Raw genomic sequence first — 72,089 nt, forward strand, 5'->3', positions numbered from 1 at the left:
TGGCTGCATCAAAGCACCATGCACATTTTCCCTTGCTGGTGCTGGAGAACATAGTGCTCAGTACAGATAGAGACAGCATGCAATTTAAACAAATATCATTTCCCTTAACCTGCGTAATGCCGGACGTTTTATAAATTCATGGGGCATAGGGTGCAATCCTAAGGCCTCCCAGTGTTGTCAGTGTGATCCATAGGATTTTTCAGAGCCCCAGCTCCAAAACCTGTGACGTCAGTGCTGGAACTCTGACGGCCAGGATTGTACCAGCTAATTTTTAAATTTTATTTTGAATTTTAGATACATCCCAAATCCCATAGGCTCTGGGCAGTTTTCAAGAGTTTAAAACCAACAATAGTTAAAATTTCAACTAAAAACGAGTATATTGAATAAAACTAATCTGGAAATTGATATACTTGGATCTCTGGGAGAACAAAAAGAGACATGTGGGAGGAGAAGGAGGAGAATAGTCTAAGGATTCATGCTAATTCCTATTGGCAGTCCAGCCTCCTTCCCTAATGGAGATGACCAGAATTGCCACTGTTGCAATATACTCCATGCATTAGACACAAGTAAGCCGAGTTCATTGGATACACCTCTATGCATTGCAGTGGGAAAAAGCTGAGTACGCTTGGCACATGCTTCTAAATGCTTCTGAACTAAATGCTTCTTGCATTTAATTTGCCTTGATTGTACATATTGTTTGATAGACAGACCAGCACTCCAGAATTGCCCCTAGTTGATGTGAACAAGTGGCAGCATGGACAAACAAGACCATCTTAACATTCCCACTCCCAAACTGGATTCCTCATGCATTGCTACTTGTAAGTTAGCAGGATAGAAAGGTTTCCTTGCAAAACCATCAGTGAATCGCATCTTACCATTTGCAGCATATTTTTGGCAGTTGGCTTCACCACCTTCCTTATGGAATTAAATGAGTCAACAATTTCCTTCTGTTGCCTTTTAGAGAGGTTCAGCACCTTGGGTGATTTTCCCTAAAGTTTTAAAAAAATCACAGGTTTCTTTTATCTGGAAAATTCAACTTCCCTCCATCAGTCACAAGTGAAATGCACAGAGAGGCTAAGTATAAATACACCTTCAGCTACCTCAGGATGCCTACAGAATTGTCCTCAGTGCAGTTCATCATCAGCAGAGATCAGAGAGAACTTCCATTTCCCATGAACCCAGCCTATTTCACAGGGTGAGGATAAAATGGGGAGGACAAAGATTATATCAGCTGCCTTGGGTTCCTTGTAGAAAAAAAGGCAGGATATAAATATTAATAAATATAAAACATAAATTAACAGTATGTTTTAAACTCTCTGACTACATGACTAAATGAATAAATTGATGCTTGCTTCTGCTACCCTGATGTTGTTTTCAAAGGATTGTAAAGTAAAGTAAAGTAAAGTAAAGTAAAGTAAAGTAAAGTAAAGTAAAGAGTATTAGAATATGTAACCATGCACATGCTAAGCCATTCAGGAGGCAAAGTACCCAGAGGAGGGCTTTCTCTGCGATGGTGCCCCATCTGTGGAATGCACTCCCCAGAGAGGTCTGCCTGGCACTGTCTTTATTTGTTTTCAGCACCAGGCCAAGACCTTTTTATTCAAACAGTATTTTAAGCATGTTTAATATGTATATATTTTAATTGTGCAGCCAGTGTGTTTCCAGGTTGTAATTGTAATTGTAATTGTTTTATTTGTTACTTTTGTGAGCCATCCCGAGGCTATGTAGCAAGGTGATGGCATATAAACACTTTAAATAAATAAATAAATATGAAATGTTTCAAAGACATATCTTAAAAAATCAGTCAATCCATAAAGTTTTGCATTTCTAACTGCTTATGTGGATAATGCTACATTTTCATTTTCTTCTCCTTTATCTGATCACTGTTCTTATACCATTCAAGTTTTCTCCAAAAATAACTCATATATCTGTAAACTCTGAAGAGTTTTTTTTTTAAGTTTTCATAAAAGGTACTTTTGGTGTAATTGAGAAAGTAAGTTTTCTCGTGGTTATCTTGCCAAAGCCCAACTGAATAGCAGCATAATTTGTCTACCATAAGGATCAATAATTTGCTTTTCACACTTTAACCCTGATCTCTAAGGTAAATAACAACACCCACTGCTTCCTTTCAGAGCAAGCAAGATATAACACTCCAAATTTCTTTTCTAAGTATTTTTCATAAACTTTTCAACTGCAGGGTTTGGTGTAGTACCTTTATAAATTCTTTTAATTTGTTCAGTTTTATTAATACAGGTAACATGGGATGTCATTTTACAAAGTTAACAGGTTAACCATTATTTGGTATTTATATAAACAATAATTATGATTCAGTAACTGAAAAAAAATTGGGCAATTGAATAATTGTTAATCAAATTCTTTGTTTTGACAGCTAATAATTCAAAATGTGAACAGATATTTTAGCATTTTAAGTTTATTAAAGCAAACATCACAGAATGCCTTATTGCATGAAATGATGCACTCCTTAATTGATGTAGTTTTACTCTGTACTATAAACAATAATTGAACAATCCCATCATGTTTACTCAGAACTATCTGAGTGTCTGGCCAGGGCGACTTCTTTTATATTGTTATTTATTTTATATTGTTATTTTTATATTGTTATTTTTGTACTTTATCTTATGTTGTGAGCTGCCCCGAGGCTTCGGCGAATGGGGCGGCATAGAAATGTTTTAATAAATAAATAAACTACAGGTGTGTTCTCTGGAGTGTACTCCAGTGTCACACTTGCCAGTGTCCACTAGCATGGCAGGACGTTCTCTCTCTCTCTCCGCTCTCTGAACAGCCATCCATACCACACGAATCATGACTCCAGCAGATTTACGCACCCTCCAGAACAGAGTTTGACTGCAGGGACTGAGCCAATCACCCCTCTAACAAATCCACTGATGGAAGAAGTTCTGTGCATGCGGTGACACCAGTGGCTCCAATGCAGTACGCTTAGGGCTGCACTAATAACATGTTATTCAAGAGAGGGCCATTATTCAAGCAGTGAATATATTGGCTAAAAGTCATTTATCAGTAATAAAATAATTGTTAGTGCGCTAGATGAAACACCGCCCCACTTCCTGCTACTCTTCCTGCTGCAGTGCAACACAAAGGGATACCAATTAATTTGCACCCAGGAACAGTAAACTGGTTAGGAGCAAAAGAAAGATAATTATACACGTAACAGAATAGGTGGCATAGGACTATATCTTAAGACATGCAAACTTAAAGCATCTTCTGTAAGTGCTCCTGGCAAAAGGGGATGCTAAGCCATATTGGCCTGACTGTGGTTCTGATAAGCCCTCGGAGGTTCCCCAGATGGCCATCACCGCGCCCCCCCCCGCCCGCCACCGCCCCAAAATGGTTCAGCAGCCCTGATCTCAAATGACTGCTATTTGATTGTTTGCTTTCTCTTGACCTTGGTTTGCATTGTGGGGGGAGGCACATACCACAGAACGGATGGCATGATGTTGCCAGGGGTTCCTACCATAGCTGCTTTCTGCCTGGCTTCTTCCATTTCTGGGCAAAGTCAGGGCTTCTTCGGGAGAGGGCAACAGCAGCACTGTGCCAGCTCTCCTGAGTAAGTTACTAAGCTGAGTAAGTTACTGCTCAGCTCTTAGCACTGATGCTGGAGAAGCACAGGAAGCCTGCCTGTTATGCTGCTACAAGGATCAGCATAGTGATGGCCATTATTTGGCTGCTTATGCTGTCAGGATCATACCTGTCCTGGAGAGTGCTGCACTGCAGCAGCCAAAGGCAGGAGAAGAACAGGAAGAAGCATTTCTGGCAAAACAAAAGTGAGCAACATATATGATCAGACTCTTTCCTTGTTCATGCTATGTGTGCACATATTCGCTCAGACGTCCTCTGAATCAAGCAGGACTTATTTCCTAGTAAATATCTCGTGATTACGGCCTTAAAATGGTTCCATAGAAGTTTTTTTTGGTGAGATGATGACTTTGCTTTCCGTTTCATAGAGGAGATCTTGGTCCTGTGCTATGTTCAGCTAATGTATCCACTGTGGTTTGTTGCAACAGGGCTCACACAAAGGAGGTGTGCCTCAAGCAGAGGCTATTTCCATTCTGGCGAGGCTGCCAGTCAAGAAGTCAGCATGCCCTCCCTTGTATGCATGAAGAAACCGCAAACCATTCTGACTTCATGACAGCCAAGCTGTCACCATCATCAGCAGTGCCTTTGGAAAGTGGACCTCCTAACTGGCATGCGATTACAAGTTCAAAATAGATAACCCAAGTGTATAAATACCACTGAAAGCCAATACATGAACACCAAAACTAATGCAGCAGGTGGAGAAATTCAGCACAGATCAAAGTCCTGGTTGAACACCAAAGGTCTGGTCCTAAGAGCACATCTGAAGATCACAAAAGAGGGGGCCGCCCGAGTCTTGCTAGGCATGGGATCGCCTAAGTGGTGTTGCAACTCAGAAAGCCCCATCTCACATCCCTGTGAACCATGCTTCTGAGGTGGGTGGAACATGGAATGGAGCCACTGGTTCTGACAAACACCTCTTTGTGAGCACAAGTATCCTAGAGGACACTGAGCACGGAATTGTAGCTGGCTACCAATCCCTGCTCAGAATTTGCTTTCTAGGCTTGCCCCAACCATATGCCAAATCTGGCCTGCCTGTTGTTCCAGGCTAATCCTTTGTGCTGCTGAATTTTACTCTGTTTTATTTCCATGGTATTTTCTCACTGTCGAATTCACGCTTTCCTTTCTGACTAATGGGGCAAGATATACATCTAATGGACGGACGGATGGATGACTCATCCATCATCTTTAGGTGGAGTCCTGAGAAGGTGGCAGCTGCTGTCAGTGACAGTCTGTACTACCTGGTAATTCCTGGTTCTAAACTCAAAATTTTGAGGTAGCTGATCAATGAGAAATCATTTGAACAATTTTGCCACACACATACATCATTTGATACAAATTAAATATCAATAAATATCTCTGCCAGACAATGGAAGTAGGCATATTTTCCACATAGAAAGTTTGAATTTCTTAGTTGCTTGAACAGGTTTAGGTCAAACTAAATGCTGGAGTATATATGGATAAAAAAGCTTCCCTCATGAAACTTCAGTAGACCTATTCTCAAAATAACTAATTATTGATTACTGTTATTTGCAGATAATGTGTTTGCTATAGGAAATTAATTGCAATGAATTTTGCCACTTGTAGAACAAAATAATCTACATTAGCTTCTGTCAAGTTATCTATCTCTCATGATAAACACTTTTTGTGCCAGGGTATTGGTATAAATGTGGCCTACACGTGCTTAATTTTCCCATTTCACAATAAACTAACAAAAGTCTTCATATATGTAAATTATTTATTCAGTTTAAGATATGGGAATGTATACACTTTTTATATTTCAATTTTGAAAGCCATTACCTGGCATCTACTTAGAATATAAAACATTGGTTCAGGAAGCAGAGTTTTTGACAAAATAGAAGCATTTGCATTACCTTTTTCCAGAGTGTTCTTTCCACATCCTCTGAAAGGCTACTGGAGTTAAGTCAAAATCTCACTGAAGTAGCACATATATAGCAGGAACACTTCCTGCTTTGGTAGTGAAGTACAAAAAAAAGCAATATCTCAGCAAATGCTGTATTAAAAAAAAATCTACTGGCTTTCTGCTAATGGATGGCCACAGAACCACCAGTTTAACTAAAATTCTCTTTCTTTGGATATGAAAATCCTGCAATTCTATGTCCTCTTACCTGGAATAAGACCCATGTATTTTGATGCAGTTTCTGAATACATCTGTATAGGATTGCACTGTCGTATGGGAAAAGTTAAGACAGCATTTCTTAGAGTCAGGAGAAAGTTAGAGCGAAACAAGGGGCGTTACGACCATTGTGGCAGCCAACCATAGCAGTGCTTCTGAAGTGCTTGGGGGTCAATTCCTGGTAAGTGCCTCACAAACCATTTTGCACCAGTCAAGAAAGCTGCGAATTTGGAGAAATGGCAAACTGACTTGTACGAGTTTTCAAACTATCACTTAGGTCTGTTTGTTGCTTCTTTTCAATTTGTTTTTTTATGAGAAACACAAACAAGAGATTGACCATGAATGAAAGCCCTGCAGTCATCCTATTCAGTGGAGCTTGAGCTGATCATACCCTCATTATTTTTAAAATACTTTTGTAATTCTGCGAGAATCTGATTTTTATCTACTCCAGGGGCTTTATTCCTTCCAAGTGCTCTCAGAGCAGCTTTTACTTCACTTGCTAATATTGCAAGTTCTTCCTCACAGAGTTCCTCTTCAAAAGAGTGTGACATCTTTTTACTCTTCTGTATAGTTCTTCCATATATTCCTTCCACCTTCTCTTTATTTTATGCTGGTCAGATACTATGATTCCCTGTTGGTCTTCCAGCATTCCAAATCTAAGTTTGAACATTCTCTTCATTTGTTGGATCTTCTGGAAGAAGTCTCTTGTTTTCCTTTTTTGTTGCTCTCTTCTCTTTCTTTGCATTGGTGATTGCAGTAGTTCTTTTTGACTCTACTTGATAGTTGCTGAAAGTTGCATTCAGGATTCTGACCCTGTTTCATCCACTCTTTTACGTGATCAATGCTGTTATTGGTTTTGTCCTTTTACGCATCTATTATTCTTTGTATATCACTAAGAAAAATAATATTTTATAAAATTCTTAATAAACTCAAGACTTAAAATGAATTAATAATTTATCTGCTTAAGTTTTCTGACAATACTTATTGGGGACTGGCTTTGTTTGATGCATTGAAAATGTTTTATAAGTTGTTCCGCTTTCCTTTTAAGAGCTTTATTAACAAAGTAGGAAATCTAAATTCAGCGTTGTGGGAGAATTTGGCCTGGGGTTATAAATGAAGCAGGAAAACCATTCATATAGTTATATGAAACCAACGTTTATTGGAGATTCATACAGCAGGCAACCAATCAGATGGCTCTGTATAGCTGGCCAATATAGAAATCAAATAGTCTATGGAATTGGAAGTAGAAGATGGAGAATCTGCTTGCTGCCAAAACAGATCAAGCAGCAGGTTGTGGTAGCAAGTGACCATGAACTCTAAATATCAAAAATCAGAGTAAAGTTGTAAAAGGTCAATAACAGAAACACAGTGCCAAAATGCAACTTAAATAACATTAAGGAATTTAAAGTCCACAGAAAGAACAATTTGTATAAGTGAACTCAGTTGATTATGAGTCTGAAGAACTGTGGACTGAAAACAGAGACATTATTAAGGAAGAGTGCAAAAAGTGGGGGGAAGCTTAGACGGATTATGCTGAGAACAGGTGAGAAGGAAAAGCAAAAGGTCACAGAAATAGGGTAAGATTGAGAGGAGGAGGAGAATTATGTAAAAGCTGCCTTGAGTTCCTTGAAAGGAAATAGGTGGAACATAAATATAATTTTAAAAAATCACAACTCTGGGTGTATTGACTATTGGCTGTCCTAGATGGGACTTAGATTAGTAGTACTTTTTAAAGCACAACTAGAGCTGAGAACACTGAAAAAGCTGCTGTCAAGCTGAAATCATGATCCACTTATTAAACTATTTCCCAGTATCTAAGGCCCAGTGGATTTGAGATTCTGTATAGAAGAACCTCAAAGGCCTGGTAAGAACTGATCTTTAATACGAATTAAGAATAGATTAATGTTAGGCCAGGCATGTAGTTCCCCATGTTGAAGGGCTTCTTGGACTCACTGTACACATAAAAGGTTACCTGATGAGCAAGAAAACGCTTGCTAATACTTCCTGACAATATTGTATGGGCTGTATGGTTTCATGATTTGCAACATAAGAAACAGCTTTATACCGAGTCAGATCATTGGTCCAAAAAATGTTTTGCAGAAATTCACATTTGCTTCACAGAACTTAAGGAAAGCTATAATGGGAACATAGCTGTAAGTTACAATGAACCTTGTCAGCAAGCACAGAACTTTGAGCAGAAACGTAATAGTTCCACCTGAGCTCCATCATTTGTTCCACTTAATGGTTACAGGGAGTAGCTTACAAATGCAGTCTTAAAACATCATGCCTAGAATTAGCTAAAGAGCTTCCGTCTTTGCCTAGAAATAAAGCCTATTGATATACACTGTGCTCTAGGTGTCCTGGACTGTTAGAACATTGCTCACTTTTTCTTTTTGGAATTGCTGAGAAGGCTACTGAGGAACTGCTAATTTACCTCACTCAAAGCAAAATAAGGTGTGTGTGTGTGTGGGGGGGGTTCTGTTATGAAATGCAAATGCCAAACATTTAATGCTATTTACTGAAAGTACAGCCCAATCAAGGTACCATAATCCTCTGAACTTGGAGGATTATGGGCCTCTCTTACAAGGAGGAGGAGCACGATGGCCTTGACACTCTCCCTGCTTTGCAAGGCACTGAGAAGGCTGATCTTGGCTAAGTGTGGCACTTTGGAGCAGGGTGAAGGGGGCTGAGGCCCCACTGGGATACAGCATATCTTGGTGGCATCGCTCTCTTCCCCTCCCTGCCCCCATAGTCTCTCTCTGAGGTTGCTCTGAGGACTTCAGAAAGCATCCAGCACAGTTCTTTCCATGCCGGATGTGAGAGGGGGAAGTGGGGAAGGGATGGGTGTATTTCTTAGGTATTTAACCTATTGTAAGCCATACAGAGATTATTGGTATTGGACGGGATGAAAATATCCTAATAAATAAGTAAATAAATAAATAAATCCATGTTTGGATACCCAGTGGCAAGCCTGGAGAGAGTTCCAACCTCGTAACTACAGATATGAACAGTTCTATGGCATCTAGATGGTGGCCATAGGATTGCTCTGTAAAAACAGAGAAATGTAAATAGTAGGGGTATCATAAAGACACAAGCAGGTTTTCTAGGAACTAGCATTCAAACAAACAAACAATTGTCAAGGTATTTAAAGAGTACTAGACTGTGATGTTTTGTTATTTTTATCTTAGGAAAAATGTATTTGAAGTTTTGGCTAATCATATATAAGCAGATGATAAGGCACAGACTGTTGGATATTTAGCTGGCTAGAAAGATTTGCAACCATGTTTACAACCATTAAATAAGGAACAGTACAGTGGTACCTTGACTCACGAACTTAATCCGTTCTAGAACTCTGGTCGTGATTCAAATTGGTCATGAGCCAAGTCAAATTTCCCCATAAGGTTCAATGTAAATAAGGTTAATCCGTTCTGTAAATATTTTTTTTAATCACAGGGAAGACAGGCATAATCACAGGCATGCTCGGAAGGGAGACAGGCGATCACAGCCATCTCCCCCCCACTCCCCGAGCACAACCGCAATCATGCCTGTGCAGGGAAGACAGGCGCGATTGTGATCGTCACCCAATGCAGAGTTCACGACCTGAGGAAAATTTTTCCCTAAATTTCTGTTCGTGACCTGATTTGGTTGTGAACTGAGGCGTTCGTGAGCCGAGGTACCGCTGTACTTTAAAGATACATTGGAAAATTAATCTATTTTGATAGGTATATGCTTGATCTATCTTTGCATGTTTCAATTCTTTAGGAATGTTTATTAGCAACAAAATGATTAGGAATGGGACATTTACTTAAATATGTGCAATGAGATAACCTTTACACAAAATGATGTAAACATGTAAAGATACTAGGAGGATGTAGCTTCTTAGAGAAGCTCACCAGGACTTCACACCTTCTTGCTGAATATCTTGTTCAGAACCAGATACAAAACTTGGTGCTTAGCTGTGATCTCTCTGTTTAAGCCAAGGACACAGTCCTACACATGCTTAGACAGAAAAAAAATCCTACACTTGGTAGGAGTTGTAGAACTTCTTTTTCTGTCTGAACATGCATAGGACTGCAATCCACTGCATCTTTACTCATAAGTCTCACCGAATTTGGTGGTACTTGCTTCCAGGTAAGTATACACCCAGATGCCAGTTACAAATGTCCATGTTAAGAACAACCCCTAGTTACAAATGAGCAAACCCAGAAGTCCTGCCACAGTTATTAAGAAGTGGGCAGTGAGTGACAAGTGGGTGCCTGCAGGCAGCAAGCAGTGAGTGGCAAGCCAGGTGAGGAAGGGAAGGGAAGGGAAGGGAAGGGAAGGGAAGGGAAGGGAGAAAGCATTGAGTGTCAAGTGGCAAAGCTGGAATTAGAAAGTGATCGCAGCAGGAAAATCAAACCCTGACTCTTCAGTGCCAGGTCCGCCCTTTCCAGCACCAGTCCCAGCTCCATCATTCTCCAGTTAATGTTACGCTTAATGTTAGCTGAAGAAGTATTACCCTTTAACAATATTTTTACAATGTTTAATCTTTCTAGCTGTCTAAAGTGTTTTAAGAATTGTACTGTATGCCTGCACTCATAGATACAGATTCTCTCTCTTTCTTCAATACTGTATTGTACCCAGTGCTTTTTTTGTAAGAAAAAAAGGGTCGGAACTCATGAAATTATTTACCTTTCGCACGTAGTCAATCACCGTACACACACCCACACATGTCAGTTGTGTAATGAAACATAATGGTCGCCACCTGCAGTAAGCACTCATCACATGACCACACGACCAATCACAAGCCGAGCAGCGCCACAAGCCGAGCAGCGCCATCACAACCAGCGTGGACGAAGTGCGCATGCATCGGATTCGACACACAAGCAGCCCGCATGCACCATTTTAATGATTTTGCTGCCAACCTGCTACGCTCGACAGGGTGATTCAAATCCACGTGGACCAACCATCAAATTTTCAAAAATTACTTTTAAAACATGGAAGATCTGTCGAAAAAAGGTGCTGGAACTCTGTTCCAGTGCGTTCTATGATAAAAAAAAAGCACTGTGTTTTAGTATACAAGTAAGTGTGTCTTAAGTGTTTTATATGCTTTTTATATACATGATCTCACTTACATACAAATTCTACTTAAGGACAATCTCAGGAATGGAACTCGATCTTAACCTGGGAATTGGGGGTTTATAGAATTGCAGCCTAAGGCCTAAGAATCCTTAATATTTGTCTGATGATAAGAAATTATTTTATCTTATGCAAATCATATTTTGATGCGATGGCATAAGTATGTTCTTTAACAAAATGGATTAAAAGATATTTCCATTTCTAATTTTTCCATTTCTTGTCAATACCAAACTAAAATTGAAGCCACTCTAGAATAATTTGGGGGGTATGTTTTATATGAAGTGTGTCAGGGCACAAACTTATGGCCACCTAACAGTGCCTTGGGGACCACAGGATTACTTGGAGCCCTGGCTCGAGTTCGGTGACCTCAGAGCTGGGACTTCACAGGCTGAGCCCCATCCTGAATCGGCACAGATGGTACAGAAAGGTCTGTGCCTGCTGCTCAGTGCTGCAGCGGCATGTTCAGAAGTGGGGGGGGTCCCAGCATGTCAGCCAGAGCCACAACAAAAGAAATGCCCCATCAAAGCCACACCCCAAGCTACACCTATTTCCAAGATTATGCAGCCTATGATTATAAAGTAAAAATGAGCTTTGTCACTTTGAATTTCTGTTGCGTAATGAATGCAAGATGAGGGCATCTCTTTTTGAGCTGAAACAATGGCAGCTTCTAGAAGTTCTTTCTTATTATCTTATTTATGATGAATGAATGATTTTTACAATTATATTCATACCCCACTCTCCAACCAGAAAGGCCCCAGAGACAGTTCCTGTTCACAGTTCCTGCCCACAGGCTTACTGTCTAAAAATATGACATACAAGGAGAAAGAGACAGGAAGGCAAGGGAACAAAAGGAAACTCAGGCACTAATTACCCACACTTGGAGAAACATAGGTAGTTATAGTCTCCCAAGAGCAGCAGTCTGAACTGACAATCATTTTTTGTTTCTTTTAATTTTCTGTGGCATCTGCAACCTCTGACTTTGTGTGTGCATATCTGTGGGTGACACTTCATGAATCCAGAGTTTAGGAGCTCCAGTTTCCCAAAATATCCAATAATCTTTTATTGTACTTTCATTGGATCTGCACTGAATCATGAGTAAAGTAGCCTAAATGAAGTAAAAGGAAGTAAAAGGTCATGGCTCATTTTTCCCATTCATTCCAGCAAATCTACTCCATTACAATACTTTTATTGCACTTTAGCCATTATTTTTCCCAAATAATTCTGGGGCTAAGAGTTGCTAGAAAAGACCTATTTGCCTCATAATTCCCAGTCAATCTCTCTTCCCCAGGAACTCTGGAAACTGTGTGAGGAAGAGGTGCCCACTAATTACACTCAGAACCCTTGGCAAACTTCCCTAGGATTCCTCGGGGAAGTAGAATTAAAGTATCCGAAATGCATGCTGTGAATGTGGCCTAAATCTGAAAACAACCCTTTATGTGGCCTTCTGAACTTGGTTTCAAGGCCTCAGTTGCAGATTGCAGTATCTGGGCAGATCCAGGTGTGGGGAGGTCTGTCAGGTATTATAGTTCCAAGCCATGGAGGGCTTTATAGGATAAACCCAGGACCTTGAATTGGGTCTGGAAGCATACATGCAACCAGTGCAAAGGGGCCTAGCTCATCTCATATGTTCAGGTCTCCTGAGCACAGATTAGTCTGGATTTTGCACAAGCTGCATCTTCTAAACAATCCAGGGCTAGAATAGAGAGCTGCAAGGCAAGGCAAACAAAACAAGCAAGACAGAGACCCCGAGGGTGAGGGAGGGGAGCCCATTCCATTGTGTCTCTGCAAAGATGGGCTCTCTTTTCTACCCTTGGCATTTTCCCCTACGGCATTCATCTCCCACATAATCCAATAAAGCCACTTCATTCCATTTGAATGTATGGGGTGGCAACACTGCACCAAGATGCAGGAATTTCCTGTGATTTCCGACTGGTTCAGAAAACCTTTTCCTGTTGCACACACAGGTGTATACACACACACAGTAATTTCCAAATTAATCCAATTTCTGAGAGTTTTCCCATCCCTAAATCTAATTCTTGAACAAGTTTTTCACAAGAACAAAATTTGTTTTTGTGTTTTGTGAGTGGATGGTGGGTGTGGGCTTAAAGGTGTGGGCATTCCCCCATGGTACATTTCGTCTGCAGAATGTAATATGGAGTGCACTCAAACACCTTTGTCCACACCCGATGAGGTTCTCTTTACCTCTGTCTCATTTTTATTTGTCCATTTTACGGGAATCACTTTATTCCAGCTCTAGGCTTTAAAGCCAGGTGAATGCCTGCAGCAGCTCCAAACTCTTTTCCTTGGAATCCTTCTTGTCAACATGTGGGACTCACAGACCTCCACAGGAAATGACAGTGCAGATTGACTTCGAGGCTGCACTCTAATCTGCAGTGCATCCATCTTGTGCTGGTGTTCAATTTCTTACACTTCCAAAAGCACACGGAGGTTCAAAAGGTTATCTGGCCAGCATATGCTACAAAAATCACTGGGTGCCATCATCACAAAAATGAACAATTTAATGTTGCAGGTGTGAAACAAGATGACTTTGCATTGCACACCCCATTCAAATTAAGAAGTATAAAAGTAAAAACTGAGAGTGGGAGAGGGAACACCCCCCCCCCACCTCGCTGCTCAGGGATTCTCTCTTTGGGATGAGTTTCCGTACTACCATCCTTAGTGCTTAAGGCTTGCAGAACAAGAATGAGAATTCTTATCGAGGAACAAGTCCCACAGGTATTTTTCTACTCGTGTGGCACTGCAGCTCTTCTTGACTGGACATGTGCAGTTGCTACTTCATTTAAAGTGTTGCTATTGCTGACGTCTGCATGAGGAGGTGCACCGGCAGCTGCCACTTGCTCCATCCCGATGCCCCCACTATGCAACCCTGGCGTTGTGCATTTGCGTGCATGTGTGACAACACGAATGAAAAATGGTCATGGCCACCCTGGAAAGAGGCACCAGGAGAGAGATGCTCCACACTCTCACATAGCACTTTCCAAAACATATTCCACAGTTCAGCTCAGCACCAGGTAAGGAGTGTTCCAGTGCTCCCCTTGGTGCACATTGCATCAAGACCTTGTGAATGATTTGGCCACTAATTAGTTGCACAGTTGTCACCATGGTTGATTTTTCTATCTCGAATGGCAAATGCCCTCTCTTCATATATTCATTTAGAAAGGCCTGTAGGGGCTGCGAGAACAAGAAAGGGCTAATTCAGTCCTCCTGAAGATACCCACAGACCAGCCTTGCTTTCAAGCCAACTTGCAATGAGCCTGACTCTGAAGTGGTCCAACTTCATCCCGAGTAGGCTTGGGACACAGGTACAAGGCCCATAACTGTCCAGGGTTCCCATTCCCATCCTGTAAAGCAGGGGTCCCCAACATATGGACCCTTGTGGGGATTTCAGAAACTGGTCTGGGTGCCACCATAAAATGCCTAATAAGTGGGCCACTGCTTTGGCATCTACCAGTCATATCTTAGGTTGCATCTTATTCCACAGAAACTTTAGAATCCACAGACACCACATCATCTCTGTAATAGCAGCTAATTTCTGGTGGTGCAATGCAGCTGGTGCTTCTTTTAAGCATGTGTTTGGGCAATGCCTCATAGTTGCTTTATTTGGGGAGGACGTTATTACATAGATAATTTTTCAATTGGAATAGACTTTAATATTCACTGATGTACAGACTTTTAAGTTATTTGCCTGCTTCATGGAGATTACCAAATGGTTAGTATAAATGGATTCTAGGTGCCCTTTTGACAATTAAAAGACTGATACTGCACCATTGGAAGAATAGACATTTCTTATAATGCAATGGATAGAGGGCCTTACAACACTTTAAATATTTTAATGGATTGCATATAGCTGTCACCTTCATAGTGATACATATTTAGATATTTGGTCCACTTTTGTTGCACTGAAGAACTAAGAGCAATCTTGAACAGGCATTGATGAAATTTGGGAAAGTATTTATTATGCAAGATTGCTTTCATTTTTACAGTCAACAAAAATTCTGTGGAAAGTAAATGGAACAAGATATGAAATAATTAATAGTGTGTTAGTATTAAAAGATTTCTTGCAGCCTTCTTCCTATTTGTCCAAATCAAATTAAAGGGAATGCTGTGCTTCAATTCCAGAAGTTACCAGTTAATAACTATCATCAGATTCCAGTCTGAATCTATAGTATTTAGCCAATTAACATCTAAATCACTTAGCAAAAGTTTGAATTCATATATGCCAAAGAGTAATCTTCAGTGCCCATTTTGCTTAGAAATGAAATTTAAGGTAAAATTAGAATTCACTGGAGAGCACAATTTTCAACACTTAGTGCTGAAGGATTTAAAAACTTGCAATATAACTGAATAATAAATTTAAAACAGACAAAGTGGACACAGAAGGTCATACCTTATTCACTACACATGACCCTTGGAATTGCTGTGGTTTTGTAACAACAAGAATCAGTAATTTTCTAGCACGAGATTTTTGTCAGTTTTAGAGAAGAAATATATGGTTTTCTATATGCAGACCTCCCATCCTTTTTAGTAAAGAGCCATCCTTTCAACTTAAATTATCACAAGATATACATATAATTATACAATGTCTGTTGAGCATTCGCAGGTTGCCTGACAAAGATCGTACATGAAGCTTTCATCACACTTGAACGTCTTGTGCATTGCTTCACATGCATAATGTTTATTGGTATACTTGCATGGGTTGGCTGAAAGGAATGAAACCAAAATACAGTTAGAAACAAGAGACAAAGAAAAACATTTTTTTGAAATGAAATGTTTCCCTCTTTTGAGGAAAGAGGGGAAACATGGAAGAAGGGGTGAACAGTCTGCTGATCAAATTCGCAGATGACACTAAAACTGGGGCAGTGGCCACAACTGAGGAGCAGGTACTCCAGATCCAAAAGGATCTGGACAGACTATGGAAGTGGGCAGGAGACAACAGGATGGCGTTCGATGTGGATAAGTGCAAGATCTTGCACTTGGGGCATAGGAATAGGTGTCATAAGTACAGGTTAGGTGACAAGTGGCTGGAGAGCAGCACTTGTGAAAGGGACCTTGGGGTGCTGGTTGACTGCAGGCTAAACATGAGTCAGCAGAGTGATGCGGTGGTTAAGAGGGTGGTTATTACAGGTAGTCCCCAAGTTATAAATGACTGGGTTATGAATGACCATACTTACAAAACTTATATGAATATCGCTTACAAAAAGCTGTGAATCTCTCTAGGGAACTATGCAACATGTTTGGTGGTGCGTCATTGGTGGCAGCCTAGTTCCCTAGAGTATCCACAGCTTTTCATTCTGGGTGTTGGCTTGAGCATACCCAAGCCAGTTGTGTTTCAGGTCATGTGTAGGGTGTGTTGTTCCCCTTTGGTTTTTCTGTAGCATTTGCTGTTGTCACCAGGTCCTCAGCTACAAAGCCATTTAGGGTGAGAAAAAGAAAATGGCTGCAGAAACTCTCTCTCTTCAATACCTGTGGTTACTTTATTATTACTGTATTATTATAATTATAACAATGCTGTATTGCATTTAGATGTTTTAGTGAACATGGAAGTGCTTCTTAAGCATTTTATTTGCATAGAATGGTAAAATATACACATACACTAAGACAACATTAGGCTTACTCATGTGATCTGACTCATATACAAATTTGACTTAAGGACATCCCAAGAACGGAATGCATCTGTAACTCGAGGACTACCTGTACTCACAGAGGTGTAAATACCCTGAGCCCTTTCTGTTTTATGAAATGCTGCAGTTCATAGGGTTCCCCTAAAGGTTTGTTTGCTCCCACGGTAGTTCATTCCAAATACAGCCTTGTTTGTGGGCACTGACAGTGGTCTTCAAATTCCTTTGGGAATTTGTGTTCAGCTTATACACCATTTTAATTCTGTATAGCTGCAATGGTGGGATGCGTGATCCAGATAAGCACAAGACTTTTAAGGTAGAGAGTAAGCCCCCTGTGCCTGGTCTAGAGTGAAACTGGGGTATGAGAGAAAATGTTGCTGCTACTCTTTGCCCACAGAGGGTCAATACTTGATATAGCTTTAGGGTGGAATCTAATTTATGTTCCTGTTCAAAGTCCTACAATTTCTCCAGCCAGCATTGCTGATTTAGGAATTCTGGGAACTGTAAGATTTTCTTTTCTTTCTAAACATACACTGTATGCACTCTTTGTCTGAGAAGGCATAGTCACAGAGAATCTACAGAAGAGAACAAGCTTCACAAGACTTTCTGAAGATTACTCACTATCCAGAGGAGTTGTTTGATATTATTAGTAACTTACTGCAAAGTTTATCCTCGCAATGTTGAGGACAGTCTGCACATGATGGGCCTTCTTTGTAGGGTGTTGTTATTTTCTCCTGATTGTTCCCACTGAAATCACAAATGAATGCAGTGCTGTGATGATCAAAGTGTGGTTCTTAAAAGAAAGATATGGATAGCCTTGAAGGGTTATGAAGGACAAAATCCTGCAAGAGGCCTGTCTGATACAACTACCTACCTGAAGAACAGAAATTGTGTGTGTGTGCATGGGGGGGGGGTATGTTATCAACTTAATGTGCTCCTGGCTCTTAGGGAATGAATTTCTTCCCTTGAGGCCAAGGGCCCTGACTTCGAGAAGATGAGGCAGCCAGTAAGGTTTGTGGATGAGGCCTTAGGAGAGGCTATGGCAGCATCCCACTCCCAAAGTGGCATCTTTTCTGCTACATTGGAGTATTGGGGTCCTAGAAAGAGGGAAATCTTTTCTAAGGGCTGAGTCCAAATTTAGCCATACTTAAGAGTATGCCCACTGTCCTAGGGACAGGTGAGAATCTCATTTAGTTCATGTTTCGAGAGGAACTTGCCAACACTTGCAAATTTCTTCATAAATAGGATGGCCAGAAACAATTCAGTTGTGTGAGAAACCAAAGCTGCCAGATTTCTTTATCCACTCTGAGCTTTGAGCACCTCATTCTTAAGAATTACAGTCAGAATCTCTCTGCATTCTACAATATTTGTGGTATTCAGTAAGGGCAGCTACCTTTTAACCAGTTGTACGGCAGACAGGTACAATGCTCTTCTCTCCACACTGAGAATACCTGTTCCTACTGAATTCCAGCTGATGCAAGGTCAGGGAGAATTTTGATAGGACTTTACCAAAATTTGCAAATGTCTTATATACAGAATGGGAAAAATCTTGAGATTTCGACAAAATGAATGTGTGAGAAAGGGAAATGGAAAAATTCATCCAATTCTGAAGTAAAGGGTGCCATTAGAAAGAACCCATTCCTTGGGATATGAACTGAGATATTCTAGCACCAAGGATATGCCTTGAGGAATGTGGGTCATTCCTAGAAGTGGGTAATTTGATCACTAGAAATGCAGGTGTGTTTAGGACAGGCATTTGTAACGCACAAGGGCTTGCCAGCTAGGTGACAGACATCATTTTGATTTATATAGGTTGCTAGATAGTGCTGAAGTCAGCACCAGAGCATGGAAAGTATCATCATACAGTCCTAGAAGAAAAGTTTAGGTCATTGGTAAGAAATCTCCAAGGGACCCATCTTCAGAATGTGACTTTTCCAGCTGAGAGGGCCAGGCTGTGAGTGTGAGTGACTCAGTTTGCACAATCATGATGGCAGACATGACAAAGAGGTACAACTTTTTGATATCTCAGCACCATAATCCTATGGCCCCAGCTGAGTATCTATGGGGCCCTGGGATTTCTCAGAAACAGCTCTAGCTTCATTGCTGGGACTCCACACTAGGAGTAGCTGCTCCCTTGCAGCTGGTACAGAAAAAGACATGGCTGGCTACATCCCCAAGATTGCAAAAGAATCCCTTTTCTGCTCCTCCCGCTCTTCATAGGATGCCAGTGATCCTCCAGGTTCAGAGGGTGATGAGCATCCTCACAGGACGACTGCACCCTAAATGACTCTGCCATAGAACATTTGGTTATGGAGGAGGTGATTCTGGACTTGGTTCCCCATTTTGCAGTGTCTTTAGGAAAAAAGGTAAAAGATAGCATGATAGAGTTTGACAGAATCATGAATAGCTTGAAGCAGATTTGTTGGTTACTATCTGTGAGGCTTGCACTGCTTCTAGCATGTCCATTCCATTTCTGCAGCATGTTTCAGAAATCCACATAAAAATTCATACACATTTTATGCAGTTTCCTCAAAAATACAATTTGCTCCCCTCCAAAAACATTGCCTATTTTATTCATTTACAGTGGGACCTTGGCTCTCAAACGTAATCCGTTCCATGACTCTGGTCGCGACCCAAATTAGTCATGAGCCAAGTCAAATTTCCCCGTAAGGTTCAATGTAAATAAGGTTAATCCGTTCTGTAACTTTTTTTTTTTTAAATCACAAAAATTTAAACCAAAGTGACAAAGAGCAACAAAGATTGTGGCCATCTCCCCCCACCGCGATCACACCCGTGTTCCCTGCCCAAGCGCGACTGTGACCGTGGCCATGGGGGGGGGGGCCGTGATCACGGTCGCACTCAGGCAGGGAACACAGGCACGATCGTGGCCATCTCCCCCCACCCCGAGCATGATCGTGGTTGCACTCATGCAGGAAAGACGGGCGCGATCACGATCATCATCCAATGAGGAGTTCACAACCTGAGGCAAAATTTTTCTGAAATTTCTGTTCGCGACCCGATTTGGTTGTGAGCTGAGGCGTTCATGAGCTGAGGTACCACGGTGCTTATCTGAGTTCTATCCCATCCTTTTTCGTGGAGGAACGCCAGGCAGCTTACATAAGCCTCCTCTCTACTTTATCTTCAGCACAACCCTACAAGGTGGCTTGGTAGCTTGCAAAGCCATCCACTAAATTTCATGACCAAGTGGGGACTAGAACTCAGATCACCCGCCTTATTCCCAATGCTGTAACAACTACACTGTGCTGGCTCGATACGCCATTTTGTACACAAGTTTGCCTATTGTATGCATTTTTGTGTGCATATTTTAATTGGAAACTCTGGTAAAACTTTGGGGAAAAGGTTTTTGTTTTCCAATCAATTTATGTATTAATTTGGGAAGTGCAAATCAGGTTTGTTCGTGTTAAGGAATGAACCAACAAAGTTTTCCTCCATCCCTTGTGTGACAAGGTACATTGAGAGAGGTGTGGCTTACCTCTGTTTCTTTTAATCCTAGAACCTGGATTCATCCAATGAAGTTGAATGGAGGGAGATGGAGCACAGGCAAAATAAATCTCTTCTTCTTATAAAGAAGAGGTGCAGAACCTCAGCCCTGAGGTGAACTCTGGGCCACTAGGGATCCTCATCTGTTTCTTGGAGCTTCCTTTGGCGACTTTCTTGCCTCCAACCACCAATCATCTGGTGGCTTTCTGGCTGTCGTACAGTTTTGTCTCCCACTGTAAAGGGTGTCTTAAAGTTGAGTCAGGGGTAGCAGGTGCTTTAAGTAAAATATAGGCAGATGTTGGGGGATGAACCTTTTGTCTTTGGGCCTGCCCACGCTCTCACGCCGAGCTGAAAACAGTCATAAACTAGCAATTTGATACTGGGTTGGAGGTCCATCATGAAAGTAGTACCCCATTCTCCTGCTGGAGCTGCAGATTAGCCAATGCATTACTTTTAACCCATAGCTCTATTGAAATGAAAGAAGCAGTCTCAGGTCGGAAAAGCACAGACGGCACCTGGCACTCCGAACATCGTAAATTATGCATTCAGAATGGATACTTACCCAGGGCAAAAATGGCACGCATACATGAAAGAGAAAGTGTTCTGTGGGCAGTAGGCAAGTGCACAGCCAACCATATGTGAATTGTACCAAACGATCTATTAACATAATGGGGGAAATATGTTAAATCAGGGATGCTTTAAATCATAGAACACCATAATCGTAGCCTTTTAATTTGTGTTCTGCATTATACACAATATGTTGTGTCCAAAAAGGTTGAAAAACAAATACAATAAGCATAATTATAATTAGATGACAATAATCATTGACTGACTTACTGTTCCTTTAAAGCAGAGCAAGATTTAAAGAACTGCAAGGCATGCCAGTATATCAGCGACCACCTGTTCAGTACCAATTTTGATACATCCTTGCATGAAACGAGTACACCTCTTAGTTCAGTAAGAGCACAGCCCAGTGGGGATGCCTGTGACCCTCTGAATTCGAAGGATTATGGGCATCCCACGCACGGCAGGAGGCTCACACCTCTTCCCCTGTAGGCACTGAAGAAGATGGCTGGTGCTTCGGAACAGGAGGGAGGCTGAGGAGCTGCCAGGTCACGTCGGACCTGGGTAGGGACAGTGTCCCCACACCAAAAGGGCCTTTCTGGAGAAGTGACACAGTTCTTTCCACAAACTCTGTGAGTTTCTAGGAGGGAGATGCAAGTGTAAATTCTCAGCTAGGAGGTCAGAGCAGTTTTCTGACCTCGTGGCTAGGATGTGGTCACTGATCCAGATGACTTAAAAGGGAATGCAGAGCATTTTCTGGAGGATAAGCCTTGATTACTACAAGCAGGGTAGATTTGATTTAAATTACCTTGATGTAAATGATTTAATTGATCATGATTTAAGTCACTAGTCAGTAAAGCTAGATTTAAATCATGGTTTTCTTCATAATTTGCAGACATGGCTGCCTTACCCATAGGTAGAAGAACTTCATTAAAATATTCCCAAAGTGGGTCTCTTTCATGGCCTGCTGCCATTATAGTTTTTCTCCTTCAGGGAAAGAATAATATGACAAACCTCAAGGTATACACAAAAAGATCCAAGGACTTGTGGAGTATTCTCCTCAAAAGGGTTCATTTTCATTTTTACTGCTTGCCTCTCCCTCCTCACACTTAACTTCTTGCACACATCTATTCCACTCCCAGCAATCTTCTATTCACTGAATATTTTGAAACTTAGCACTTAAGAGTCAAGGGGTTGATTCTGTGTACATGGATTTGCAAAGGAACAATCTGATTAAGGTCTTTCTCTCAACTCTATGTTTATTTTGTAACATTTTACTGTGAATTGCAATCTTAAGATCTCTGCAGACACAATTTCATAGCATTGAAAAGTGTAAAATAAAGCATCTGTGATAATATAGATAGAAAAATTGCCCAATAATCTTACAGAAGCCTCTGAAAGAGCATGACATTTTGAATTGATTACTGGAATTCATTTACCAAAAAAATTAAACTGCATGAATATACCATTGCCTTTATATATTATAAAACTCCAAACACCTAAGAAAAGTAAAAAGTTGCTAAAATAGCATGAAAATGTAGTGATCATTTCTATTCTTTCCACCATTTTAGTAGTTTTGTCCCAAAATATCATCTTACAAACATGCCGGATGAAGATGGGATTCTTATTCATACCTGAGTATAAGTATAAATGTTTTTCTTTGGATCTGTTGGTCCAATGCCGTACTTGAAATAAGTCTTTGTACTGATCCATGTTGCAATGACTTTTGACCAGCTCATTGCAATCTTGATTTGTGCTAAACTCTCACCACATGCAAAATCTGAAATAGGAAGGAAATGTTTTTGTATATGCCAAATTGCTTAGTCAAAATGCATTGGTGTTAGTCATTATATTGATCCAAGAATTTGAGCCACTATGGTATTTAGACCTAATCAAAAAATCCCTACACAAATAGTAGCAGAATATATTTAAATTAAAACTATATATCTGATTAGATACTATTAAAATAATGTGATGTTGAAGTAAGTGAGTGCAAAATAACCATCCTCTTTGTGACAGCCTTTTAAGTACTTGTAGAGTACAATCATACCTCTCCTCAGTCTTCTCTTCTCAAGGCTAATCATACCCAGTCCTTTCAATCACTCTTCATAGGGCTTTGCCCCAGTCTCTGAACCATCGTTGTTGCCCTCCTCTGAACCCTTCCAGTTTGTCTGCATCTGGACATGGTGTCCCAGTATTACTTAGCCTAACCAATACTGAGTAAAAGGGAACTAGTACTTCATGGGATTTGGAATTGAAACTTCCATTAATACAGCCTAAAATAGCATTTGTTCTTTTTTGCAGTCACATCACATTGATGATTTATATTTAGCTTGTGATCTACAACAATTTCAAGATCCTTCTCACTTGCAGTATCCTTGAACCAAGTATTCCCCATCTTCTAACAATGCATTTGGTTTCTTTTTCCTAGGTGTAGAACTTGACATTTGTCCCTATTCAGTTTCATTCTGTTGCTTTCAACCCAGCACTCCAACCTAGCAAGATAATCTTGAATCTTCTTTCTGTCTTCCAGGATATTGACTATCCTACCAAGTTTTGTGTCAGCTGCAGATCTGCTAATCATTCCCTGGACTTCTTCATCCAAGGCATTAATGAAGAGCACTGGGCCCAGGGCTGAACCCTGAGGTACTCCACTTTTTACATCTCCCCTGTTTAAGAAGATGCCATTGATGAGCACTCTCTGAGCCTGATTCTGTAGCCAACTGTGGATCCATCTGATAGTTGTTCTATCTAGCCCACTTTGAGCTAGGTTGTTAATCAGGATATCATGGGGCACTTTGTCAAAAGCTTTGTTGAACTCAGGATAGATTATGTGCACAGCATTCCCATAGTCCATCAGGGAAGTTACTCAATCAAAAATGAAATCAGATTAGTCTGGCAGGATTTGTTCTTGAGAATCCACATTGGCTTCTCACTGCATTGGTGATCACTGCATTGCTTTCAAGTTGTTTGCAGCCCAAGTGCTTTATCATTTGCTCCAGAACTGACGGCACTGGCAGCAGTTGACAGGCCCAGGTTGATTCATTCTCTCCCTGTCAATCTTCCTGAAACTGGTGGAGACGAAATTTGTTTCTTTGCCAACCCCAGCCTTGAAATAGTTCCAGATAATTAGTCTCATTCAAGACTGTGTGGAGCAGGTTTGAGTGGACCCACTCAAAGAGCTTGCCCTGGGAGGGAACATTTCCTACTTTTCTACATTTATTAGGAACTTCCAGATCTAGAAAGGGTTCTTTAGAGTAGTCCTTAAACTCCCCTAAAGCAGATCTCCCAAAGGGGGCAACCCCCTCTGGTGTAATCCCCTTTGCAAGCATTGCCTCTGCAAAATTGCCACCACCCACCACATCTTGGAATAGCAGATAAAGGCATACAGGGTGGATTCAGACTATAGCAATGAATGAGTGAGCCCAATCTACCTTTAAAAACAGCAAGTACAGGGACTCACATTTTCCTTAAGACCACAGAGAAGGTGATCAGATGCAGGGGTGGACATACTGCTTATACTTTTCCCTGCTTCAGACTCTCCCTCTCCTTATAAGCCGCCTCCCACCCAACAGCAAACTCCTTTTGCTGTGCAATCTCATGGAGTTCTTTAGTTCACTTACCACTAGTAGTTCTCGCTTCCTGGGGACTGTTCCTAAAACGACATTGACTGACCCATTTCTTGGCATTCTCACTAGCTTTCTTACTCCATTTCTTAGCAAAGGAAAAAATGCATATTTATTACATTCATTACATCATCAACAATTCAATTATATTGTATGCCAGACTGCCATGGCAGACCATGTACAACACAGCTCACAAAATCTTCTCCTGAACTTCCGGATGGCCCCTGTGTAAACGTAATGCTGGACTGGATGGGACTGTGGTTTGATCCAGCTTGGCTCTTCTTTGATTTTTTATATTTTGATTTAGGGTGCAATCCTATAGCCTCCCAACATTCTCTAGGAAGCCACAGGGTTATCTGGAGACCCAGCTCCAGGTCCTGCAAACTTCATCTGAACCCCTCACAGCCAGAGCAGAAGGAACTGTGCCAGCTGTTCCCCCTGACCCTGAGGTCACAACTGAGTCTCGGATGTGGGAGGGAGATGGAGTGTGCTGTCTAATCAGGGCCCCAGGCACTTTCCCCCACTCCCCACCACCACATCTAGATAGCTGAAAACAACTATCTATTTAAATTTTATTTATTTGAAACTTTTATATGCCGTCCCCACATGCCTCGGCATCTCAGGACGGCTTACAATATAGAATTAAAACAATAAAACAGTATCAGAGAAAATACACGGCACACGGCACAGTAGAAACGGCTGCCACCACACCTCATTCTGGGTATAGGATACACATGAGCCTCTGAATTGGGAGGCATATGTGCACTGAGGATGTGGGTCATAGGACCACACCTTTTATTCATTCACCTTTTATTCATTTCATTTCCCGACTAGTCAATAGGTGAAGCTCTCCGGACAGTTCGCAACAATTAAAACCATATAATACAGCATAAGATACCATTTAAAAGTTTGAAATGATGGTATAACATCAAACTCAAAATAAAACCCAGCAGCAATGCAAAGATTTAAAATATAGTAGCATTTTAAAACAATTGAAACTGAAAGATGCCTGAAAAAATAAGATCTTCACCTGGCATTGGAAAAAACACAATGTACCCACTAGTTGAGCCTCACTGGGAAGCTCACCATAAACATCAGCACTGTTTATATAAGAAAATGCAAGACCCCAAGATTATCCACAAGCAATCATAAAAACAAACTTTGAATAATCATACATTTTAATAAATAAGACTCAACAATTCCCTAATTTATGCTGGAACAATTTATGCTGGAAAAACAAAACCACCATCCAAATAGCAGCCAGAATAACACAACTTGCCCATGACTTCTCTCAACAAATCCTGAACTCTGATGATCAACAGTTACCTGCTATCTCTAGCAGAAGGAGCTGCCTTTGGGGCCAGGCCTCTGTTGGGCCCCACATTCCCAGGCAAGCTGGAAATGAGAGCAGGGACCACATCGGCAGGGCCCCAGATCATGACTGGCACAGTAATGATTGCAAGATGGAAACCTCAGAGGCGCACAGATCACCCTAGTCCGATACTTGGTGGGAAAAGGAGCCTGAATCATGATCCCCAACATCCTTTCCCAAACAGTTAATTCCTAGGAATTTAGCAAATTAAAAGGAACTCTGCAGCCATTGCTCCAGCTGCTGGATTGGAGGTGGGAGCCCCAAGTGCCATGGGGGGTTGCACATGGGGGGCTCTCTATCCAGCTGGCATCAGAGGATTTAGCACAGGATGCAAAGAGAGCCTTGGGGCAGCCTGCAAACCCTGCAACTGGGCATCCTTTCCTTTGAAATACTTAACCCCAGTGATTTTATCCATTCCTGCGCATGATCCAATCAGGTTTAAGCACTTTAAAGGCACAGTCATCCCAGCGGGAGAAAGTTAAGTGAGTGCTTAACCCTTTACCAATGAATTAAATGCTGGAAAGTGCTTCTTTTTGCCTTGATTGTACCAGGATATCCCTCAGAGGATATCTTGGCAAATGGCAGTTTCCTAACAGCAGATTCGCTGCCAGGCCATGACAAAATGAAAAAGAACACAAACCCCAGGCAGCACCGAGCAAATTAGAAGGACAGCCTGCCAGCCAGGGTCTGGACCACAATGAACTTTGCTCAGTGAAGAACAGACCCAGTCACCAGTTTGCAGTTCTAGGCTTGTGGACAGTTAATCTGCATGTGATAGAGCAACCCAAGCTCGGTGGAGGAGAAAATGCTCTGCATGCCAAAGCCTGTAAGTTTGATCTGTAGCATCAGGCAGGGCAAGGAAAGACCCTGCTCTGAAACCCAGAAGAGCTGCTGCCAGTCAGTGTAGACAGTATTGGGTCAGATGGGCCAAGGTCTGGCTGAGTATATGGCAGCTTCCTAGGATGGAAATGGTCACTTTGGGCATATTCCCACAGAAAAGAAAGTCATCAATGCAATACAGAAATCAATGGCATGAATGGAAGTGCACCGAGAGACACTGAGGGTGCCCGGGACAGAAGCAACAGCAAAGATGGTGCAAATACTAGCAGTCCCTGGTGCAGCTTCTCGTCAAGGGCATTCCACGGGGACTCTGGCTGCTACTGCTGCTGGGCTGCCCCTTTTCCAGGAATCGATGTTGGGCCAATGGGTCAGATCCTAAATCCTCAAGAGGGGCAAATGTGGCATGTTGTGAGCACAGCCTTGCCCAAGATATCAAAACTAAGCATCATCCTAGGCAGTAGTGAGGAGGGGGAGTTCCGGCATCAGCCAGGCCTCTGCCAAGGCCCCTACACAGCAAAGACCCTTCCCTGCCTGCAGCAACTTCCAACTTCCTCCTGCGCCATCTCATCACAGCCAGCTCCTCCTCCCTTTCCAGCACCTATTGCTCAGTGCATAAGCTGCCACCTCATTTACCTTTTGCAGCAGCTGATGGTGAGCATGAGAACTACTGCTGCCTGGCTTGGATGCCTCTGCATTGATTGTCAGAAGGGGTAGCAATGCGCCAGCAGCAGGCAGCAGTGACCACACCTTCAGAAGCAGCTGGTCCGGGGAGGGGAGGGGACAGCTGACTGAAGAGTAGGCGAGTGGCACCCCACTTCAGTAGTGGTTATAGTTTCATCTCTGAAGTCCAGGAAACTTGGAGTCACCCTGGGCAGAAGACCAAGAAAGCACTGGTCCAAGAAAATGGGCTTGGATTAGGATGATCAGGATGAGAAGATATGCAAGGATCTAGAATTAATAAAGAAAACAGAAAATAACAGACATGGGGGGAGAGAACGGGCAGATAAATGCAGCCAATAATCAGCTGGAACTCCAGAGGTGAGGAAGGCTCAAGTCCACATATTACCAGCTTACTTTATGGATCATTTTAATATATACTCAGTATATATTATATATAATCTATTGTATATATAGGACATGCTGGTCCGAAGGGCCACAGTTGTGGCCCTGCAGCGTGCATGTGCGTTCTGTCCCAGAGCTATGAGGCTGGGAGAGGAGAGAAGAGGGGATGCCTGTAAATGCTGCAATGAACCTTTACAAGGTCAGCAATTGGCACCTTACCATTTTCAACATATTGCTGGCAGGAGGCGTCACATTTCTCCGTATGGAATTCAGTGCCTCAAGAATTTCCTCCTGTGCCTCTGCAGACAGGTCACTTATTATAGCTGATTGATCCTGAATGTCAAAAAAAAGATGTTATGCCAGAGGTTCTTTTGATGTGAAAAAAACCCCTTCCATTATGCACAGTAGCAATATTTACATTAGGATCACATTGTGACAAAAAGGTGCTACGTAATCTTTGCTGTTTGCTCTTTGTAATCCAACCTGAAACAAATACTGTAAGAATTGTCTCATGAATTGTTTAATCTGAGAGATATCCCATAAATTGAGATCTCTCGATCCCTTAATCTGGGGGATTTGGACCCACTGCAGGGCTTATTCAACCAGGTGGCAAGATGAAGCAGACTGCAGCAGCTGGTGGATTTGAGGGGCAAGACACCACTGCCACGTCTGGAAAGACACCAGAAGAAAGGCAGGAATGGACTTAATTGTGAAAATGGGGACGCTGGTCAACTGGCACTGCAACCACATGGTCCACACTTGTGCTATGGCGAGTCCACAAGCTTCCACCAGTGCATCCCTCCTCCATCAAGGGCCCCACCACAGAAATGCTCCTGTGCAGGGGTCAGCTGCCATTCACAAACGCTTCAGAGAGCAGCCCCTGGGAGCTTGCTGTTGTGCATTCACGATGCAGCATGGCTGCAAGGGCACCAGGGCTTGCTCCCTCTTTGTTCCTCAAGAAAAACTACATTTTATCCCTACCTAAAAGCACTTCAAAGGCTGTCACAAAGGGGAAGGTCAAGCTTTCTTCACTGATACCAGAGTATAGGACATGGAATAATCAGTTCAGCTTGCAACAACCCAGATTCAGGCTAGACATCAGGAAAAGCTTCCTCACTGTTGGAGCAATACAACAGTGGAACCAGCTGCCTGGAGGGGTGGTGGGCTCCCCCACACCAGAGACAGTCAAAAGGAACCTGGACAGCCATCTGAGTGGGATGGCATAACTTGGTGTCCTGCTACAGCAGAGGGTTGGACCCAGTGGTCTTCCTGCCCCCTTCCAACTCTACTATTCTATGATTCTAAAACAAGGATATAAAATAATTCCATAAAAATACAAAAAGACACCTGTTTATAGGTTTTAAATGTAGAGCTTGTTCCATACTTACATGACAACACAAAACCTGCTTTTGTAACATGTATATGCACACAGATATTCAAGAAAAGGGGATGTGGCAGGAAGCTGCAGGGGAGCCCCACTGCCCGCCATCCACAACCAGAGGGAAGTATCAGGACATCCTGGAGCATGCTGCCATTTGCCTGGGGCAGCAATAACCCTCTGCTGGAACTAAGTGAGCACTGAATGGTCAGTGCTCTGCCTGAACCAAGTTTTGGCAGATGTGCAGCAGATGATACGGAATAGTTTCCTGAAGTCGGAGAGCTCGATATCCTCTGGTTAAGAGCCTAGCGACAATATCACTCTGTGAATATCACTCTGTCTACCTTCTTTAAATATCCCTGGCTGTTGAAGACTTGATAAGGGAAGAAATGTTAAAAAGCCTGAAATCAGTAAAAATAACAGGAAAATATTTCTAGGAATTGTGGTCTACAATTGTCAAATAATATACTCTGAAGAATTTCTGCTGCCTGTATGGCAAATTATCTGAAGAGCGTCGGTTTTTCCTGATTTTGCTTTTTCTGCTCCAAATAGGCTCCTACCTCTCCTAAAGACTGTTGGAACATCGCAGGCAAGAACAGGAACACGGTCAGAAGGAGCATTTCTAGAGGAGCAAAAACAGTTTGCAAATTTAATTAGGATATTAATCTGCATTTGCCAAGGAAAAGTAACAGTATTCTAAGTACCTTTCTGGAGTTTCACTATTGAATTTCTCTGTCAGCTTCCTTTCCTTGTTCCCAATACTTCTGCATGGATAGTCTAGTGAGTTTTGCCTTGGAGAAGACTACTTTCACAATAAGCAATTTGATATGTTATATGTAATATACTCAACAACCAGCATGGGTGGTTGAAGGGATGCTGAGAGTTGTAAGACCTTTTTATGCCTAAGCATCCCTCAATGGTTACAGTTATCATCATTTTTTTTCCAATTGTAGAACAATAATCCGTGCTTGTCTTTGTCAAACTATTTAATCACTTTTCTTGGGAAATATCTTAAGTAACAGGATAATAGCATGAATGAAGTAAAGTTCATGGCCCACTACTTGATTAATTGTCCCATACTAGGGATAAATGAATTGTTAGTTTTGGAAAAAAACCTTCAAACATCTGCTAGGAATATGAACTCTTGCTTTGAAAAGCAGAATTTTTGTTTAGATAAAGTCTTTTCTACAGTACCTTCCACACTGTGTCCTTCTTGGCTCTTTGGAATGGCTGTGGGAGTTGGAGCTAAATTGCACTGAAAATATGTTTATATATAGCAAGAATGCTTCCTGTTCTGTAAATGACCTCTGGCCAAGATATAAAAAATAATAGTAAGTCTTGTGCCTTTTCAGGAAATATTTGCTTCCAGTGTTGCCTTTTCAACTCTGATGCACTCTCTCTCTGTATAGTTCCCTATGTTAAAGTGCAGAGTCCATTGTATTCACCAGCTACAGAATTATATAGGCCACACAATCACAGTACAACTCATAGGAAGAGACACGTGTTCAAACGCTTCTACAGTCCCAAACTCTATTCAGTCTAGAAGAGGGGCATAGTATGGAGTCCAGAGCTCTTGATTTAAGGGGAAAGGATTCAGGAGCTGGGGGAGGGGAGAAGATGCCCTCTCCTCTCCTCTCCTCTCCTCTCCTCTCCTCTCCCATCAGAAACTTTCCATCACTATGCTATATATTATAAAAAGGCTCCAGTTTGGGACTGATTCCATTTTATAGCTATATAGATTACCTGGATGGGGAAAGAAACCACTATCCCAGTGATGGTGAACCTCTGAGAGACCAAGTGCCCCAACTGCAACCCAAAACCCGCTTATTTATCGCAAAGTGCCAATGCTGCAATAAAACCGGAAAACTGAGGTTTTCATTTAGAAAAAACAACTCACAGCCAGTCCAAGCAAATATATCCTTGGCAGTGCACTGACCGGCCATGCGAAAGCTCGGACAAGTCGAGGCTAATGAGTCACGGCTTGTGATGTCGTCGCCTGGCGCAGCTACTCCTTTCTGAGCATGCACATGGCCCCTATGTGTGCTGTTCTGCAGACACCAGTGCCAATACAAATGCAGTTCTTTATCTTCGTGGCAAAATTACTGGTAGCCAGGACTGCACCGCTGGCCTTCAGTGCAACCGTAACTATGCTACATCCCGTCCTATGAACTTTGATGGTGATAACTTAAATAAATAAATACATGTCTGCTCAGAAGTAAGCCATCCCATTGTATTCAGTGAGGCTTATTCTAGGCCAATGCACTTTCCTGGGAGTTAGCTGCACTGAATACAATGCAGCCTGCATCTCCGTAGCATCGTTTGGCTTGGTCCCTTACCTCATGATCATCTCCCGCTCCTCTCACTGAACTTTGGAGCCAGAAAAGTTTGGACAGTTTCTGTGGTTACACTGAACAGCCTTAGGAGCCCAGCACAAGAGTAGGTACCCTCCCTAAATCTTGCTTCACCCCAAAACTTGGAGCTGGGGGACGAAAGCAACGAGTTTGTTGATGAGAGGTTGCTGAAGCAATGCCTCCACTGGAATCCTCGCTTGTCTCTCCTGGCCTGGAAAAAAGGCTGACTTTGTCCTTGAAGAGGCACACTCAGAGCAGCGCTGCGCCCACGTTGAAGTGAGGCCACTGCCCATTCCCCCCTGAAGTGCAGTCACTATCCGTACCCCAACTCCACACATGGTTGGTGCTTGCCTGAGTGGCACACCATCCACCATCTGCTCCCAACACACCTTCTAACATACTTTTAGATTGGGGCTTCTCTTTGCAGTGCTTGGAGCACATTTACCATTCCCCATCCAAATAGCCAGCTCCAGCTTCTTCTCTACCTTGGGAGATGCAGTGGTGTGCAAGAAGGATCTTGCCCTCAATTGCATTTTGCTTTAAAACCCTCTAAAGAGCAACATAACTGAGGGAATGTGTCTGGCCTCTTACCTGTCTGCAAGTTGAAGGAGAGGGGAAGGTTCACTTGCGGGAAAAAAAAGGGACATGCATTTGGTAGGCATGTCACGAGTGAAGCCGAGGGCTGGGGCTGGGGTTCAGACTAGATAGCCTGGGAGGACCCTTCTGACTCACACTGTTTCTGTGTTTTTATGTTTGGCACCTTTGCCAGAAAACTGTGGATCATTTTTCCTAGTAAGGTGATCCTTGCATCTTTTTATTACTATGGGAAACCTGCTAAGAAAAAATAATGGAATGGCTGCACAATGTATTTCAGTAGATAGTGCAATTAGAAGATCCTTCGTCCGTCCGTTCTTTTGTTCATTCATTCATTCATTCATTCACGTTTTTATAGATGGTTCTATCAGCCCATGTTCTCAGAACTGTTTAAAATTTTTCTTTGTTGCTAACTTATGTTTCCACGTGGACACAGAGCTGTTCTGTTGACTACGAACTCTGATATTTGGTATCCCATCCATGCCTTGCCAATGTTTTGTGCCAATAAAAACCAAGTTTGGTTCTACTATCAAATCACCGCTCTTAGTTAACACCCAAAAGTATCCTACATCATTCTCCTCCTCAGGCTCTCAACCTTATTCCCACAATAACAACCCTGTGAGATAGGTTGAGATAAGAGTCCGTGACTGGGCCGAAGTCACCCAGTTGGCTCCATGGCCCAGTGGGGGCTAGAACCTTGATAGCCTGAGTCCCAGTCCCGTGCTCTTAACCACTTACACCACTGAGCTATGTTGGCAAGTACCTAAGTGTATGTGGGAAGCTAAGAATACTTTGCTCGCTCTAAGCGCAGCAGGTTGTTTCAATGAAATGCTGCAATATTAAATTAAAAATGCAATCTTAGAAACACAGGACAAGATTAAGTAATGGGTTTCCTTCTTTGAGAGAGAGTGAAAAATCTTGTCCCCATATATCATACCAAAGATCTCTGTCCTCATCACTTCCATTAACACTGAATTCAGGTGTACATTCCCTGGGTAGGAGAACTATGTGGGTGCACACATTCAAATAACCAGTCATGTCATTTAAAACCTTAACAACCCAAACATCCCAAAAAGAACGAGGAGCACAGGGCCCTCAATGGCTACTAGTCATGATGGCTAACTATTGCCTCCAGTATCAGGAACGTTCTCTTGCCTTTGTCTTGCTTGCGGACTCCCCTCAGGCACTTAGCTCTGTAACCTTTACCTGGAACAAATTGTGGATTCCACCATGAGCAAACCACCTTTATCTTCCTAAATAAAGGGACATTGCATATACAGCTCACTGCACCTTACTATGGTGTGCCCAATTTATAGTGCAAACCAGTGCATACATCTTGAATAACCAAAAACCAGGGTATCATGAAGTAATGTGTTGCAGGTATTTTATTGCTTATAAAGTGATCCTTGGAGTACACAGTGTGTCTGGGAAGTCTTCTGAGAATAGGAACAGAGTGTCCAAGTTAGTCTCTCATTCTTAAATTTGTCCTCATATTTGCTGTGGAGTCAATGGTAAGCAGTAATGTGAAGTCTTCCTGTTCACTATTTGTAAATATCATCATGAGAAGCCCTTGACTACCCTCACAAAATAAAACAAAAACATAAAAGCTGCACAGTGTTTAAATGTGAAATGGCTACATAAGCATTAAGCCAAATGGGGTCATTTTCACAGGCCATTTTCAGCAACCTTTGGGAGGGAAAGAGCAAATACTGTTTCTTTTAAGGAACAGAGGGGTTCAACATTGCAAAAGGAAACAGCAAAGGGATTTCAAGTTTCTTTCCATTAACTTTAAAAAAGAATCTTTGCCAATTTCTTCAAACAGTGGTTTAACAGCAATTAGAATAGCCTAATGGGGTAATGCCTCCCTGATACTTCTATCCTCAGTAATAAGCTCTTACCTTCACCCACCCAAAATAATGCTTTTGCTTAGTCTTTTTCACATAGCCACTTCTCTCTACCCTGAATTTACAGGGTCTAAGTGACAAACTCCCCAGTCCTTCTAGAAATGCCTGTCAACAAAGAACCTGACATGATCTCTTTAGGAAGCAAAACGAGCCTATTACAGTCCAGAGCTGACTCCTCACTGCCACCTCCCAGGCCTCAGGCCTCAGTGGGCATCTGCCCAGATCACCTGGAGGATGCCTGAACAGGCCCTCCCTGCTCACTGAGTCTGCATTTTGCCCTCTGGTTGTTCCCCAGTCCCCGTAGAAAGACCTTTGTGGATGGACAAATCCTCCTTTGTCTTTGATAGCTAACAAAGAATCGAAACAAGGCGATGGCAGGTTGAAGAGGTGCTCTGTCCCTCAAAGATTATTTCAGAAGTACTGGCCCCATGAGTTTTATATTCCACCTTTTCTCTGGGAAGATCAACATGGCAAACATGCTCATCTTCCTTTGGTTTATCCTAGCAAGAACCCTCCAAGGAAGCTTGGGCTGAGATATAGTGATGGGTCCAAGGTCACCCAAAGTGGTTCATGGCTGAGTAGGGACTGGAATCCAAGGCTCTCCTGTCCTACTCCAATGCTCTAAGCATTATTCTACTCTGCTGGTGGGCAGCTCCTAAGATCTCTATAAGTACGTCTGAACTAGTTAATATAATTATTTATTTTATTTTAAAAGCAGCTGACCAGTTTCTGAACTATACTCTGGTTGGTTCTTGAAGGAAAAATGGGGAAATGGTGTTAAATTTGGCCCTTTTGTCTGGGCATTATTCATTCCCAGACCATTAGACCAGGTTGATCTGACCTGAAGGAAGCCCTGGAATTGCAGCCTATCCTTCTTCATAAGAGTAAGCACCCAGATCCACATGCTCTAGATCTAAGAGCAGTTGATGGCATGAATGGGGCCAGAGGGAATCTGAAAGATACAAGGATAGGTGTCTTGTAGCTTGTCCTACCTCCAATGATTGGAGCTGCAGGCTCCCATTTGTCACAGAACAGGGTCAGGAAAATTTAGGGAGTTATCCACTTTAGCATTTTGGACATGGCTTATATACTTATTTGGCACAGATATCAAGCACTTGAAAACACCTGACCCAATCCACTAAGCAGTGGGGGCATGTAACAATCCAGGTCAGTGACTATTTGGATTCCTAAGGAATGTGAAATTTCAAGCAATTTGACATTTTAACGAAGCTCTCAAAAGAGAAGCAGAACAGCCTATAAAATTTTTGAACTATAGCAATTATCCTAGGAGAGGATGGAATAATTTTGATTCCCATAGTGAGGGGTCCACACTCATATTCTCCTCCCCATCCCCCTGCAGATGACAACTGCATCATCAGCTGCTTCTCTGGGATTGTAAAAGTAGTCTCAGAGACAGGACATAGGGGGAGTTTTGGGGGCAGGCAGGGGAGGAAAGTGGGGCTGCCAAGATAGGGGCTATCCTGATAGCACTCCAGTCTCCTTCCTTCCTCTTATGAAGCATTTAAGCAAGATGGCTGAAAATGGATGTCCAGATAGAGACTGGAAGATACAGGAATGTAGACATAGGAAGATGCTTTTATGCTTCCACATATGGGGGCTTACCAACATCAAGGATGCCATCAATAAGAGCCTAGGATTGCAACCCCAAATTAAAACCAACTGGCTTCTTTAAGATCTGTTCCCTCCTATAGATACAGTTCCACTTCCTCCTTACCATTTCCCTAGTTTTTGAGAAGTTTCCTCTTCTGAAGTCAAATGCAACTGTGTTCAACCTCTTTAGCAATCTGCCACATAACAGTATACTACATCTGGTAGCACTGTGGTCATTATTTCCTATTAATTCAACAACATGTTATGTCCTGGGCAAGGCCACCTAGGATTGCAGGTTTGCTTCCCTTCTGGTTGGTTCCATGATGAGCTGCCCTTTAGGACATTGAAGAAATCCTTCTACAACAGGTTTGCTGGGCCTTTTTCATTCCACGGGCCAAATCTCAATTTAGGAAGTGCCTCAAAGACTAAATCCCAGCAGTAGATGAGGGTAAAGGCATGAGGCAAGAGAAAGCAAGTGGTAAGGGCCAGATGTAATTCTCGCAATTTATGCATTTTCCAACCAAGCATAAAACCCCAGTGGAATTCTAGGCACGTCTACTCAAGAGTAAGCACCAGCTTTCATGCCGGCAAAGGACCGCTCAATGCTATGCAATGGCTCTCATAGTACAACTATCCCTCCTGCATGATCGTGGTTAGGAGGTCATCCTTCATAAGGACAAGGCTAGCTCTAACTTGACGACTGCGGGCCTGTTTCCTTCTGCTCCTCTGCTGCTTGGGAATCCACACTTTGCTTTCTGGAAAGATGCCACCCATAAGAAGAAGGTATCTACTGAAGAAGGAATTTCAACTTCTCCTAGGAGGATGCAGCCTCTTATCCAGTGGACTACTGCCTTAAGCCAACTATTTACATGACACAAGAACCCATTGTGGGGTGCCACCCACAAAAGGTTATCATCATCATCATCATCATCATCATCATCATTATTATTATTATTATTAGAACATTTCTATGCCACCCCTTGCCGAAGCCTCGGGGCGGCTTACAACACAATAAAATACAATACAAAAATAACAATATAAAATTAAAATTAATAATATAAAATAAATAAGAAATATAAATGATATAAAAGAAGTTAGAAAAGTTATAAAAGAAAAGAAAAGAAGTCGCCCTGGCCAGATAAATAAGTAAATATTGTTAACAATTAAAGTGACGTTTAAATAAAAAGGTCATGTGAATCATGCCATGTGAACCCAGATGGATTCCCACAGTGTGGCTTATTTGAGGCCAATGATCCTTCCTGACCACCCCTATCTTGTCCAGTAAGTTGTTAGATCTGCAATGGGTTGTCCTGTCCAAACCCAGGCAGCTGACTCGATCATGGGTACTGGGATTGCTTAGCTACTGGCATGGCAAGAGGGGCAAAACCCCCTTGCCGCCTCGACCAGCCTCGTCTAGGCATCCACTAGTGCCAGTCACCTCTCAGGTGTCACTCAGGGGCAGCTGGCACTGATCAAATGCTCACTGATAGCGTTTCCCGACAACTTTGTGGATGCTGGTTTGTTTTTCAGGATGTTGCTGTGAAAGTCTTGGGCAGGAGTGCCCTCTAATGGACTCATGTATGACAGCTGGGACTTGCCTTTTACTCTGTCTCAAACTCCAGCTGTTGCTATCCCATTTCATGGGAACTGGGGTAGCACTGAGGGAGAAAAGAAGAGCATGTTTTACTGGGTACTGCTTTCTTTTTGTGGAATGTGGGCATGCAATCCTGAATATAACTGAAGGAATCTGAATTTAAAGCCAGCAGCAATGTGAACATTGCCCAAGGTAGCTATCTCAAATGTCTCAAATGTCTACTGATAACTTTAATAATTGTGTGAGTCAGGCTATGGGGAGTCATTGGGTTAAAATTTTATATTTCTAGAAAGTCTTGTGCCATTGAAGGAGATGTATACCTGAGAGACAGTATAAGGTCCAGAGTGCACCAGCTGGACTCAAGAGAACTAGGTTGAAAGTGTTGAGTTGGAACAGAACAACGGGATCACACTAATAAAGGGTGTAATCAAGGATTCATTTGTCTTTAGACTTCTAAAAGTTAGTAGGCAAAGTAACAGTGTCAAAACTAGCATGTCCATTATGTCCATTATGTTTTGGAGTAATGGTGGTTTTATTCTTTTAGAACCTTATACTTCTTAGCCAGGGGACTAGTTCTTTATGATTAAACAGTCTGTCAAGCCTACTGGATTCAGTCTGCTTTATTCAACCACTTCCACTAACAGGAAACCCCCTAAGTAAAATTAAAATTCACTTGGTAACCTTGGACCAGTGCTTTGCTGGTCTACTTGGTTTAATCAATCTCACAAGGTTATTATGAGGATGAAGTGGGGTAGTTGGACCCATATAAGCTGCTCTGACTGCCTTGGAAAAAAAATGTAGAATAAAAAATACAAAAAATTGAAGAAATTGTAATTGTAGGCCCCAGTAGGAAAATAAGTAAACTCTTTGGTAGCTGATGCTGGAAATCCTCCCAGCCTGTTGCAGAACATGCAAGTAAAGTTGCATTGTGTTGTTTATGTGGTGTGTGCTTAAGCCCGGTTTTGCGACCAGCAGTGACCTGCTTCCTGGAGTTGGGGAGTTTGTGTTTGACATCCCATTTCTGTGTCAATGTGCTTGCTGCTGTCCTTATTCGGGTGCAGCTGCTGTGCACGGGAGTGTCTGAGGCCTCCTTGCATCCAAACCCCTCTTTGTGCCCCTGTAAAGAGGGGAAGGTTCTTCCCAGGCCAGAAGAAGCACAAACAGAACAAATCAGAGAAACAGAAGGATGAAGATGTTGCTGAGGAATGAAGTGCAAGAACAAATGATGAACAGCTTTATTTCATTTAAATGTATAGCACACACCCAAGTGTTCAAGCAGATACATGATGCACAATGCTAAAAGGACATGGAGTCTCAGACTGACAATACCCAACAAGGTGGTGTTATAAACTACAAATTGTGTCTCCATTTAACAATATTTGTAAGTGGTGAAAAACTTTTCTTCAAATAACTCTACCGTATAGATGTACCAATGTAAATACTATGCATAATGATTCTTTAAAGGAGACCAAGTCTCAAGTTTAACACTGTATTATACGCACAAGGCTTTTGTTTATTAGATATATATTCTGCCCATTAGCCAAAATGGCTCTCTGGGTGGGTTTCAGGGTGGGTTTAGTATTAATCTACAAGTAATACTAAACAGAAGAGTATGATGCAAAACTTTCTGTGTTCAACTACACAGAACAATGGGAGGTCATTGCTGGCCATGCACAAGATAATTAGCATTGTGTAGTTGCTAATGCAGTATAGTATATTTTGATGAAAACTAGGCAAAAAAGATGGGTCGAGGCATAAAACGACCTTCTCCCTGTGAAAGTTTAAATAAGGAGGGTCTATGCGAAGCGCGCAAAGTTCACTGGCCCTCCGGGCTGAAGTGACAGCTACAAGAAACGCCGTCTTCCAACAGAACAATCGAAGATCCACTGTCGCCAAAGTTTCGAAGGGGGCCTTCATAAGGGCCTGTAGAACTACAGAGAGGCTCCTTGTGGGCATAACTGGTCTAATTGATGGGTTAAGATTATATCGTCCCTTCAAAAATCTTTTGAGGATAGGATGAGAAAACAGAGGTGATCCGTCGACTAAGCCACGGTAGTAGGCTATTGCGGCTGTATACACTTTAATGGACGACAGCTTCAGTCTGGAATGGTGCAATTCCAGGAGGAACTGAAGAATCTGTTGAATGGATGAGAGGATTGGAGAGAACGAACGTGACTCGGCAAAGGCAGAAAAACGTTTCCATTTAGCCTTATATGACTTCCTTGTGGACGGCTTTAAGGCAGAGTCGATGATATGCTGAATATCAGGGTGAAAAAATGTTGGATTCGGATTCGACGGGTCTTGTCTCAAACCGGATAGTACAGAGAGACCAGAGAGGGGGGAAGCACCCCAGTGATTGGGTTCAACAATCGGATCCAAGGTGGTCAAAGTCATCGTCGGTACCGACGGATTAGTAGAAGCTGTTGGATTCATAATTTTCGAAACCGTCGCCGGCACCGATGGAACGTCAATCATCGAATTCGCCACACTGTTAGGTTCAATGAGAGCAAGTCCGGGTGGCGAAGTGTGCTGTCCACCTGTGTTATAAGATATGGGAGCGATGGAAGATGAAGAAATTCCCCGTGAGAGATGTCGAGTAGTTTCGCAAACCACGCTTGACGTGGCCACCAAGGGGCAACTAGTAGCCCCAATGCTTGGTCGTGCACTATCTTTGCTATGACCCTCATCAGAAGAGGGATCGGAGGGAAGGCATAGAAGTTCATATTGTTCCAAGGGATCATGAATGCGTCCCCTAGGGATGCGTGTCCGATTCCCGCTCTCGAACAGTAAGCCTCGCACACCTTGTTCTGTTGGGTAGCAAATAAGTCCACGTTGGGAAACCCCCAGCGCCGGAAAAGGTGGTTGCGTGTACGGGGATCCAGTTCCCACTCGTGAGAGGTGAAGATGTGCCTGCTGAGAAGATCCACCTGCACATTGTCTACACCAGCTAGATGAACAGCCATCAGCATGATGTGCCTCTGGATGCACCAGTCCCAAATTTTCATAGAAAGCCTGGCTAGTGTCGGTGACTTTGTTCCCCCTTGCTTGTTCAGATAAAAGACGGTAGCTATATTGTCCGAAGTTATCTGAACGATCTGATGATGAAGGATGTCCTCGAAAGAGCGCAGGGCTTTGAAAACTGCCAGTAGTTCTAGGAAGTTGATATGATTCCTGGATTCTAGACAATTCCACGTACCCTGGGTAGATAGGCCAGAGCATATCGCTCCCCATCCTAGAAGAGACGCGTCGGTGCCAAGGGTAATCGTAGGAGGTTGTGCCCTGAAGGGGACTCCTATCGTAAGATTGGTCTGTTCCAACCACCAACGCAGAGAGTGAAGCACGGAAGTTGGGATCCGAATCAGTCTCAACTGCGGATCTCTTTGAGGATGGTACACCTTGTTGAAAAAGAGTTGCAGTGGGCGAAGCCGAAGCCTGGCATGTGGAACTACGGCAACTGAGGAAGCCATATACCCCAGGATCCTCTGGATAGACCTCGCCGGGACCGTTCCCTCTCGTCGGATTCGATGGATGTGGCGAGCAAGAGTCTGTTGTCTGTCCTGAGGGGAGAAGGCTTTTTTCAACGTCGAATCCAAGCGGGATCCAATGAAGGCGCTTGGGATCCAATCTGTGTCGGGAGAAGATTTCTCGGTATTAATACGTAGGCCTAAGCTATTGAGCAAGGCACAAGTTGTATGGATGGCCGCAAGGAGTCCTTCTCTGGCCTGCGACACCAACAGACAGTCATTGAGGTACGGATAAACTTGTATGCCCTGGAGGCGTAGGAAGGCACAGACAGGAGCCATGCACTTGGTAAAAACCCTCGGAGCTGTAGCCAGTCCAAAAGGCAAAACTGTAAACTCATAAAGTTGGTTTGCAACTGCAAAACGAAGGAAACACCTGTAACTTGGGTGAATTGAAATATGGAAGTAGGCGTCCTTCAAGTCCAATGAGGCAAACCAATCCTCTCTCCTTAGCAATGGCAAAATGTTTTGAAGGGTAGTCATACGAAACTTTTTTGGTACAATAAACTTATTTAAGTTCCGTAAGTCCAAAATCGGACGTAAACCACCATCCCGCTTAGGGACCGTGAAGTATCTGGAATAGAATCCGTGGAGTCCGTCAGATAGGAATACTTGACGAATCGCTCCTTTACGGAGAAGTTGATGTATTTCGTCAAGCAGTACCGGTGAACGTGAAGTGGACCGGATCGGACTTGACGGAGGAACGATGTTGAATTCTATTCGACAGCCGTGTTGAACGATGGACAATACCCACCGATCAGATGTGATGGACTCCCAAATGGGGAGTCGGCTTCGAAGCCGATCCCCAGATGAGAGGGGGGTGGGTATTGGTGGAGTGTGAGGAATGGTTCGCCAGTCCCGTCAACATTGCCTTCAATCGTCGAAACGACAGCGGCCTTGTTGGAAGTGTTGTTGGGGCTGAGGATGGCGGCGCTGCTGTTGCTGGCGGTGTTGTGGCTGCTGCCTCGGTTGATATGATTGCCTGTAGGATGGACGATTCCAGGACCACTTACGTCTGGCGTGGGACTGTATCTCCATCCTGCGTGCCGTCATCCTCGATTCATGCAGCTTCTTGAGCTTGTTGTCGGTGCGGGAATGGAAAAGCCCGGATCCATCGAAAGGCATTTCCTCGATCCGGCGCTTGGTTTCTTCCGGAAAATTACAGTTCCGAAGTCATGCATGCCTTCGGAGAGAAACGGCACCGACCAAGGCCCATGAGTCAGTATCCATGTGGTGCCTCGCCGTGGATAACTGCTGCACCGCGACCTGCATGGCTTCCTTAATCAGGACCTTCACGAGGTCACCCTGGTGGTCCGGGAGGGTGGAGGCGACATTGTGCAGGTGCTGCATAATAAAATATTGATACCTCGCCAATGTCGCCTCGTAATTTGATATACGAAGCCCCAGGGCTGAAGCAGTGTAGACTCACCTAGCCAGGGAGTCTATTTTTCGGCCCTCTTTATCCCTCGGTGCCGTGTGCCCTCTCGCCTCTCTGCCCTGCGAGGATTCAATGACCGCAGAGTTCGATTTGGGATGTCGGAGGAGGAAGGGGATGTCCTCCTCCCGAACCCTGTACATCAACTCATATCTCCTGGACGTCGGTTGAGGATGTGATGGCAAGTCCCAGGGCTAAGTCATCGCCTGCCGCAAGGTGGTTATGAGCGGCAGGATGATGGCTGTTGATTGCTCCCCGTGGATGACATCGTAGAACTTGTCCATCATCGGTCCCGGGCGCTGGGCAGCGTCGATGTCCAGGGACTGGACAAGTCTAGATATCAGCTCCGTGAAGGAGACGTGGGACTCATCAGGTGACACAGGACCCTGGGATGTCACAGCGATATCTGGAGAGGTTGAGTCGACCTCCGAGTTGGCCGAATTGGCACCGTAGTAGGGTGGGGCCAAAGATGATGACTCCGCCGGGGAGAAGGAGCGGCTGCTTCCACCCTATGGGGATTGAGGTGACGCCCGCCTCAGATCCAATGAGCGCGGTTGGTCACAGGATGGAGGAGAGGATCGCGCCCTGGGAGCAGGGTAGTACCCTATGGAGAGCGGATCACCCCAAGTATGGTAGTAGGGGCGACACCAGCTCTCTGGACATTGCTCTACAGAGCGGCTCCCCAGTGGGGACAGTCCAACATCCGCTTCCATTATGACCGCGGGCATGGGTGTCGGTGACCTCGCCCTAGGAGGGGAGTCCTGGATTTCCCCATTGGATATTGAACCCCATAGAGTTGGAAGGGGTGCAGGCGGGAGGTCAACCACACGGCGGGGAGACCCTTGAGGGGTAACCCGCATAGCCTCCTAGAGGACTGGTTCAGGCGGAGTCGGTACCGTAAGCGCCACCAGTACCGAGGGGCCCATTGGATCTAAGTCCCAATGTCATGGGACAGTCCGGACAGGCCGATTTCCTGGGTTTCTTGGGAGGCTTGAAGACCTTTTCCTTCCTGGCCTTTTTATGGCCTGCCGACTTCTCGGATTCAGCATGCTTCCGCTTTCCATGCTTCTTTTTAGGTGAAGCAGAGGTAGCTACCGAAGCAGACGGACCTTCATCCGAAGGCCGTGAGGGTGGGGCCACCGAAGCGGAGCCAGGTTTTGGGATGGCAACAAGCGGGTCTGATTGCATCAGCGCCCGATCCCAAAGGAGTCTCCGGAGGCAGTTTTCGTGGTTCTTCCTGGCCTGCTTGGAGAAGGCCAGGCAATGCGCGCATTTATCCATCCTATGCCCCTCTCCCGGGCAGAGGAGGCATAGGTCATGCAGGTCAGTTGGTGCCATTTTCGACCCGCAGTCCATGGATTTGCAGAAAGCCGCTCACTGCGCCATCGCAGTAGAAGAAGAAGAGAGGGATAGTGCAGAGGGTAAGTATATATTTTTGTTTTTTTGTTTTTTTTCAGATAGATCGAAAAAGAAATAACAAGAGAAAAACTACGAGGAACAATGAATTGGAGCAAGGAGAAGAAAAAACTGGGAAAGAAGGACAACCGAGAGCAAGGTAACAGTCGAAGCAAAAGTCGAAAGCGGCACAAGGCACAGCGAACAGCGGTCGCAAAGACTGAAGAAAATGGCAGACGCTCCGCTCTTTATAGGCACAGGGGGGAAGGGGAGCGGAGCTTTCCCGCCAAAAACCGTTAGCTGTCAATCTTCCAGCCACAGGCACTGCGCAGGTGCAGTACCCATATGTGTGACTGCACAGAGGCCACGACGAAGAACAAAGGGTTACGTATTCCAAGTGTAATACTACAAAGGGGATTGTTTGCTATGATCCCAAAGTACCTCCATTTAGAACTTATCTGGAACTCAGGTCGGCAGTAGCTAATGAAAGGTGGGAAGGGGATGAAAAGGTCATAACATCAGTCCAGATATTTGAAATGCACAGGCCCGTTAACCTAACCTTCGATGCCTGCCAAGTACTAGGAATGAATACGGTCAATTATTCGTGTGGTAGCATGAGCTGGGTATGGGCCTATGCCAAAGATCATAAATACTTGTTTAAGAAAAAACCCACGGAGGCATATCGATCTTCTTACCCCTTCACAACAGGATCTCCCTGCTTTAGTCCTAAGGAATGTGCAGGATGGCGTTGTGTCAGCTGGAGTACCAGTAACTATGGAACTATGCAAGGAAAAATTATAACCCTGTTTAAGGGCCAAACCCCTGCGGCCTGCTCTCTTTTTATGTGTAATCCGGTAATACTTCAAACTATTCCATCCCTATTGGAAGGTGTGCAGAGAAGACAGGAGATGACTTAACATTTTGGGTTTGGAATTGATGGATCCGGACTGGATCCAACTACCCTCTTGACTTTAAGGGTGGTAAATTGGACGCACACTAAGGAACACCAAATATTCCATTCCTTTTATGAGGTGCTAAGTGAAGCAGAAGTCCAAACGAAGGAATGGGCCCGTTTAAAAAGGACCAAGAATTTGTTTATAAATTTAGCTGAGAAAATTGCAAACTCATTAAAAGTCACTAATTGTTATGTGTGTGCAGGAACTAATATGGGAGAGCAATGGCCATGGGAAGCCCAGGAAATAGATTTAGGTAACCTGACTTGCATAAATTTTACCCAGTTTCATGACCCCTACGGCCCATCAGCATGGGGGCTGGCAACCTCTATAGTGGGACATACTTGTGTGAGTAGGTCGTGTAGGGAAACTTTTAACAAGGATATGGGGAACCTAGTGTGCAAAACCACATACGAGGCAAACCAGTCCTCTTGGTGGTACCCCACTCCCACACCCCCAGGAATGATAACCAGAAATCCTTTTCCCACCAACACACACTTACATGAGGTCTGGACCCATGGTCGTAATGCTTCTCTAGCACGGAAAGCTCCAGCAGATCTGTACTGGATATGTGGGAAGAATGCATACCCCTCATTACCAGAAGGATGGTGTGGGGCCTGTGTACTAGGCACAATAAGGCCTAGCTTCTTCCTGATCCAGTAACCAGAGGAGAAGGTTACGGGTCACGGTATATGATGACCTAAGGAGAAGCAAAAGAGGGGTAGGAAGAGGTCTAAGGATTGGAAATTGGAGCTCCCCCCGCTCCGAACACCTGCCGCGCTCCATGGTCTGGATGACCTGCCGCGCTGTGCTGTCATCGCTGCCGCTGCTGCCGGACCTGAGGCGCACCGCCGAGCTGGGGGCCAGCTGACGCCGCTCCCGCGGCCACCGCTGGGCCACCCCGGGCATGGAGGACGCCAGGGCCACGCCAGGCCCGCCGTCGACAGCACAGAGGAGGGTGCCACCATCTTGCCGCCAGGTGGGTTTCTGTGCCCCTCCCTGCTCTCCCCCCGCCGGCGTTGGTGAGAGCAATGCCAGACTGGGGTGGGGCGTGCGGGCGGGCACCGGCTTAACCCGCCGGACGCAGCCTGGGGCCAGCAGCCTCTGGCCGGCGGCCGAAGGGTGACGGCCAAAGGGTGGTGCCACTGTTTGTGGCTGTTCGTGGCCATGCGGGGCTCAGCTGGCAGGGGACTAGGTCAGTGGGGAGAATTTTAATTTTGTATTGGGGGGGAAATGGGGAGTTTTTGATTGTTTTAAAGTTCTATTGTATTTTAAGTTGTTTTTATGGAGTCGTCCCTGGCCATGTCGACGCTTGAGTTTCCTGGGGAGCGCGTGGGCGCTGCCATTGGGGTGGTCATGGGCAATGGACGTTATAGCGGTGGGGGCTTACCGTGTCCACGTAGAAGAAGGAGGGACAGATGGCTGACACCTGTCCCTCCTTCTGGTTCTGCCCCCAGCCAGAGGGTTCCAGGTAGTCTTGTCAACAGCCCCTCGGGCCTGACAGTGCTGCTGCTCAATGCCAGGTCGGTCCACAATAAATCTTCCCTCACCCATGACTTGATTGTGGATGAGAGGGCTGACCTGGCTTGTATAATGGAGAACTGGGCGGGGGGGGGGATGTCGCCCTCTCTCAAATGTGCCCACCAGGGTATCTGGTTCAGCACCGTCCACGCCTGGAGGGGAGGGGAGGGGGGTCGCTTTGGTTTATTGAGCCTCCATCTCCCTCACGGGACTTCCAGTCCCTTCGAGGCCAGGGCTGGAGTGCCTCTACTTGGTGTTGGGTGACCGAGACAGACTGGGGATTCTGTTGGTGTACCGTGCACCCTTCTGCCCAACAGTCTCCCTGCCTGAGCTGACACAGATCGTCTTGGACCTAGTATTGAGGACCCCCAGGATGTTGGTCCTGGGGGACTTCAATCTCCATGCCGAGACTGGTCTGACCGGGGCGGCTCAGGACTTCATGGCCTCCATGACGGCCATGGGGCTGTCTCAACATGTCACAGGCCTGACCCATGAATGTGGACACACTCTGGACCTGGTTTTCTCGACGGGGCAGGAAGAGGGTGATCTGAGGGTGAGGAATTTATGTCTGACACCCCTGTCATGGTCAGATCACTCGAGAGCGGCTTCTCCCTCTGTAAGGGTGCGGACCCGATTGCGTGGGTCCGCCCCCAGAGCCGGATGGATCTGGATGGATTCCTGAAGGCCCTGGGGGAGTTTCCGGCTGACAAGACTGGTGCTCCTGTCAAGGCTCTGGTTGAACTGTGGAACGGGGAGATGACCAGGGCTGTTGACACGATCGCTCCTAAGCGTCCTCTCCCGCCGGGCAGAGCCCACTTTTCCCCTTGGTATACACCTGAATTGCGGGCGATGAAGCAGGCTGGGAGACAGCTAGAGCATAGGTGGAGGAGATTACAGGATGCATCTGACCAAACACACTTGAGAGCCCATTATCGGGCCTATGCTGTGGCGGTGAGGGCGGCGAAAAAGAAATCCTTTTCCGTTTCCATTGCCTCCTCAAAATGCCGTCTGGTGAAGGTTTTTCGAGTGGGGCAAGGCCTGGTTCGCCCAGGCCCTAAGAAAGATCTGGTTCCACCTTAAAAGGCCCACTGTGACGACTTTGCCAAGCATTTCAGGGAGAAAATCGCTCAGATTCGTCACGAGCTAGACTCTACTAGTGACTCAGAGGCTTCTGGGGAGATACCAATGCTGCCGTCTGGTCCAAAATTAATGAATGAATTTCAGTTATTGTGGCCTGATGATGTGGACAAGGTGCTTGGACAAGTACGTCCCACCACTTGCCTATTGGACCCTTGCCCATCTTGGTTAATAAATAACGCCAAGCACAGGATTGGGATCTGGATCTTGGAAGTGGTTAACGCTTCTCTGAGGGAGGGTCGGGTACCTGCCCCTTTAAAGAAGGCGGAAGTCCGACCGGTCCTGAAGAAAGCATCACTGGATCCAGAGATGGCCACTAATTATAGACCAGTGGCCAACATCCCGTTTCTGGGCAAGGTGTTGGAACGGGTGATGGCGGGACAACTCCAAGCACTCTTGGATGAAACTGATTATCTGGACCCATTTCAGTCCGGCTTCAGACCTGGGTACGGTACTGAATCTGCCTTGGTCGCCCTGTACGATGACCTGTGCAGGGAGAAGGACAGGGGGAGTGCGTCCCTGTTGGTTCTTCTGGACCTCTCAGCGGCTTTCGATACTATCGACCATGGTATCCTTCTGGATAGGCTAGCAGGATTGGGGGTTGGAGGCACTGCTTTGCAGTGGTTCCGCTCTATCTCAATCACTGTTTCCAGAAGGTGGTGCTGGGGGACTATGGCTCTGCGCCATGGCAGCTATGCCATGGAGTACCGCAGGGGTCCATTTTGTCCCCTTTGCTGTTTAACGTCTACATGAAACCGCTGGGAGAGGTCATCAGGAGGTGCGGGCTGCAGAATCATCAGTATGCTGATGATACCCAGCTCTACCTCTCGTTCTCCACCAATCCAAGTGAGGCAGTGGCTGTGCTGCACCGGTGCCTGGCCAAGGTAATGGGCTGGATGAGGGCCAATAAACTGAAGCTCAATCCAGACAAGACAGAGGTCCTGTTGGTTGGTGGATCAGGCTTCGGGGAGGGTGAATTGAACTTAGTCCTGAATGGGGTTGCACTCCCTCTTAGGGACAAGGTCCGCGGCTTGGGAGTGTTCCTCGACCCAGAGCTTTCACTGGAAGCTTAGGTGACAGTGGTGGCGAGCAGCGCTTTCTTTCAGCTTTGGCTGATCCATCAGCTGCGCCCCTACCTGGAGTACGACTGCCTGGCGACAGTGACACACATATTGGTGACTTCCCGCCTTGACTTCTGTAACGCGCTCTACGTGGGGCTACCCTTGAAGACGGTCCGGATACTTCAATTGGTTCAAAATAGAGCTGCCAGGCCGCTGATGGGGACTGGGCGTTATGTTCACATGACTCCAGTCCTCCGTCAGCTTCATTGGGTTCCCATCGAAATCTGGGCTCAATTCAAGGTGCTGGTTATTACCTATAAAGCCTTAAATGGCTTAGGACCAGGATACCTAAAGGAATGCCTTTTTCCCTATTTGCCCTCCCACCCCCTGAGACTGGCAGCAGAAGCCCTCCTCTGGGAACCCTCTGTGAAAGACATTAGGAGACAGAGTACCTGGAGGAGGGCCTTCTCTCTGGTGGTGCCCCGTCTATGGAATGCGCTCCCCAGAGAGGTCCGCCTGGTGCCGTCATTATATGTTTTTCGGCACCAGGTTAAGACCTTTTTATTTAATCAATATTTTAATAAGTTTTAATATTGAATTTTTATTACCTCATTTTAATTTGCAGCCAGAGTGGGTTGTCAATTTATTTATATTATACTGTTTATGTACTTCGGAATTTGATTTGTGTAAGCCAACCTGAGGCTCTTGCAAAGGATGGCATACAAATATCTTAAATAAATAAATACAATTTTCCTATGATTGATAATAGCTCCATATTTTAATAAAACCGTCTCTGTAATTTCCCCAAATACAGGAAACTTGATTGCATAATAGGTGGGGAGGAGCCAGAATTTTCCCTATTTTTTGAATCTACATGGCTGAGAAATACTCTGAATTTTGAAGAATCCTCACTCATGGATGCCACTAGATCATGCGGACTTATTTTTGACCATATCATCAAAAATTAGGTGGGTCTTCAGACTAACTGATGTGGGACCATGACATGTTTTAGTAACTGTGGAGAGGTTGAGATTGCAGCCAGTTTGAAACACATATGCACTACAGTTTGAAAAACTTTCCTATGCATTTCCCAGATAAGTAAGCTAGAGCCATGTCTCTGAAGCTATGCAGAAATACTTCTTATCTCCCTTAAAACATTACATGCAGACTCAGGTAGGTATTCTCTGTCTTCGCCTCTGCCACTCACACACACACACACGCTTCCAATATACATCCTTTCTACAGCTCTAGTTTTGCATTTAACTGTATCACTCACATTTGAATATATGGCGTAAGGGCATTGGAGAAGGGCTGCAACTCAATGGCAGAGAATATGTAAAGTGTCCTGTACTCCATCCCTAGCTACTCTGAGGAGAGCTAAGAAAGTTCCTTGCATGGATTCCTGAACCATGCAAGGAATGCATGGATTCCATGGATTCCTGTAAATCAGTTTGGACGTGACTTAGCTAGGATGAACTGACTCAGTAAGTCTCTCTTTTCCATCCTGGTTCATTACTGGAAGCTCAGGGATTTAACATGCTTTATCATGTAATGATGGTTGTTCATTCCTTCCTATTCACCAGCACATCCATCCACAAGTATCCTGGAACTAAGTTGCATCTTACCAGGAGCTGCTGAGAAGAGCAGGAGGAGAAAGGGTAAGAGAAGCAAAAGGCTTCTCATGTTGATCAAAGTGCTGTCAGGGATCCAAAGTGCTCGTACACAGAAGACTTTTGTGAAGTCTGCACAAAAGAGATGAGACAAGACCAAGTGCGAATTGAGGAAAAAGATCCCACCTCTACTTATATGACACAGTGAAATTAATGTACATTTTAATTTCTCATTATTGGTGGCTATTGTTTTGACAGTGCACCACCACATAGAGATTAGGTGGAGCTTGCATTCCAAGTAAATTTGCCTGATGCATATTTGTCCTAATCCTAATGCTCATTAAAGAAAATTAAAGCTGTTCGCTTTACTTAAGACATTCAAACAGAAAAGTTAATTAAACCCATCCTGGTAAGACTATAATTCTGCGTGGTTTCTGGCTTCATGATTTCCAACGCTTTGGGGGAAATCTCACATAAGTTTAATAGAAAAAAGCCCTACAATTCCCAGTATGCCCTAGTTAGCCACACTAAATGTAATAGCACATTTTTGTTTACACATGCATAGGGTTGCATCATTAATTAGTTAAGGCCTCTGGCAAAACCCTCTGTAAGCCACCCAGAAAACCTTACTGGATCTTCTGGCTCCATTACAGCTTCTTTGGTTCCATTAAAGAGCATTCTTACATGCTGACTGGGACCTGCTGGCCTTTTTCCTGTTTAAACATGTATAGTATTGTGCCTTAGGGCTCTCTTTGTCTGTGGGATCCAAAACATTAAGGCTGATCTGATGTACAGCTCACCTCCCTGTCTTTCCAGCCACCAGCTGCCAGTCATGTGGCTATTCCAGTCAACTACTCTCAACTTCTGGGATCTTCTTTTATTTTCCTTTCTGCTTTACCAACTCATCCTTACATCATCCTTACATCATCTCCTTTTCTCCTATTGGAATTCATAACTGTAATTACTGAAAGAGGAGGCATTGCCATCATTACTATCTATTGGAAGAATGAGAAACTATCAGAAATTGAATGCACAAGCAACGAAGATCCACTTCAAGCAATGTATCAAGTGTTAAACACAAACAGGCAGATTTATATAACTATGCTTGGCTGAGAGGCAGGACTGGGGAAGATACAAGCTGCATTGTGAGAAAGAACGGGAATTCCTCAGAGTCCCCTGCCTGGCACCAGAAAGTAGGCACAATCATAGAAAGGTGCTGTTTCAAGGGGGGGGTTTTCCTAACATGTGGCTACCTCTGCCCCTTGACCAAAACTAAAATGAAATAATGTTAGAGATAATTGCATTAGTGGGTCCTGACATCAGATTTTGAATCTTTAGACCAGTATGTCTATAATTTGTATGTGTCCTCTGTATTTTAACGGTGCTACTGTTAGGTAGGGAGAGGCTGGAGGAAAACTGTGCTAGAATGTCACAAATGATGATGTCACAGGGATGCTGTGCTGAAGGTTCTATTCTGTATCCATTTGTGGCCAGGCTGAGGCTAGAGGCAGAAGCTGCTGGTGGTTACACAAGCCTCAGGGATAAAAGGTAAAAGGTAAAGGTTTCCCCTTGACATTAAGTCCAGTCATGCCTGACTCTAGGGGGCGGTGCTCATCTCCGTTTCCTAGCCGAGGGAGCCAGCATTTGTCCACAGGCAGTCTCCGTGGTCATGTGGCCGGCATGACTAAACACCAAGGTGCACGGAACGCTGTCACCTTCCCACTGAAGTGGTAGCTTTTTATCTACTTGCATTTGCATGCTTTCGAACTGCAAGGTTGGCAGGAGCTGGGACGGAGCAACGGGAACTCACCCCGTTGTTCACATTCAAACTGGCAACCTGGTTTAAACCACTGCACCACCTGCAGTCCTGTCATATAAATACCACCCAGTCAGGACGACTGTCCACAAGGACATCAGTTCCATGTTGCTTGGAAAGATCCTGTTATAGATTCATCACAGAGGCTTCAGAAGAAAAATAGAAAAGGGAGGTAAAGACCCATACTTCAATACCAGAACTGCCATTGATTTTATCTGGTTTGCAGTATACTCCTGCAATTGTCTTTAAAGCTGCGATTTCCCATGTCAGTGGGAATAGGACCCACAGAACTCAGTGGGGCTTAACCCTGAATTAACATACATAGGATTGTGCTCTACACTGGCCAAACATGTGAAAAAAGTTCACATCAGATTCCAAAATGATGCTGGCAAATGTTGAGGGCAAGGGACTAAAATAGACTCCTGTGCACCAACCATATATCAGGTTGTTAATCAACCCAGTTCATTAAGAATAGCTCCTGATGAACGCACAAACTGGCTTTTAAAAACAGCATGTGGCTTTCCATGTGTTTTGATCAAACAATCAATTGATCAATCACATTTGTATGCCACTCTCTGGGCTGCTCATAGCGCAATATATATAAGTATCAAAATACAAATAATTTGTAGATACGTAAGATGGGGACAAATAGCCTTGCAGGGTCAATGAAGAATATATTTTATCATTCTTTGATTCTTTTCATAGATTCAGCTATGGATGACAAAGGTGAATGGTCAAATATTTTGCTGCATAAGCATTCATGCAATCATTTTCAAAAGCCAATCTATTAACATAAAACTCTGCAGAGACGGCTTCTGCCTGCCCCAGTACTGATGCAATCTGTCATATCCCCCATCTGGGGGTCAGTGGAAGAGTTCTCTGGCAGCCCACTCTGTGGAGATAAAGACAAACTCTCATTTCATGAGAAATATCTCTTGCCAAGGCAAGTAGCAGAAGTGAGGATGTTGCCCCCACTTCCTGCCCTCCAGAGCCATCTGTGTGGCTGGGGAAGGTCTGTAATGGTACTGGAGCCACTTTTGGAACTACACACAGTCAAGAACTGAGATAAGCCAGGCCCCCTCCATATGGTAACCCCACCTTTGGCAAATGTCTGAAGAGGACAATGTAGCTGTTAAGCCTACTCCTGATTCAGAAGTGAAGGAAAGGGGTTAGAATTCATAGCTTAAATGCCAAGGCCAATGAACCCACAAATAAGCAAGGCAGTCACTGCAAAGCAGAGAGTTCCAAATCATACAACATCAGGTTGAGAGGGCAGACTGACTGAGAAACATCAGATGCTCCAGGCTATTGGATCATAAGCAGCAGGATCCACCTTGGAGTAAGCTCTTCTTGGTCTGGACAGGAAGAGAGGCATTCAGTTTGGAATCAGCTGTGTATCATTAAGGTGAATTTCCGTAAATTCACTTATGTCTTTTGCTATTGACTCCTGCAATATTCTTCTCTAGTATTACAATGCTGGTTAGTTGGTCAGTGTCAACATAATAGACATTATGTCTTTATTGTGTCCTCATCTGCTTGGAAGGAGGAGGAGAACAGCACAGGACCCTTAAGTCATCGGTGTTATTAGACAGCCTTAACAGGCTTGCCAACTGGCCAGTTGAAATGAGCTTGTCCTCATACAGAGCAGTCAGCAGGGAAATCTCCCCGTGTCATGCACCCAAACAATCACCTGCTAGTGCTGCAGAGAGAAGGGCTCCTGAACAGCTGAATGGTCCACTGAGAAAGCTGGCAGGCTTAGACCTTAGGCTGTATTCACATAACGTTTTTGATCATCGGGTTTCATCAGCCTATGTTGACTTTTAAGTGCCTGCCATTGGATGAAATGACCATTTGACTGCCAAGTGCACAGACTCAGATTGGATTTTAATTTGCACTCCATCAGAACTCCAGTCTTTATCACTGCAACATTTTTTCCCCAAAATGTTAGCAAACTGAAGGGTGGACAATGGGAAAGAAGCAGTCCTTCCAAATCAGGGCTGGCCAAAGGCATACTTTGCCTCTGGCAAAGTACAAGATGCCCCCTTTGGTACATTACACATACAGAAACCAACCGAACTGGGTGCCTTCTAATGTCAGCATCAGGTGTTGCTCCCTTTTCAGCAACTGTATCTTATTTACTAGGCAGCAGGTGAGAAGAGTAAATAATGTTGCTCTCAGGGTAACATACAATAATTAACAAAAACCTAATAAAATCCAAAGGGGAATGTAAAAAAGCAAACTCTATATTCAGAGAACGTAAATACCTGGCTTATTCCAGGTATGTAGGTGCAGGATTGCAGTTTAAGACTCACAAGTTTCTCTGTTGCTCCTGTGAGTACAAGATAAAACCAACAAAACCCTGCAGCAAGGCAGCAACACAACTTACCTGGAATGTGAGAGCTTGTCTGTGTATATCATATATAACATATATTTCAGAATCACTCTCTCATTATATCTTCATTGTTCCTTTCTCAGCACAATACCAGTCCCAGCTGTACTTCAATCAGCATGAGGTTCCTTTATTTTTTTATACTTTTCATTTGCCTGTTCCATTCTATCCACTTGGACAAATCAGGTAAGAATGCTAGAAGGGTGCAGAAATTACATATAGACAATATCCTCAGGGAAAAGCATATTTCCCTCTTCTGTATTGTGGTGACTGATTTTTTCTCAAATACTATTTTCAAAATCTGTATTTTAATAAAAGCTTTGGAACAAGAATATTAGGGCAAGCTTCGATACGACATTGCATACAGAGCAACCAGGCTGCAGGCTGCTGAAGAAATGTGCTCTGTGTAAGAAAAACATTGCATGCAGATTGTCACATAGTGCTAATGCATGTCAGATTTACAATTTGTGCATAAACACTGGGAAGCCATTATCAAGGATCACCCTTATGAAATGTATGTGCATTGTGTGCGTTTTTCTCAGAAGCACTTTCTGAGAAGAAGTGTTGTTTGAAGCAGGCATAAGTACGAAGGAATGAACCACTCCTTCAGGACTTCATTGTGCCTTATTGCCACATCAGTTTGCAGATTTTTTTTTTACCAAGCCTGCCTGAAAACTCTTGCACATTTTTGTAGGCACTCTTCCTAATATACACATTTCTTACACTGCAATCCAATGTATGTCATGAGCACTCAACGAGCCATTTGGACCCGTTTCCCACAGAAAAGAAAACACCGTGAGCCACAAAACCCTTTTGACATCTAAAATGAAGCTAACACTGCATATATCATTTTTTACCTTTATGCTATGTATAAAAAACTATAGTGTGTTGCATTTATGAAATCAATGAACTACTACAGAGAAAACAAATTTTTATTTCTTCATGCAACAAAAACATTTTGGACTCCAAAAAAAAAAAAAAAAAAAGCTGGGGTGAAGGTTACTTTCAAATAAAATACTCAATGTCTATTTGAGTCCTCCTCGTATTTATAAAATAAAAAGCCAAACTTAAATTACGATTTTTGCTCAGATCAACCTTTTGCATCAGTTCCGAAATAGCTTTTTTCTCTCATCTCCATCCGGATATTTTTCAGCAAAGGCTGTGTGTTTATTCTGGAAATGTCTTGCAACATTCAATTTTTTGTTGTTTGCCAATTTCTCACATATTAAGCATACTGGTAAACCAGTCTCATCAGCAGTGAAAGCAAACGAATCTGTCCACATACCATTCAATGTTCTGTTTTCATCTGAAACTTTTCTTTTCTTGGATTTATCCATGGTTGGCCAACTGGGGGTCAAAAAGCTCAATAACTCGCGTGCCGGCAGGTGTCGCACATTGGCAGTTGTGACGCCTATTTTGAGCAACGGAGCCACAGCAGAGGGATGAAAGAGTCACATGCAGCTCCGGAGCCACGGGTTGCTGACCCCTGCCTATGAGGAATGGTGAGACAATCACTCATGGGCTTTCGTTCCAACTTCAAAAAGCAGTTCTCATAAACTGCTTTTCAGGGGTATACAAACAAAAACCAACTTATTAACTCCCACATTAAAGGAAACATCACAACCTGGAAAACATTGCTCAGCACAATCCTATTATATGCTTACTCATTAGTTAATCCAGCTGTACTAAACAGGAGCTACACCCAGGTAAGCGTGCATAAAGTTGTAGACAGCAAGCCAAATTCAATTAGGCAGAGCACCCTACAATATAATTAGATATCTGATGAAGAGATTACAATGTGACAAAAGCTTAAAGCATTCTTAGAAAAGGGGGGAAACATTAGAAGAACAAGCTCTAGAGCAGCCTTCCCCAACCTGGTGACCTTCAGAGACATTCAGACAACTGCCAGAATCCCCATCCAGCAAGGCCATTGAGTGGGAATTCTGGGTGTGGCAGTCCAAACATGTCTGGAAGGTATAAGGTTGGGGAAGGCTGCTCTAGAGTAACAGGTACAGGGCAATGCTCCCGATCTATTTGAATGTGCACCATTTGCTCTCTCAGCATTCCCACCCACCCAAAGTTCCCAACCTCCTGTGTTCCCAACCCAAGTTGGGGCCTGCTACCTGCAATATATATGGTCAATTAAACACATAAGAACAGATAGATCCAGTATTTGGATCATTATAAGGAATTATATATTATAGGTGCAGGGTCCCAGTCTGGACCAGATCCATGGCAGGGAGAAGGGTGAATGCCTGTGTACTTCTCACATTAGGGTCCTAATACAGTTTGGGACCCTTTTACTCACCCTAGGATGAAATAGTAAAGTGTGCCTCAGTCTCCAGTCATGTACGATTGAACGTGTGAGCTGTCTTCTCAGAAGCATTAGGTGATGCCCAAGCTTTCTGAAGGCTCAACCACAGATGCAAATTGTCACTTGTTGCTATAGTAAAGGCATACCAAACATGTATGCACCTACCAGTTCTTTGTATGCATGCAGTGTCTCAAAGACTGTGAATTGTTTTTCAAGCGTGTACAGTTTTAAGTTGTTATGAAGTTCTAATTGTAATTGTAGGGGCCCTAACTGGACTGAAAGGCAGCTCATAAATATATATGACTTTTAAGCAGTTAAAATATGGTTGCTGCATCCTGGTACTGTTTGGCATTAGGATGAAGGCAATATTGCTGTACACCTAGAGATCAAGGATAATTCAGAGTTTGGTGTCTTGCTTTAATATTAAAAGCTATGGCCGTACCATAGAAGCATGTTTCATGGGCTGACAGGCTAATTAATTTCTTAATTTCTTGCATGGAAGGAGTTGTGTGGCAGGGGTATTGAGCTGCAAGTGCATCACCTGACGTGGTCCCTTCTCTCAGAATATGGCTTACAGCCCTTACAAACAAGCACAATCTCTCACTGTGAAAGGGACCTCGGGGTGCTGGTTGACTGCAGGCTGAACATGAGTCAGCAGTGTGATGCGGTGGTCAAGAGGGCGAACGCCACCCTTGGTTGCATAGCCAGAAGTGTGACTTCTAGATCGAGAAAGGTATTACTACCACTCTGTACGACTCTGGTCCGCCTGCAACTGGAGTATTGTGTTCAGTTTTGGGCCCCTCATTACAGGAAGGATATAGCCAGGTTAGAGTCAGTGCAGCGTAGGGCCACAAGGTTGGTGGCCGGTTTGCAGGGGATGCCGTATGAGGTGAGACTGAGGGAACTGGGCCTCTTCAGCCTGCAGAAGAGGAGACTCAGGGGGGATCTGTTGGTGACATACAGATATGTGAGGGGGTATCACACAGAGGTGGGTAGAGACCTCCCCTGCAGAGGAGGGCAAGATGCACTCCAATGGAGCAAAGCTCAGGGAACCAAGGGTATGGAATGGGCTTCCACGGGAAGTGGTTGAGGCTCCATCAGTGAGAGTGTTCAAGGATAGGCTAGACATGCACAATGGTAAGCATGTTGTGAGCAGAGCCGGCTAGAGCCAGGGGTCAGACTAGATGGCCCGGGAAGCCCCTTCTGACTCACTCTGTTTCTATGTTTCTGTTTCTCAACCAGTGTACATGTATGTATTTGTTTTCTCTAGTTTCATATAATGTCTTGTGACTGGGAGTCAAGACTAATATCGACCACACATTCTCCTAATCTCTCTAAAGGCACAGGACGATGCAGGAGACTAAAAGGAGTTTGCCGACATACACTCTGCCATCCTGTGGAAGTTTATGTCGGCAGATGCAACAACGGAATGGGAAATTGCTGTGTGGATGATGCTGAAGACATTCGGAAACACATAAAGTAGAACCCCCGCTGGTAATGGCAGGAAGAAAGGCTAAGCAGTTCAAAATAGTACTTGTGATCCTAGACTTCAACCTTTGTCAGAGGCAAAAAGGCATCTGGTGTTCTATATTGTTGTAATAAACACTGTCCAATATTATGAACCATGTATTTTGTACAGTACTTCCAGGTCAAGAGCTCTTGCAAACTGCCAAAAGCAGCCTGTCAAAATTCAGGAGAAGGCTTACACAGCACTCTCCAGATGCGAGTTACTAAGACAGTACAGCTCTCTGGCTCATAACCTTAAAAACCCTTTACCAACAATGACATTAAAAACATGGAGTGTTAATTTTCATTTTTACCCTTGATTCCAATTGGGTGAATACAAATAAACTTTGACAGGTCCTTTTCTGTGTGACTTGATTTTACAGTGCTTGATTTTTTAAAACTTTTTGAAATTGTTGTTGTCGTTAGTCGCGAAGTCGTGTCTGACCCATCGTGACCCCATGGACAACCTTCCTCCAGGCCTTCCTGTCTTCTACCATCCCCCAGAGCCCACTCAAGCTCACACCAACTGCTTCAGTGACTCCATTTAGCCACCTCATCCTCTGCCGTCCCCTTCTTCTTTTGCCATCTATTGTTCCCAGCATTAGGCTCTTCTCCAGGGAGGCCTTCCTTCTCATTAGGTGGCCAAAATATTTGAGTTTCATCTTCACTATCTGGCCTTCTAAAGAGCATTCAGGGTTGATCTCCTCTAGGACTGACCGGTTTATCGCCTTGCGCTCCAAGGGACTCGCAGGAGTCTCCTCCAGCACCACAATTCAAAGGCCCCAATTCTTCGGCGTTCAGCCTTCCTTATGGTCCAGCTTTCACAGCCATTCATTGCAACTGGGAAAACCATAGCCTTGACTATACGCTCTTTTGTTGGCAGGGTGATGTCTCTGCTTTTTAGTATGCTGTCTAGATTTGCCATAGCTTTCCCCCCCAGGAGCAAGCGTCTTTTAATTTCTTGGCTGCAAATACATAGGTTCTTCTCCTTTTCCATGCCACAATAAGTTCACAAGCTATCCATTTATATTACATTAACTCGAAATTCTTCCTAGGATCCAAAGACATTTGGAAATCTGTGGCCAGGTACATTCGCACTGGTCGGGTTTTATAGCTGTTTTTATCAGTGGGAGTCTGTGCATAGCTCAAAATACCAAACCATCAAAATGGTGAAACCTTCTGAGCTTCATCCAGCAATCAAGGCACAATGGTAAATGTACCTAGCAGAAAGTTCAGTGTTAAAATGCATTTTTAAAACTGATGCAGCATCCTTGCCTTAAAAAGGATTTTAGGGAAGCATTTAAAAAAAAAAAAAGACAAGGTATAGACACACTGTAAGTGAATGCTAGCAAGAACAAACAAGTGCAGCTCCCTCAGAGTCACCTTCTGACCACCAGACGTTGAAAAGCAGGATTCTCCCAGCATATTCAGCTTACCTACTTGAAGCAGCTCCTTGGTCACCCTCAGTGCTTTCTCCAGTTCCATCGTAAGCATGGGGTCAGCTGCAGATGTAGAACACTCAGAACTTTTGAGCATCTGACTTATGAGTCAGCCCCTAATTTAAAAGTTTGTGCATGTTTATTGAATTAATTTTTTAAGCTAGTAGAACAAGTTAGTTGGACTATTTAGATTGGCTAGAAGAGCAGCAATTATGTCCTTAAATCACCACTGGAGTGCCTACAGATTTTTAGATTTACGGAAACGCTCCCAATTCTTTAGGGTTTTCCACGCCTATTGAAAATGTTCCAATAAGCCTTCTCAGAAAAATAATTGTATCATTTTTATTATTTCATTTATATACCGTCCCACATCCTAAGCTCTCTGGGTGGTTTGCTTTTATTATGTGTATGTTATGCTGGCGGTGGTGCTGTCCCGTGTTTTGAAATTTCTTTTAATGCAATTGTTTCATAAATGTTGTTAAATGAAACAGTGAAGATGAACAATGCAACTCTCGTCCGCAGGTTTAGCCGCTAGAACAGGTATGAAACAGAAAGGAGGCCTGGGGAGGAAAAGAGTAACAAAGCGGCGCGGCCGTGCCAGTTGCAGCTGGCGCGGCCACCGAGGAGAAGGCCTCACCCTTGCTCCTTGCTGAGCGAGCGACGCAGTGAGCGCTGCTGCCGGTCTTCCTGCTCTAGGGTTGAGTCTTGCCGTCGGTTTACGGGTGAGTCCCCGGCACATGGCTCCAGCACCACCGCCACCCCAGTCACCACGCCAGCAAGAGCAGCCCCTTGCGGGCGAGGGCGCCAAGCCGAGCTGCGGCTGTCTCTGGAACAGGCCTGCGAATCCAACGCCGGTGCAGCGGCGTTTCCGACGCCTCGCGGAGCGGCGCGGTTCTCGTCGTGGGCGGAGAGGGCTGGGTGCAGCTCTCGCTCAGGCCACTTGGAGCGCAGCTTGACGAGTCGTAGGTCGGAGCAGGTCTCTGTCGCCAAAGCCTTTACTCGCGTTCCCAGGAGTCCGGGTCCCTGGCGCCGCCTTGCTGAACGCAATATGCGAGTTGACCGTGGCGCCGTGACCGGATGGTCGCTCCCCGGCGATGCAGCGGGATGAGGCGGCTGAGGAAAGCGCTCGCTGAAGCGCAGCGGTGCTCGAGCCTCGCTTTTCGCCTGGGACGTGCCAGGTGGGGCCACCCGAAGGGAGCTGCAGAAGGTGGTGTTGCCGCTCCTGCCCGCCGTCCCGCCCTCCTGCTGAGCATCCTGAGCGCTCTTCCGCTCCGCGGCACGTCCCTCGCTCGCCATCCGAACAAGACGTACGAAGCTGCTCGCCAGCTGCCTATTCATACTCCGCATTAAAGGTGATTTAAACCTTAGATCGCCTTCCCTGGCCAGATGCGCTCCAGCTCTGTTGGACTAACTACCGTATGGGAAATGTAGGCTGGAGAAAGAAGGCTGCTTTTAGAAGGTTTCCTCCCATTCTTAGCTAGCTAGTGTCTTCTTTTAACGAAATAAATCAAAGGGAGAGGGGTGGTTTCTGGAAAAGGTGATCTGGAAGCTGAGAACATGAGGCCAGCCTCTTGTCAGCCTGGCGCCTGCAGCTATTCTGGGCTGCAATTGCCATATGCTCTGACCAGTGCTTTTTTCTTTTTTCTTTTTGTAAGAAAAAAGGTGCCGGAACTCACATCTTATTAATCTTTTATTTAAAAATTGTATACTCAGTTCTTAACATAAATTTAATTTATTGTATTTAAGTTCATAGTAAATTCCAAAGATTTGTCCAATTCTCATCCAACAAATCTTCTCGAGTCCTTTCCCTGCTGTTAGTATCTATGGCCGAATGTCATCCTCTCAGTAACCACAGATCAATGTACTTTGAAGGATCGAAAAGTCTCAAAGGTGGTCCAACAAGTTTGATGAACAAAAGTGCTGAAATTGTCTTAGTCTTCAACAAAGCTCTTGGAGTGGCAATTAGATTCATCTGCGAAAACCTGCGTTCACATTCACTTGAAGAAATGGGAATGGTATTCAGAGTCCGCATCAAATGCAACAGTTTTTCTGGATATGGAGCAGTTTTTCTAAATACATTCTTTTTGAGAATGTATTCATGGAATCCACGAATCATTTCTCTTTCATTTAGCTGCAGTCTGATTGACAAGTTTCTGATTTCCACTTCTCCAAATGTCAGTTGAATATTAACACCTTCAGGCCAATGTTTTTGATCAAGTACGTGAGACCAATATGCCAACTCATTGTCTTTGCTATCGATTGACTCTTTCAGTTTTGTATAAAATGTGCTTGGGTCAATGGGAGGATCCTTTCTTGAATCTTTTGTGAAGTAAAACTCCACGAAAGCGAAGATCATGTACAGCAGCAACAGCGCATTTATAATAGGGCCCAAAGTTCTGTCTTCTTTCTTCAAAAACTTGTACCAATATTTTTATTTTCTTATTTGCCTTGTACAGGTCCATGTTGCGGTCCTGTAGGTCCAAACTTAATTCTGATAATTCTTGGAGAGCGTCACACATCAATCCTAGGTCCAATAAAAATTCTGTAGATGTGATTTTTCTTTTCAAGCCATCATAAGTGCATTTATCATTTTTATCTCTTGTAGGATCATGCATTGCTTCTTCAAAATTATACACAAGGGATTCAAAATTATTCCACACAGCCAAAACTATATGCAAACTAGATGACACCCATTGGGCACTTAAAATTCTTCCAATTTTCAGCAGCTCAGCCCCTAGTAATTCTGCACATAAATGCAACTCTCTACTATTCTTTGCCAAAGCATGGTATATGACGTAAACACAGAAACACAGAAACAGAGCAAGTCAGAAGGGGCCTCCTGGGCCATCTAGTCTGACCCCCGGCTTCAGCCAGCTCTGCTCATAACATGTCCACCATGTGCATGTCCAGCCTATCCTTGAACAGCCGCACCAATGGGGCCTCAACCACCTCCCGTGGAAGCCCATTCCATACCCCAAAGGTCCTAACTGTCTGGAAGTATTTGAACTGAACCAATTGAACCTTGGTTCCCTGAGCTTTGCTCCACTGGAAGGCATCCTGCCCTCCTCCACAGGGAAAAACAGGTCACGATGCACCTCTACGTGATACCCCCTCTCATACCCGTATGCCATTAACTGGTCCCCTCTGAGTCTCCTCATGGCTGAAAAGACCCAGTTCCCTCAGTCTCTCTTCATATGGCTTCCCCTGCACAACAGCCACCATCCTAGTGGCCCTTCGCTGCACTGATTCCAACCTTGCTACATCCCTCTTGTAATGAGGAACCCAGAACTGAACACAGTACTCCAGCTGCGGGCGCCCCAGAGCTATAAGGAAGTCCCTGGATGTGATTCCCCCATGCTCGTAAATAGCAAATTAGATTCCCCAGCAAGCAGGCTCAGTAATAGTAGCGGAGGGCAGGGGGTGCAGCACGCGTGACTATCCTCCAGCAGGATGGAAGCCAGGGCAGGGCTCAGTGTAGGAGCTTCTGGCTCTGGGGGAGCACAGCTGTTTCCCTGGGGCTGAGGTAGCTGACTTGGGGAAGCAAGAAGAGGCAGAAAGGTCAGCTGACAAGGCCCCTGGGGACCAAAAATCATGTCCCAACACCTGAGTAACAGCTGCTCTGCTGTCATGGAACACGAGTCTTGGGGAAGGAGGGCAGCATTGTGAGGATGAGGAATGAGATCCTTAGAGGGACCCATTCCTTGGAAGGTAAGCACATAGCCTCTTGCAGCACAGACAAGCTCCCAGGAATGCAGGAGCTTGTTGCACCGAGAATTCATCCCAAGAGAACGAACGAGAGTGTGTGACGGGTAAAGTTTATCAATAAATGATTTGAATCTATTTATTCCTGAAGTTTCCTTGACAGCATCACCTACTGATAATTCTAGCCTGTGATTAGCACAATGCCAAACTATAATAGAAGGAAAACGTTCTGACAGCAGTTTTTTCACTCCACTTTTATACCCTAACATCACAGCAGCGCCATTGCAAGCCAGAGAAACCAAATTTTTTTTAAATACTCTTCTGTCATCCCATAAGAGTGAAGACATTGGAGTGAGGAATCAAATACTCCTTCTGCCATTACTTTTTCAAATTCTACCAAGTCCAAAAACAAATTAATCGGTGAATTCATTCCAACACCTTCGATACAGCATATCGAAGCACATACTATGAGGGTCGTTTTTTTGCTTATTGTGGTTGATTCATCAATTATCAATGATATTTTATTATTGGATTGAACAATTTCTTTAACCACAGTTTTCCTCATTCCTTCACTTGTATGATTAACAATGTTAATACATGCATTTGTAAAATGAAGAATACGACCCATTTCAACTCCGTTCAATTCTTGCAGAACAATTTCAGTTTCTAAATGATGGAATGATTGATTTTCCTTTGCTACTTTATATGCAGTTCAAAAATTTTTTGCAGTTATTATTTTTTTGTGAGATAATGATATTAAAAAACAATCTCAAGAGTCATTTTTTTGCTTTCAGCAACTATTTTTAATGCTGCTTTATGTGCAGCAGATTCTCTGTGATCAATTTTTTTTTTGTTTTTTGTTTTGAAGTGAGCTCAATTGTCACTTCCTATCTTTGCCAGAATAGGTTATCTCATTGTTGGTTCATTCTTTGGAAAGTTTCATTACCATTTTATTTATTTTATTTTATTTATTAAAACATTTATATGCCGCCCCATTCGCTGAAGCCTCGGGGCGGCTCACAACATGAAGAAAAATACAATAGTAACAATATAAAAATAACAATATAAAATAAATAACAATATAAAAGAAGTCACCCTGGCCAGATAAAATAAGCAAATACTGTTAACAATTAAAATGACGCTTAAATAAAAAGGTCTTCACCTGGCGCCGAAAAACAAATAACAACGGCGCCAGGCAGACCTCTCTGGGGAGCGCATTCCATAGAGTGCATTCCATTTTCATTTCAACTCCAAGAGTTCCAACTTTTCTACAAGGCTGTACAGCCAAGTTTCATTTTGCAAACACAGAGCCATTAATTTTTCAAGCAAAAATCATTTTTTTGATCACAGGTCGAGCAGTCGGGCCAGTCATTTGTAGTTTGGCTTTGCTTCTCAAGATCAGATTCAGAAATATCAACAGGCGTCATTATTTTCGTGTGTTCTGTCATTGTGTCTGTTAACATTCTGGCCTTTTTATTAGCAGGACCGGTAGTTGAGAAGTAATTAGTAATTTTTTTCATTTTTAAATTTGGGGTCACACTTTTATACTAAAAATTAAAAGAAGATTTTCAATTCACCAACTTTTTTTAAATTATTTACCTTTCGCATGTAGTCAATCACTGTACACACATCCACACATGTCAGTTGTGTAATGAAACATAACCGTCGCCGCCTGCAGTAAGCACTCAGTGCATGACTACACGACCAATCACAAGCCGAGCAGCGCCATCACAACCAGTGCGGACGAAGCACGCATGCATCGGACTCGACACACAAGCAGGCTGCATGCACCATTTTAATGATTTTGCCGCTGACCTGCTACGCTCAACAGGGCGATTCAAATCCACGTGGACCAAATATCAAATTTTCAAAAGTTACTTTTAAAACTTGGAAAATCCATTGAAAAAGGTGCCGGAATGCCATTCCGGTGCATTCTATGACAAAAAAAGCACTGGCTCTGACCACTGGCCATGCTGGGACGATCCAGTGGGAGTTGGTGGTACTTACTCCTTCCTCAGGCACCTCATCCTTCCCTCTCAGTACTCTCGCTAGTATCCTGGAGGACTCCATGGGAGCACTAAAGGAAACAAAGCAGGGATGACAGCTGCTCAAAAGTGCCCAAGAGGTGCTTGGGGGTAGTTATCAGAGGCTCTCCACTAACGATAACAGCATAGCAGGGCTGCTTGGCAACTCCTCTCTTCCAGGTCTGACAGCAGAGGGGACAAGCTGCCCCTTCCTGGAATTTGCCTCATTCCCCCACTGGCCTGTTGAATTTTGCCTCCTCCAAACAAGTCAGAGGCACTGAAGCCTTGCTAGGAAATAAAAATCTTATGAGTCGTGAGAATTTAATTTAGTCTCCAAACTGAGTACATTCAACTAACTTAAAACAAGCCCATTATGAAGTGTGCATAAGCACAAGATATATTAACTCATCTTCAGTTATATGAGCTGAGATGTTCATTATTCTTTTAGTGGAGTAACTGAGTATAGTGAGTATAGTGTCACTACAGCAGAGCTTTTGAATGTCAAGTGGTGATAGGGCACCCAAGGATCTTTTGCAGTGCATTCCCATAGGAAGATATTTATTTATTTTACTTATTTGGACAACTTGTATGCCGCCCCATTTGCATAAGTCCCGGGGCAGCTTCCGATACATAAATAAATATATTTCATACAAAATACATAAAATACTGGAGACATCCTGGCCACAGATCTAAAATCAATAAATAAAATCAACAATTAAAATAGTGTTTAAATTAAAAGGTCTTGGCCTGGCACCAAAAAATAAATAACAACGGCACCAGGCAGACCTCTCTGGGAAGCGCATTCCATAAGTCGGGCGCCACCACAGAGAAGGCCCTCCTCCGGGTACATACCCTCCTAATTTCCTTCACAGAGGGCTCCCGGAGAAGGGCCTCTGCCACCGATCTCAAGGGGCAGGAGGGCACATATGGAAGCAGGCGCCCCTTTAGGTAACCAGGTCCCAAGCCATTAAGGGCTTTGTAGGTGATAACCAGCACCCTGAATTGGGCCTGGACTTCGATGGGAAGCCAGTGAAGCTGACAGAGGACTGGAGTCATGTGAGCACAACGCCCAGTCCCCGTCAGCAACCTGGCAGCTCTATTTTGCACCATCTGAACTATCCGGACCGTCTTTAAGGGCAGCCCCACATAGAGCGCGTTACAGAAGTCTAATCGGGAAGTAACCAATGTGTGTGTCACTGTTGCCAGGCAATCGTTCTCCAGGTAGGGACGCAGCTGATGGATAAGCCGAAGCTGGAAGAAAGCGCTCCTCATCACTGCTGTTACTTGAGCTTCCAACGATAGCTCTGGGTCAAGGAGCACTCCCAAGCTGCGGACCTTGTCCTTTAGAGGGAGTGCAACCCCGTTCAGGACAAGGTCAAGGTCCCCCACCCCGAAGCCCGAACTGCCTACCAACAGGACCTCTGTCTTGTCTGGATTGAGCTTCAGTTTATTGGCCCTCATCCAGCCCATTACCTTGGCCAGGCACCGGTGCAGCACAGCCACTGCCTCACCTGGATTGGTGGAAAACGAGAGGTAGAGCTGGGTATCATCAGCGTACTGATGATTCCGCAGCCCACACCTCCTGATGACCTCTCCCAGCAGTTTCATGTAGATGTTAAATGGGGGGGGGACAAAATGGATCCCTGTGGAACTCCATGGCATGACTGCCATGGCGCAGAGCCATAGTCCCCCAGCACCACCTTCTGGAATCAGCCATCAAGATAGGAGCAGAACCACTGCAAAGCAGTGCCTCCTACTCCCAATCCCGCTAGCCTATCCAGAAGGATACCATGGTCGATGGTATTGAAAGCCACTGAGAGGTCCAGAAGGACCAACAGGGATGCACTCCCCCTGTCTTTCTCCCTGCACATGTCATTGTACAGGGGGACCAAGGCAGATTCAGTACCGTACCTGGGTCTGAAGCCGGACTGAAATGGGTCCAGATAATCAGTCTCATCCAAGAGTGCTTAGAGTTGTCCTGCCACCACCCGCTCTAACACCTTGCCCAGAAACGAGATGTTGGCTACCGGTCTATAATTGGTGGCCATCTCTGGATCCAGGGATGCCTTCTTTAGGACTGGTTGGACTACCGCCTCCTTTAAAGGGGCAGGTACCCGGCCATTCCTCAGAGAGGCGTTGACAACCTCCAGGATCCAGGTCCCTATCCCGTGCTTGGCTTTGTTAAGTAGCCAAGATGGGCAAGGGTCCAGTACGCAGGTGGTGGGACGTACTTGTCCAAGCACCTTGTCCACATCATCAGGCCACAATAACTGAAACTCATCCATCAATTTAGGACCAGATGGCAACATTGGCATCTCCCCTGAAGGCTCTGAGTCACTAGTGGAGTCCAGCTTGTGATGAATCTGAGCGATTTTCTCCTTAAAATGCTTGGCAAAGTCATCACAGCAGGCCGTCGAGGGTGGTACAGGGTCTTTCTTAGGGCCTGGATGAACCAGCCCTTGTACCACCCAAAAGAGCTCCACCGGATGGCATTGTGAGGAGACAATGGAAGCGGAGAAGAATTTCTTTTTCGCTGCCCTCACCACCACAGCATAGGCTCAATAATGAGCTCTCAAGTGTGTTGGGTCAGATTCATCCCGTGATTTTCTCCACCTTTGCTCTAGACATCTCCCAACCCACTTCATCGCCCGTAATTCAGGTGTGTACCAGGGGGATGAACGGGCTCTGCCTGGTGAGACAGGACACTTAGGAGCGATCGTGTCAATAGCCCTGGTCATTTCCTCATTCCATAGTTCAATCAGAGCCTCGACAGGAGCACCAGCCTTGTTAACCCGAAATTCCCCCAGGACCTTCAGAAAGCCTTCCGGATCCATCCGGCTCTGGGGGCGGACCAACACAATCGGGTCCGCACCCTTACAGAGGGAAAGGCCGCTCTCGAGCTCAAACCTCATGAGGACGTGATCTGACCATGACAGGGGAGTCAAACATAAATTCCTCACCCTCAGATCACCCTCTTCCTGCCCCGTCAAGAAAACCAGGTCCAGAGTGTGTCCATGTTCATGGGTCGGGCCAATGACATGTTGAGACAGCCCCATGGCTGTCATGGAGGCCATGAACTCCTGAGCTGCCCTGGTCAGAACAGTCTCGGCATGGAGATTGAAGTCCCCCAGGACCAGCATCCTGGGATTCTTCAACACCTGGTCCGAGACGATCTCCAAGATATATTAAAAAACTTCTGTGTCTTTTAACTGTCAAGCTCAACAGCAATTGTCACTTAACTATAGCAGTATGTGGACTGAGAACTATGAGAAGTACAGGCAGGGTTTTGAAGAGGGAGAGGAACTAGAGATCAAATTGCCAACATATGCTGGATCATGGAGAAAGCTAGGGAGTTCCAGAAAAGCATCTACTTCTGCTTCATTGGCAATGCTAAACCCTTTGTGTGGATCACAACAAATTGTGTCATGTTCTTAAAGAGATGGGAGTACCAGACCATCTTATTTGTCTCTTGAGAAACCTATAGGCGGGTCAAGAAGCAACAGTGAGAACTGGACATGGAACCACTGATTGGTTCAAAATCGAGAACGGAGTTCGGCAAGGCAGTATACTGTCGCCCTGCCTATTTAACTTATATGCAGAGCACATCATGTGAAAGGCCAGGCTAGATGAATCATGTCAAAATTAAGATTTCCAGGAGTAATATCAACAACCTCAGATATGCAGATGATACCACTCTAATGGCAGAAAGTGAAGAGGAATTAAAGAGCCTCTTGATGTGGATGAAAGAGGAGAGTGCAAAAGTTGGCTTGAAACTCAACATTAAGCAAACTAAGATCATGGCATCCAGTCCTATCATTCTTGGCAAATAGATGAGGAAGAAATTAAGGTAGTAATAAATTTTATTTTCTTGGGCTCCAAGATCACTGCAGATGGAGAACACAGCCAAGAAATTAAAAGACGCTTGTTCCTTGAGAGGTAAGTTATGGCAAATCTAGACAGCATACTAAAAAACAGAGATATCTCCCTGCCAACAAAAGTTCATATAGTCAAAGCTATGGTTTTCCCAGTTGTAATATACAGCTGTGAGAGTTGGACCATAAGAAAAGCAAAGAGATAAAATCAGTCGATCTTAAAGGAAATCAACCCTGACTGTTTAGAATGTCAGACACTTTGGCCACCTAATGAGAAGGAACAACTCATATTTATTTGTGTGAGCAGTCCTGAGGCTATATAGCAAGGGGACGGCACACAAAAACTTTAAATAAATAAATAAATAAATAAATAAATAAATGCACAGGAGAATACCCTGATGCTGGGAATGATTGACGGCAAAAGGAGAAGGGGACACCAGAGGATGAAGTGGCTAGATGGGGTCACCGGGGTAGTTGGTGTGGGCTTGGCTGGACTCCAGGACAGCAGAGCCTGGAGGAATGTTGTCCATGGGGTCATGATGGGTTGGACATGACTTTGCGACTAGACAAGATAGCTTGTTTCACCCCAAATCTGCAGAAATCTGGCCATATTTCCTGAAAAGATCATGGTCTGCTACCTAACAAGAACAAAGAAGCTAGAAACCTAATTTTCCTAAATACTGGCATTTCAGATTGGTAAAACATTGAAGCTTCAAAGGTAGAACTTACTGTACAACCTTTAGATATGCCCAATAATTCCTTCTTATCTGGACTTGGGAGTTCTGGTGGTTGTAAGGATACATGGGAAAATCAGCTCCTCTGGTGCTTGATAAAACTAGCTGTGAAAACTGGAAGCATCTCTAAATATTGCTTTTTGGAGAAATTGGCAGTGGAAACTGTTATTCTTTAACAGTGGTGAGAAACAAACCAACCATTTTGCCCATGGCCAAGCTTGGTCCCACAAGTAAACTGATTTATAAAGGAGGGCATTCTCTACCAGTCCACAATCCAATCTGAAGGAACAGAGATCCCATGCAAAAGAGAAAAAGTTGTAGATAACTTGAGTAGGAATGAAAAAAATGCTTGGATCATGTTGCCAACCAGCAAACCTGTCACTGTGGCAAACTGAATAATTCAACCCAGTCCAGTATTCCATCACGTGGGACTGACTTGGTGAGCACACCTGAATGTTACTCTGATAAAGAGAGAAACCCATCAGTTGTAGTCAGCCAGGTATCTGACCCATGTCTGGTCCTGACTGCCTTTGCCTCTGGACATGGTACTCTTATTGGTATCCAACCCTCACCTGTCCTTGACTTGGTCTTTGCCTCTGGCCCAGCCACACTTTGCCAGCATCTGAACCTTGCTTGTACTTGACTTCCCCTTTGCCTCTGGGCCCACCTTCTTCCACCAAGACTTTAACCTATCTACATCATTCCTGGTCCTGGAACTCCAGTCATAGACACCTGCCACCAAGGAACTGACTCTGGGAAAGACACAGAAAGTGTGTGGTGCTACTGGTCAAAATCAACAGCTACGTGTTGGTTGCCTGTCACAGAGAGACTTCAGAGGAAAACAAAAATCTTAGGAATGTTTGGTGCGTAAACAAGTCCCATGCACATTTCCTTGGAATCCCCCTCAGTTTAGTATGATTTACTCCTAAGAAAATGAGCCTAAAATTGCAAGCAAAGGGCCAAACTTCATGGTATATTAAATACTTATTGTGCAGCTGGCTTTTGCTTTTTGCTCACATTTTAGCATGCGGGGTCTTGTTTCGGATTCCAATGTATGGGCTGAAGAAGTGTAAACTTCCTCCCAGTTGCCTGAAATCTGAAGTATTGCTTCCATGCTCTACCTTTTAGTCCACAGGTGGATGGGATTCTAGAAAACAAGCAATATTGGGATGTGAGGAGTTTAAACTTTCTCTGCCCATGCATACCATTCCCAATCTGGACAGCAGCCCTATGTGCTTGCCTGTGGGTTGAAAAAAAAGGGTTAGCTGCATGCTGTGTTTTAAATTATTGTGTACTCTGGCCCTTTATTTTTTTAAAATTATATCTCATCTGAGGTTGCTTGTCCCAGAGTAAGTCACTGGGAAAAACATCTTATCAGTAGAAGAACACAGTGAATGCCACTATGCTGAATCTTTCAGAAATTGCACGTTTTGGTAAGGGGACAGAGTCTTAAGAACTGTAAGGTGGGAAGGAAAGCCTATTTAAATTCTAGTTTGACTCTTACTTCAGGATAGATTCTGATTTTAAAACAACATGAAACAAAGCCAACAGAAACTGACAGTTTGTATGAAAGCTCTAAGACATCCATAACACAGAGACAATAGTATTCAGCTGTTGTCATCATTCAGACATAATGCTATACTATAATTCAGAATTACATGAACAAGGCTTGTGCGAGGCATGGCTGTGGAGACTGGAAACATCTGCTTCCTCATCAATACTAATTTTGTGTATAATTCTTTCCAAAATGGATAATATCTACTTAGTTTACATTATGACTCCTTGAAATAAGCCAGGATCAAATCATGATTTATGATCCTGGCTTGTTTCAGTGAGCAATAGCTTAAACCAAGGATGGATAGTGCCTTTTTGTCTAACCTGGGAAGCCTTTCTCTGTGGTTTTCTTTTCTTATGCAGTTCTCAGCAGGCCAGCCTGTTTCTGTACTGAGCAGCACCAAGCTATGTATTTAGCACATAAATGAAGTAGGCTGCTAGACAAAGGCCAGATTTCTCTCCTTTCTGGTAGCTGGTATAGTTTCTGTACAGTATCTGCAGGGAGGAGACTTAGCGACCAGCTTATCTTCCCCTGAAGTTAGTAGGAAATCTAAATGGGATAGCCCAATGTTTTCATAGCAGCCAGGAAAGAAGACCAGCCCCACCACAATCTCCTGCAGAGAAATCAAGTGAGCTGCTAAAGGAGGGAGCATGCAATCCATTCCTCTTCTGTTGCTTGCAATTTTGTTTTGGATGGGTGGGGGGAGGGGTGGTAGAGGGAAGAGAATGTTAGAAAGTGCAAGAAGGGATTAATTGATCCTTTGCTGGGTAAGGAGCCCAACAGATGCACCTGAGGAAATGGAATCCTCAAAAGGAATACAAATGTTCCCTACTCTTGGCTGATGTTTCTAGTGTGAATGTCACAAGAAATTCTGGTTAGTTGGTACTGTGAATTTGCTATTTCTAAATCCCCCTTGTGACCCTGAGGAGGAAAGAGCATGCAAATCCAAGGTCTTTAATACTAAACCATGAGATAGGATTATCTGACCCAGGCCATTGAGTTGTATGTGTAAATCAGTAATCACAGACTTTTGGCTACAGAGTGGTCAAATGAAACACTACTCTTTTCAGTCAAAACCAGACTCCTGCCTGCATGGAATCAAAGGAAGAGAACAGTAAGTGCTGAGAGCTGCAGGAGTGAATCTGCCCTAAAGTGTAGAGTGAACCAGGTGTGTGATGTTTACTTGTGATGTTTCAGGTCAT

At 44.1% G+C, this 72,089-nt stretch overlaps 1 protein-coding gene across 1 annotated transcript; it reads right to left on the reverse strand.

Moving 5' to 3' along the window:
* Nucleotides 1-15,460: 15,460 nt before the first annotated feature.
* Nucleotides 15,461-59,046, reverse strand: LOC123017568 (serotriflin-like). The gene is made up of 7 exons (XM_044418998.1): nucleotides 59,002-59,046; nucleotides 27,691-27,804; nucleotides 24,195-24,285; nucleotides 22,206-22,351; nucleotides 20,570-20,664; nucleotides 17,165-17,253; nucleotides 15,461-15,588 (listed from the first exon to the last, which is right to left on the reverse strand). The coding sequence occupies exons 1-7, from the start codon at nucleotides 59,044-59,046 to the stop codon at nucleotides 15,461-15,463; spliced, it is 708 nt and encodes a 235-aa protein (XP_044274933.1).
* Nucleotides 59,047-72,089: the final 13,043 nt, after the last annotated feature.

This window comes from Varanus komodoensis, unplaced genomic scaffold (genome assembly GCF_004798865.1).
Source record: "Varanus komodoensis strain SLA01 unplaced genomic scaffold, ASM479886v1 scaffold97, whole genome shotgun sequence".
Lineage (NCBI taxonomy): Eukaryota > Metazoa > Chordata > Lepidosauria > Squamata > Varanidae > Varanus > Varanus komodoensis.

Excerpts from the sequence above, each read along its gene's own strand:
- LOC123017568 (XM_044418998.1), bottom strand. The coding sequence starts at position 59,046 with ATGGAACTGGAGAAAGCACTGAGGGTGACCAAGGAGCTGCTTCAA. Across the intron at positions 27,805-59,001 it reads TGACCAAGGAGCTGCTTCAA|GATCAATCAGCTATAATAAG; the intron begins GTAGGTAAGCTG and ends TTTGACATTCAG. Across the intron at positions 15,589-17,164 it reads TTGCGAGGATAAACTTTGCA|CCAACCCATGCAAGTATACC; the intron begins GTAAGTTACTAA and ends CATTCCTTTCAG.